This window comes from Diadema antillarum, unplaced genomic scaffold (assembly GCF_040938485.1).
Source record: "Diadema antillarum isolate AM-2024a unplaced genomic scaffold, OU_Dant_1.0 seq00001678_RagTag, whole genome shotgun sequence".
Taxonomy (NCBI): Eukaryota; Metazoa; Echinodermata; class Echinoidea; order Diadematoida; family Diadematidae; genus Diadema; species Diadema antillarum.
Genome location: NW_027272373.1, coordinates 5,089 through 77,177, shown reverse-complemented (window position 1 = coordinate 77,177; position 72,089 = coordinate 5,089). Strand labels below are relative to the sequence as shown.

The window sequence follows — 72,089 nt, the reverse complement described above, 5'->3', positions numbered from 1 at the left end:
TTCATTAATTGTCAAATTCCCCTGCGAGAAGATATTCTCCTCAGAGTCAGAAGGAGTTAGATAATCCTTAAGAATACTTGAATCAACATTGTCAAGGCGCTGAAAATGACGGTAATTATTCTTACTGGACATTACAATGAAACAACGAAAATACACACAAACATAACTACAGAGTGGTTGAAATAACTATCACACAATTGGCAAGTTGAGGAAAAACAAAGAATAAACGATGCAAAAATTAGAATGGTATAAACCTAGATCGTATTTTAGTTGTAATCAAGAGCAAAGAAACACCAGGAGAAAACACCTTTCAATTATTTCATTAGACACTAAACTTTTGAGATATGAGTGGTAGTATTGAAGTTCGGATCCTTTATATTGTCAGACATGTAAGAAATCAATCAACAGAACCCAGTTTACATAGAATCAATAATCTATTAATCACTTCATATGTTGGGTGGATCTTCAGAGCTTTTGCAAGTCAATCTTGCTGAAGATTCTTTTTGGGATTGTTTTCCCATTTGATGCCCTCATGGAAATGATGATCCTGCCATCTATGGTCCAAGCTGACAGGACCTTGGTATTTGGTCTTTTCATTTCAGCGAAGGCATCCCAGGGAAGTGCACGATTTGTGTCAGTAAGATCCTCATATATGCTGATTCCGCTTTTTTGTTCCTTTAGCTTTTTTCTGTTTCTCAGCAGGGCCTGACGATGACGATACGATGCCAGTTTTACAATGATCGCACGCGGTTTGGGTGTAGTACCAGCAGGTGGTGGATGACGACGACTGATGCGATGACATCGATCAATGTCTCCTTGTTGAAGGCCAATTCCCAGGTTGTTATTGGCGATGCGAAGAACAGCGTCGTCTGTCCTCTCCTGTGCATTTTCTGTGACACCATGTATACGGGGGGAAATACGGCGAGAATACTGCTCCAGGTTATTCAACTGTGGATGAGTGTAGATTTGAGATGGCATCTTTGTTTTGCACTTCCTTTGACTTTAATGTTGCAATTTCTTGCTCAGATTCCAACACTTTTGTTTGCAGGTCCATGATGAGTCCCTCCTGCTTTTCTAGACGATCACTAAGTTCACATAGTTTCTTTGAGATTATCTCGGTCACTGCCTCCTTGATTGTGGACCAGACTTCGTCATTTGTCAAGAGTTCTTTCACAAGGTTCTTTGTTGTTCTTGTGACTGCCATTTGGCCTAGATGTTTTCAGTGACACTCACCTCATCAAAGATGCATTGAAAGACACTGCTATTCAGGTAAGTACTCTGGTATGCACAGTATTCGAAGTCTGTTAGATACAAAGATCTTCAAGGCATAGTTGAGTGAATAAGGTGAGTATGCATACGGTACATGCACTGAAATGGTACTGGTACTGTTCAACTTACAAAATGCCCAGCAAGATATCCAGTTCGTGGGTCTAGAAGTGGAGTAACTCCAGTGACACCCAGTTCAGAAAGTTTGAAGGATATGGCAAGATGAGGCAGATGATTCGAGATAAGCTGGTATCTCACTGAGCGGCGAACGTTTGCGCACGTAGCGAATTTGAGATTCGCCAACTTTTCTGGCGAATGTTTGCGAAAAATCAAAGTTCGCTTCTGCCGTTAGCGACAGTTAGCGACTTTTAGCGATGTTTAGCGACAATTAGCAACACTTTAGCGAACGTTTGCGAAAGTGTTTGCGAAACACAGGTGGCGACTATTAGCGAATGTTAGCGAATGTTAGCGACAGTTTTGCAAATGTTAGCGACAGTTTTGCAAATGTTAGCGACAGTTTTGCAAATGTTAGCAACTGTTTGCAAATCCCTTGCGACAATTAGTCCATGGGCCAAGACCCGAAAAATGGGTTGTTGGTACCATCTGAGGTGGCACAACCTTTTTGGTGTCAGTTTGTTTGTCGGGCATAGATATGCTTATCAAGCTATGATAGCATTTCCAAATGAGTAGCTTAGTCAAATTAAATGAATTTTTAACCAATTTGGTCTCGTTTTTATATCCCTTTACTTATGAATCGAAACTAAACCGCAATACAAAGAAGAGCACTGCCTTCTGTATGTCCACAGGTGTTCTGTTGTAAACGCGGTGCGTTTAGTCTTTATTCAAGGCAGCGAAGGGAATATCCAAAGGGTTATGATGTCCACAGCAGTCACGCGGTGCGCTTAGTCTTTATCTAGACCAATGTACCGTTATCATATCTAAAGTTCCTCTTAAAAGGGATTATCTATACTGTTTTTATACTACCCTATCAACAAATACATCAGTTTTAAACAAAAATCACTCTGTTCATTTACAATATCATTCATTATAATGTATCGTAGTGTACCGGTACATTGTTTTTGCATTATCTTATATTGTTGGAGGGAAATAAAGCGACATTGGCTTGGTATCAGCGTTTTCACCATAGCGTTTTCGCTGGAAAATGATAAATAATTGAAAGATACGGTAAAATTCACGAGGAATTGCTTTTGTTGTTGTTGTTGTTTTTAGATAAAAGGATATACACTGTATCATACGCTTTGGATATTCCCTTCGCCATCTAGAATAAAGACTAAGCGCTGTGGACATCATAACCTTTGGATATTCCCTTCGCTGCCTTGAATAAAGACTAAGTGCACCGCGTTTACAACAGAACACCTGTGAACATACCATAGAGCTGCATTTTACAGCTCTACGGAACATACAGAAGACAGTGCTCTTCTTTGTATAGCGGTTAGTTTCGATTCAGAAGTATAGGGATATAACAGCGAGACCAAATTGGTTAAAAATTCATTTACTATGACTAAGCTACTCATTTGGAAATGCTATCATAGCTTGATAAGCATATCTATCCCCGACAAACAAAATGACACCAAAAAGGTTTTGCCACCTCAAATGGTACCAATATCTGGCCTGGCCCATGGACCAAATTGCGAATGCCTTGGGACCTGGAAAATTACCAGGCGATTATGCATAGTCAGACCCATAAAACGAGCGTACAGCCTTCCACTGCATCCAGATCTCTTGTGACCACCGCTCAAGATGGATTTCAAAAGCATGGAAATGAATTTCTGCCAAGAAGAAGCTCAAGGTGCGGCTATCCTTGAAGAGCTTCTTTGCCTAGCTGCTGCAGCTACAGCTATCGTGCAGCAAAAGAGAAAAAGAGAAGATGAAGAAAAAAAAAAGAAAGAAAAAAAAAGACCGTTTGGGTCAGAGAGTGGTTGCTGCAGAGGACAGACTTTGGCCAATACGAAAAGCTCTTGCAGCAGTTGCATGATGGAGATGTAAAGAGCTTTAAGAACTTTCTCAGAGTGGATCTTGGCCTGTTTCAGGAGCTTGTTGAGAGGTTAACCCCCCGCATCCAGAAGAAGGACACAAACCTAAGACGAGCTCTTGAGCCTGGTCTGAAGCTGGCCATTGCATTGAGATACATAGCCAGTGGTGATAGTTATAAGTCCCTGTCCTACGGGTTTCGTGTTGCACCCAACACCATTTCGACCATTGTGCCAGAGGTCTGCCAGGCCATCTATGAGGAACTTCATGAAGAATGCATCAAGCTTCCTACAACTGAGGAAGAGTGGAAGGAAGTTGCCCAGGGCTTCTCCGACAGATGGAACTTCCACCACACGCTGGGAGCCATTGACGGCAAACATGTGGCTATCCAGGCTCCGTCTCACTCAGGATCCGCCTACCATAACTATAAGGGCTATTTCTCTGTTGTAATGTTGGCAGTTGTGGATTCCCAGTACAAATTCATGTATTTGGATGTTGGTTCCAATGGCAGCTGCTCAGACGCTGGAATCTTCAAAGATAGTGAGCTGTACTCAGCTTTGGAAGAGGGAGCAGCAGCCCTACCTCCACCAGAACCCCTGCCTGACGATGATCATCCAATCCCCTTTTTCTTTGTGGGGGATGACGCTTTTGGCCTCAAAGACTGGATGATGAAGCCCTATGCCACCAGGAACATGACGAAGCCTGAGAGATTGTTCAACTATCGTCTCTCAAGAGCAAGGCGAATAGTTGAAAATACATTTGGCATATTAGCACACAGATTCAGATGCCTGTTAACCACAATGCTCCAGAAGCCTGAAAATGTGGAAACGATTGTGCTGGCTTGCTGCTGTCTCCACAACTTGTTAGCCGCTAGAACACCACAGAAGATCGCCAGAAGAGCTGACAGAGAAGAGACTGATGCAGACCATTACCAGTGGACAGATGGAAGCAGGAGGTCCGAAGACACACATGCCTCTTTGCAAGTTGTTGGAGGAAATGTTGGAACCAGAAGTGCTAGAGAGACTACTATGCCACAATTGGCAAGGTTTCTTGGCAGGACAAGGCTATTGATGTGAACAAGTACAGGAAGAGATCTACCTGATTTTGAACTGTGTTCGGCAATGCCAAAGACTGATGATGGAAAGTTATGACGTTATCATTATGTGTAAATATCAATTTTTTTGAAGGGTCATTCTGGGGTCCCCCCCCCCCTCTCCAGTTCTCGGAAGCTCTATCTTGCTCAACTCGGTCATGACTATCTCATTTCTATGGTTTAGCAGAAAAGTGTACTCTGAAAGTATTGTGTATCGGATTTCCATTTTTTTCTGACATCATGACGTAAAATTCAATTCTTTGACACTACAAAATCGTCCCTATCGCCATTGTGTCACGTAATGTGTATTATGCTTATCGAAGAAAAAGAACAACTTCAGCGCAGAAAAGAAGTGTTCTGTCAATAATAGGCAAAGTTTGATTAGTATGACCAAGTTCAGTTTGTTCACCGTGGTTTTGTTGGTTTGCGCATTATGATTGTGAAGAATGTAATTACAGGTCTTTGGGAATGAATAAGAACTATCGTAAGACCTTGTTTATTGATCCCTGTGAAATTGTTACTGATGAAATACCGTGAGTTCATTTTGTTTCTAGATAGGGTACCGATCACCGAAAGTTGTGGTTTTAACAATTCTAATTATCTACAATGTCTCTCGCTATGTATTTTCGGTCCATTGTGGTTTCAGATTCACGGATAGACCAGATTACAAAATCCGGTTTATTTGGTCTGCTGCAAATGATAATGCATTCAAAGAAACATCCGAGTTATCTCTGCAGGGGTTCAATGTGACATGTAAAATAGAGTTTTCCCCAATGTGCATACAATTTCTTTCTCTATTGAAATTATGTTGAACTCATAATCAGTTGGCATAGAATGAAGGTAGACATACATATATACCAGGATAAAATAGTGTTTTATTACATCTCAAAATCAACGGTATAGAAAATGACATCATGTTTATGTTAACTACTGAAGCAAATTAAACTATACACAGTGCGTTCCTTAAAAAAAAAAAAAAAAAAAAGGTAATAGAAGTTCAGTGCAGAGACAACTGTCATTCCAGATTCCTTTCATGGACGGGAAAATGTGTCAGGTCAGGACCAATCTGTTTATTAAAGTGTTGTGGTTTAACGTGGATTTGACTGGTCTTGTACTCTTTTTTTATTGTTTTTTTTTCTTTATTAAGTTAATTAATTTTTTTATGCAACTCTTGTATCTGTGTCGTGAGAAACGGTCGGTTAATCAAGTAGTTGGTAATTGAACAAGCGACGACGGAAATCGTGAATCGTGAATCATGAATCAAATGGAAACAGCGTGACATTGATCACTTCAATTTTAGATTTTCTTGGAACATTTGAAACTTGGAAAAAGTGGGTTGGTACCTGTCACATTCTGAATGGTAAAAAAAAAGTGATGCTCGACAGTGGTGATGCAAAGTAGGTGTCAATGAATAAAGATAAAGAGTCATTCCTTAATATATCTGTTAAAGATCCATGGTACAAAATTGTGTAGTTGAGTTGAGAAACCTTTCCCCCCTCCAAATTCACATGTTGAGTGCACTCCACAAATGAAATTACTTACAGTTTATTGGTAATATATATGAGAAAAGCCATAAATCCTGAAATGAAAAAAAAGAAGACAATTTTATATCAAATATCAACAAGACAAAAAAGATATAAGAAAACTACATTTATTACAATGTAACGAACTCAGTCTCGAGTCTATCTCGAGTTATCTGTATAAGGTGTAATAATAAATGATTACTACAGCTTCCAAACATTTTCATTTGCTGGCAATTCAACTTCATACTTGTGAACTGAAATGATCAACAACGGCGGAAATGCCAATAAGAAATATGAATAAACTACAATGAAAAAAAAACCTCTCCTATTCTATCTACGTACCTTCTTTATGTGTGTTTGTAATATGAATCGTACATGACAGTGTTTGTTTAACATACAAGTGTATATAGTTTACTCTATACTAATTAACTAAATCATATCAGACGGTCTTTCCTGGTAAGGGAGTAAAGACATAAATACCGAATTAAAAAAAAAGAATAAAAAAACCTCAAAATCAACAACACACGAAATTACAATCAAATGAAATAAAAAAAGTTATTGACTACAATATGCAAAACCCTCTCTTGTCTAGGTTTTTCTGTGGGGTTTCAGTACGAAATAAGACAAAAAACACGTTTTCAAAATTGACTAACTTGCAAAGGTGACTCCATACCTATGCACTGAAATTATATCACACTTATTTCTATTCTTGGTAGCATAAGTATAAGCATACGTACGCAAATAAAAAAAAAAGGAAATGACCATTCATGAATTCTAGCTCTTGAAATCAACAACAGAGAATGTAAAAGATGTCGTTAAAAATTACACACAAAAAACTTATCTTGTCTACGTTTTCTGTAGGGTTTCAATGTGAAATGTAAAAACAGGTTTTCAAACTTTACTAACTTGCAAGATAACTCCATACCTATGAACTGAAATTATATCACACTTGTTTCTTCTCTTGGTAAAATGAGTATAAACATGTAAGTACCCATATAAAAGGAAGGTTATTCATGAATTCTGAATCTTAAAATCGATAACACAACATGTAATAAGAAAATTACACAAACGATAATATAACATTGTTTTTAGAGTTTTTAACCGGATTAAGTAGTGGTGGTGGGTGTACTGGTCTGGCAAGTGACTGGGCTGGCTACGAAATCACGTCCGGAGAAGTTCACTAGCGAACCGAGACTGGAGTTTATGCCATCACTGCCTGCGGTCGTAGGTGTCAAGGTGGTGGTGCTGGTGGCGCTTGGCTCTACCTGCAGGGTAGCTGGCTGGCGGGTATACTCTAGCTGATGTGGAGGGTATAGCTGTTGCGGCTGCGGAGGGTATTGTTGTTGATGGTGAACGTACTGCTGTGGCTGATAAAAGTACTGCTTCTGTTGCTGCTGACTGTGTTGCTGCTGCTGACTGTGCTGCTGCTGACTGTGTTGCTGCTGCTGACTGTGCTGCTGCTGACTGTGCTGCTGCTGCTGACTGTGTTGCTGCTGCTGACTGTACTGATGCTGTTGAGCGTGATGTTGTTGATGCTGCTGCTGCTGCTGCTGAAGGCAGCGCCTACTGCCAAACTCCAGAGTCAGGGCCAGCACCTGCTGGCTGTAGTCAATCCATTCCTGGCCTTCCGGAATCCTAGTCATCAGAGTTGCGAGGTACTGAGCGAAGCTTTTAACTTCTGCCTCGTGGCTCGAGAGGGATACGTTCTGTCCTAATCTCTGCTGCATTGCCTGATCTGCTCTAGCCAAAACCTGGAACAGAGAGAGAGAGAGAGAGAAACAAAAACATGTCATCAATAATTGTGTTAACAATTGACACGTATAAGCGCCCAAGACAGATCATGACTACTTTTCACAGGTATGCACTATTATGTACACTAAAACTCTACAATGATACAAGATACCTTGAAGACACTTGAAATTAGGCCCTACATGAATAAAAATCCATATATAGAGCACTTCATATTATGGACTGGGTGACTGATAGACAAGTGCATCTCTACAAACAGTACACTGCATGAAAAGAAAATAAAAAAAGAAAGGTTGGTTACCTGTGAAAGCATTTCATCAGTGTTCTCATGGATGGTGAAGGAATCTCGGCAGAACTGTCAGCTGGCAGAAGCACTCTGCCTATTGACATCCTTATCAAGTCCCTTGTGCCCAGGAAGAGTGCTGGTGGATGGAGCACAAGGGATGGAATCTTCATCATCACTGCATAAGGAGGCAACTGACGGTGGTTGTGATGTTGGTTTGGAAGAAGCCTTGGAAGAGGGGAACTGCAGCATAAAAATATCAACATGTCAATGCTTTGATAATAGCTAAAAGGACAGTAAACTACTTTTATGTTTATTTTTGTTTGTATTTTGAAGGAATTGGGTGGGATTCTCACCTGGTGTGTCACCTTGCCACGCCTCTTCTTGATATGTGGGCGGAGGTAAGCAAACTTGGTCATTATCCACTGGTCCGTAGTTGTGAGCTGCTCATCTGCCTGTCCAGACTTCTTGCAGCTAAGCTTGACGAACCTGGTCCTGTAATTTTTCAGGAAACCCATGACCTGCTTATCTGTAAAACAAAACAGAAAATGAATATAGACAGTGCTGTATGTAAGTTCTTGTTCAAAATGTTTCGCGTACCCTAAATAAATTGCTTATGTATCATAATTATATGTTTCATTGTTATTTCATTCAACATGTTATTTGTTACAAACTTGATAATTATACCCAGGACCATGTAGAGCAGTATGGATAAAATTATTCAACTGCTGACCTTGTCAGGGTTACATAAATAATACAACTAGCGGAATTAAAAACACGCGAAACTCTTCTTACCCCGCCGGTAGCGAAAAATTAGTCGCACGAAAATATCCACTTTTACAGTAACTGGGATTATGCATAAAAAACATCATGACGTCATCAAAATTGCATTATAGCATAATCGCATTAATTCACAATACTCCAAATGAAATATATTAATCAACTTACAGGTCGGTGCGGGCCGACAAACTGCTTCACCACCTCTCTCTTGGTAGTTGTGTCCTTGAACTCTTCCAAATAGGAGTTGTAGAACATGGGTTTTTTCTTCAAAAAAAGCAGCTAAAAGTTCTTTGTCCTCTGATGTCCAAGTATAGGAAACACCCGACTTCTTCTTCTTCTTCGTCTGTTTTCCTTCCCCATCATCAGAGGGTGATGAGACAGAAGACTCCTCATCCTCTTCAACCTCAGTGGGTTCATCAGCAGTACCAGGGGGGTCAGCAGCAACCTCCTGGACTGGAGGGAGATCTTCTTCAACCGGGTCCAGGGCATGGTCTTCCCCCGTCCCCCGAAGGGCCTTAACTTTCCTTTTTACAACTTTCTTCTTCGGCATGACGAACTAATGTGACAAATTTCTCTCAATGGACCAATTTTACATAGGAACCATGTGTTTACGTGTTCGCTAGCAGTGGCGAATCAAAAAGAATGTAAGCCCCAGTCACATAATGCTCTGCGTCCGGTGTTACGTCCAAAAAAGTCATTTTTTCCGCGGACCCCAGCGGATCCTTTGCCGTCACCAGAAATTTGTACAAAACATGCGGGCAAAAAATGCGGGCGATACGGGCAGATACGACCAGATGCGAATACTTGCGTCCACTTGCGGATATTCTTACGAATTGGAACATAATAGTTCTGAACACTTGCGGAGAGTTCCGGATATTTTGGGATAGTTACGGATAGTTACAGATTGTTATTAATAATTATGGACAATTTGGTTTTCTCTTACAATTCCTGCTAAGTCAGTGTATTATGACAGCAAGGTTATCACATTTTGGACTGTCTTACATTGTACACTGGGGAAAATTGAAATTGAATTACGTACAAGTTGTGAAAAAATCGTAATCCTTTAAAATTTGCTTCACAATAGTAAAAGATATATGAAATTTTGAACTTGAAGTTTGGATTTTGTTTGTGCAACTCAAATATGAATAAACGTCATAAATGTAAAGAATATAATTATGTGACCGTGCATCACAAAACGAACAAAAAGTCGCACACACTGATTTTGTGTGAGGACTGAAAATAGGTGAAATGGGTCAACCGAGCCGATCTTGACTTGCCTACCCTGGGTAAATAAGGCCTTATCATTATTATTATCATTATTATTATTATTATTATTATTATTATTATTATCATTGTTGTTGTTGTTATTATTATCATTATTATTATTATTATTATTATTAGTAGTAGTAGTAGTAGTATTATCATTATTATCATTATTATTATTATTTTCAGTTTAATCTGATAATCCCCTCATTGTTGTTACTCCGGTGGTTTCCATCCTGTTTTTTGTCCCATTCATCGCACAACCAGAACGGCTTGATAAAAATTAAGCGCTTGAATAGACACTGTACTTCAGAGCCTCTTTTCTCAGTTTACACTTTTTCTAAGTGTGTGCATTCTTTCCACTATTTAGATAGGTTAGGAGAGTCCATTTGATTTGAGTAATACATCATTTTAAAGCTTAAAGTCTGCTTTTTCAGAATATGCTCTTAACTAAAATTTCATGTGTGGCGACTTTTTGTGTGTTTTGTGGTGCAGGGTCACATATAACATCACTTTACCACAAATAAGATACAAAGTTAAACATTAGAGTAAGAAAATATTACTTGCAGTCATGGAATAGACAAACTGTGGTTACGCTGTCGTTGCTCAGCGATATTCATGACTTACTGGGTTATGTTAAGAAGATATTTATGATAAAGCAATGCTTATTAAATTTACAGAAAAAAAAGACATCAGAACTTTCAAACACCCCTCCCACACCCAAGTACAATATCAAGTCATCTCTTGAAGTAATGTATTTTCTGTTTGAATTTCTTGTATGCATGTCATTTTGTAATGCGCAGTAGAGTATATTATCATAGTAGCTGCGCAATATAAACGTCCTTTGTTATTATTGTTATCATTATCATTATCATTATTATTATTACAGTGTATTATTATTATTATTATCATTATTATTATTATTATTATTATTATTATTATTATTATTATTATTATTATTATTATAAAAAATGTAATACACATTCGATGGAGCGTAAAGTGCATGGGTAAGACTATAGAGAAATAAATTCGTTCTCATTTTATATAGTTGCCCGTGTCCCACACCTTCCCCGGCCAGAAAAGTGAATAAAATGCTATCACCCCATCCCCTACCCAAAATATTGCTTTTTTCGAAAAATACACATTCGAAGAGTACAAGAAAAAAAAGTTCAGCACCAAGAGTCAACCAATATCATGAATATACATGGTATGGGTGCCACTTAAAATGACCATTAATTGTGGGAGAAATTTCATAATTTGACCATGCAGTTCTGCCTCTCCACCGCTCCGACTGTGTTGTAGCATTCCTTCAGGTAAAGGCGCTGCAGCTTGGCAACAGAAGTAGTGTGCCTTCCCACGAGTCTCTGTGTTCCCATGCGAGTGGAAAACGGAAAAAGTCGAAGGAAGTAATTGTCCGCAACATCCGTAGCTGTCCGTGAATATCCGTAAGCGGACGAAACTGTTGTGATACGTTAACTTGCGGTTAATTTCGGATACTTACGGTGGACGTAAGCGAACGCAAACGGACGGAAGGTAAATTCTTTTGCGGATGGTCTGCGTCCAAGCCACGGGTAGTTACGTTCAGTTACGGATAGTTACGTTTGGTTACGGTAACTTGCGTAAGTTTGCGTCCGTGGCGTCCCTCTGCGAAATTTTGAACATTTCAAAATTTCGCAGGTTCGGGGACGTCATTTTGCGTTTCTTTACGGATGAGTTACGGACAGTTACGTCTACATACGTCCCTGCGGATGCCTGCGTCCACGCTGCGTCCCCCTGCGTCTACTCATTCGTATCTATCCGCGGCGGACGTAATCCATCGTAAAGCACTGTGTGACTGGGGCATTAGCGACACCTCATTACGACCGTTTGCGAATTCTTGCGAATGTTTTGCGAATTCTTGCGAATGTTTTGCGAATGTTTGCAACCGTAGCGAAAATACGAATTCGCAAAGGTTCGCAAAGAAATTTTGAACATGTTCAAAATTTCTTTGCGACAAGAAAAACTGTTTGCGACAATAAAAACCGTTTGCGAACTTTCTTGCGAATGTTAACGAACCTTTTGCAACCGTTTACGAACCCTGGCGAATTCCCAAATTCGCTACGTTCGCAAACGTTCGCCGCTCAGTGAGATACCCCCTTCAGGTTCAAAAACTACCACAATTCATTCTCCAGGTGTAACAGAGATATATATGCTCCAGAGAGATATCACATTTTGGTGGTATAGAGTGAAGACACAAGTCAAATTATCAGAGCTGTCGTTAGAGCTGTCGTTAGAGCTGCCAATGTTTTGACTTATTAAGCAGTGTCTGCGCAGATACTTTGAAAATTTATAACTTTTGAATGGATCGTCCAATTTTCCCCAAACTTTCACTAATGTATTCTACTAATATTGCCGCATTCACTCAATCCACATGTATATGAAGGTGGACTTGTCCTTCAAGCCCCGTGTTGTATCTGTCGAATTCATGGGCCTTATTTGCCTAGTGTCGAACTCATTGGCTGTATGACTCGTGAGCTGTTTGACTTGTGGGTGTCTGTCTAGTGAGATGACCCCTAAATTTGGCCGAGACCAGACTTGTCTTTCTCTGTCCAGCGCGCTACATGTAAATAACTAAACTTCGAAGCGCAACATATACTACCACACTTACTCACACATACAAATAAAAATCGGACGCATTACTCCATCTAAACTCATTCAAATTTCTAAGTAACAGGGGAAATGCTTGAAAAAAACAACAACCCTGAGATTGTTAGAGAATATTGAAGTAAGGATGCATTGCTGATGGGGTAGAAGATGTTAATTTTACGGCATGGAATGCAACTTTAGGAATGTTTGACAAGCGGAAACACAGCTTCTTAAAAGTCTGCACCTGATGGAATTGTTTTAATTCAATGTCCATGACTTTTCACCGATTGACGTGTCAAACTCTTCGAGGTTAACAAATACAATTCTGAAAAACGTACCTTCAAGCAAGACGGTCGTAAGGACGATCAGATGTGATCTTCATGGTGAATGATGTTCTCTCCTCTGTTCGTGTTTGAAGTTTGGTGTCTGATGAGTGCATTCCTTTGCAATTTATCAGCCCGAAAGAAAACAAAGCAAGATCATAAAAACTTGGATTATGTATAGGGCGAAAGATCAAGATTTTATTTGCTTGACTTACTTTAACGCAATGGGTGTCTCGACGTTTTGAAAAACACTGATATCTTTAAATCAGCTTAAAAAAAAAATTATACACTAAAAAGGCATTTCAGGGTTAAACATTTGTTCACGTTTATCTCATGCATTATGAAAAGACATTCTTTTGTCAACTCTTCAAACATACCGTCTTATTGATGTAAAAGCAACAGATGAATGCCCCTCCTTCAGCAAACAACTTGAGCAGTTGAAAACAAGCTTTGTTATACAGTTTGTACGTAATTGTTACAGTTTTGAAAGCTTCCTGCAATGTCTAACGTGTATGCATCAATATAATACCCTGAAATCCTGATGATTGAACTAACAACTAAAAATAAGAATAGTCATAATCTTCCCTTGCGTGATCATCAAAAATCAAACACAAACGATTTCATTTTGATAAACCCTCTTGTGACTTGCATTTTTTTTCGTTTGGAGGGTAAACAACAATCAAAGAGTATTTGTCGATTCACTTCCATGATTGACTTTGTTTTTGCTTATTCACTCCTTCACTGTAATTGTAGTATAGTGGTGCCATATTTCTACATTCTTCGTGAAAAGGGGATGAGGTATGTGAGCAACAATCTACCATCCATTGTCGTTACATACCAACCCATGATACACCACTTTTACTGTACATTAAAAATAGTCATCGTTTGTCTAACGTGTGAACATGCAGCATTGTAACACAATTGTGGTTTCATTTCAATCACTTCTCTTGTGACCTATTCAAACCTTTTAAAATAATCTTTATAGTCTGTTTCGATTCCCTTTGCTGATTGACGTTGTATTAGCTTGAATCCATGCAGTTTACGCCTATATACGCTATTATTATTATTATTATTATTTATTCGGCTTTCATTCACAAATTTCATTAGTACATATTTCGAAATCAGAACATACACTGGAGTGGTAAGGGTGCACCAGGTTGGCCAGCCCGGGTCTGGAAAGAGCCAACTAAATGACTTGGGCCCTCAGGCCATCCTCCCCAACCCACCTGGTGCACCCAAAACAGTCAGCTTACAATATAAAAAGATACAAATTTCATTAACAGGCATACATTTAAACAAAAACAAAAACAAAGCAACCGTTTCTTTGTAAGTGTCAATTAAGATATGTGTAACTACCTATCTTTCTTATTCCATTCAAATATCAGAGGCCATTTTCTACATAACAAAACTAAGAAAGAATATTAGATACATTGCACATATGTTTGTCAACTCTTGAATGGCTACAGATATCAAAACCTGACTCACTTACAAATACACGCAGTTAACGCACAATGCATAAATTTGAAGTTTCCATATAAACCATATATGTGACCCGCTACAACAAAATGATCCTAAAGTCGGGCGAGGTCAATTACTTGAAAATTGCATGACACAATTCCCTAATCTTTCTGCTTTAAATTGATATATAACACATCTTATAAAAATAATCGGCTGCGGAGATATCAATGTTTAAAAGAGGGCATGTCGAGACGTTATATACTTCGTCTCGAGTCGAGACGCTATATACTTCGCTGTATTTTTTTATAGTCTAGTTAGTCATCGATGATTGAACACATGATATCTCAATCACTGCTCATATGCGACCTCTAAACATTATTCTATTCATAAATTTTATGATTCCTTTTTTCATGTTTTGTTCTTTGTTTATATTTTCATTTTTGTTCAGTTTTGTTTACCGCCATGATAGGCGGCAATCCGCAAGGGGGATCTCCCCCCCCTTCGATTTTTAAAGCTCATTAGAATTTTCTTTAAATTTGTTATTATTTTCATAGATTTCGTATCTGCAATCCTGTTCAAATGGTTATGATGGAAATGAAATAAATTTTGGTTTACAATTTTTCCTATGCAGTTTGTCCCCCCCCCCAAAAAAAAAAAAACAGATTTCGCATTGATAACACCAACAATGAATAAATTGCCTAAATACTACTTCATGGTCTTAAAATATAACATTTTAGCTCTATTTTGCAGAAAACTCCATTCGATTTGGTCAAGCGGTCACAGAAAAATGTGGATTGTTGTAAAGCATGTCATGAGTCTGATTCTTCCAAGTTTAGCACTTCAATGATCTTGTGTGTGAATACAATAGACAGAACTTGGAGGGAAGAGATTCCCGACATCCTCTACAAAATTCCTCATTTCTCTTTGACCATTGAAGCAAATCGAATGGGGTTTTGTGCAAAATGGGGACATTGAGTTATAGTTTCCTACTCTGAATTTGTATTTAGATTGATTCAATATTTTTAAATAATCATTGTGAGGGTCCCGTTGTAATTTTGTTTGGGTCGTAGGGTATATTCAACAGTGTGCATCAGAGCATGTTTGTATTTTCAAAGACAGTCTTGAGATGGGGTTGCAACTGACAAAATGTATCTCTATCTCCTGAATTATACACGCATGATCGTAAGCACATAATAATAGTCCATGGGCCAAGACCCGAAAAATGGGTTTTGGTACCATCTGAGGTGGCACAACCTTTTTGGTGTCAGTTTGTTTGTCGGGCATAGATATGCTTATCAAGCTATGATAGCATTTCCAAATGAGTAGCTTAGTCAAATTAAATGAATTTTTAACCAATTTGGTCTCGTTTTTATATCCCTTTACTTCTGAATCGAAACTAAACCGCTATACAAAGAAGAGCACTGCCTTCTGTATGTCCACAGGTGTTCTGTTGTAAACGCGGTGCGTTTAGTCTTTATTCAAGGCAGCGAAGGGAATATCCAAAGGGTTATGATGTCCACAGCTGTCACGCGGTGCGCTTAGTCTTTATCTAGACCAATGTACCGTTATCATATCTAAAGTTCCTCTTAAAAGGGATTATCTATACTGTTTTTATACTACCCTATCAACAAATACATCAGTTTTAAACAAAAATCACTCTGTTCATTTACAATATCATTCATTATAATGTATCGTAGTGTACCGGTACATTGTTTTTGCATTATCTTATATTGTTGGAGGGAAATAAAGCGACATTGGCTTGGTATCAGCGTTTTCACCATAGCGTTTTCGCCGGAAAATGATAAATAATTGAAAGATACGGTAAAATTCACGAGGAATTGCTTTTGTTGCTGTTGTTGTTTTTAGATAAAAGGATATACACTGTATCATACGCTTTGGATATTCCCTTCGCCGTCTAGAATAAAGACTAAGCGCTGTGGACATCATAACCTTTGGATATTCCCTTCGCTGCCTTGAATAAAGACTAAGCGCACCGCGTTTACAACAGAACACCTGTGAACATACCATAGAGCTGCATTTTACAGCTCTACGGAACATACAGAAGACAGTGCTCTTCTTTGTATAGCGGTTAGTTTCGATTCAGAAGTATAGGGATATAACAGCGAGACCAAATTGGTTAAAAATTCATTTACTATGACTAAGCTACTCATTTGGAAATGCTATCATAGCTTGATAAGCATATCTATCCCCGACAAACAAAATGACACCAAAAAGGTTTTGCCACCTCAAATGGTACCAATATCTGGCCTGGCCCATGGACTAATACCCAGGATTTTTCTTCCGTGGTTGGGGCGGGGTGGGGAGGGGGAGCGAGTATCCCACTGCGGCCATGCAAGGAACCTTTTTGCATTTTAGAAGTGATTTTCTCTTCTGGTGCACACAATTGGTGCACACTTTTGGTGGAAATTTCTGAAAATTCCAATAAAAAAGTAAGACAATTGATATTCAGGAACAAGGTTTGGTTTGGTTTGGTTTGGTTTATTTCTGCATTTTCTTTCTCCAGATATAATATCAAATGAAAACAAAGAGACACAGAGTATACAAAAAAAGGAGAGTATAACATACGAATCAGTATAAGAAAATGTCAATTTCATAACAAAACCTGTCTGTAATAGCGTATGAATCAAAGTAACATATTAAGGCATACTGTATTGAACAAAGGAGCAATCAATACAGGGGACCGTCATCATAAGCAGAGCTTGACGTGAATGAGGTCGAATTTATCTTAAACGAATACATTACAACACCAATAGATCATGGTCGTCAACAAGGAGGGGGGGGGGTGCGTTGGGTGCGAATGCACCCCCCCCCCTTCAGCACTTTACTTGTGACCAGTCCAAATTGAGATACTAGCCCAAGTGCGAGCCTTAGCCTCATAAAAATTTTGGAGGGGCAAGGATATCATAATTTTGCCCCCCCCATAATTAATCATTCCCGAGATGAGAAGAATTTCTTGCTTTTTTGAAAGAAAAAAAAAAAGTTCCCCCAAATAAAACATTTTGGCTCCTGCGGTGTTTTTAATACGGCAGTTTTTACTCTTGATATCTGTTAATTACACACCGACACAGAACTTTCATATTTTGATTTTGATATCAATTATGTGATCGTGCATCACAAAACGACAAAAAGTCGCACCTATCCTTCTACATTGTTCTTAAGTTTGGGATCACTAATTGAATGGAAAAGTGCATTTGTAGCAGTTTTTTCACAATCTTTTTTTTATTACTTACAGTATAGTTATCAGGTATGTCTTACAGAGGCCCCTTTTCATTTCTGGATAACCCTTTGCACACTCTTCATTTTCAAGTCTAGTAACTTGTGAAATGACATAGCTACTGCGTTGAAAGTTTGCATTAATCATGGATAGAATGTGCCAAAAGAGCATATTCAGCCTAATTTCATAATCTCTTCATTGTTATTGATCCAGTGGTTTAACACCCTGTTTTTGTTTTGTTTTATTGTCCCATATTCATCGCACAGCTAGCACGGTTTGTTGAAGATTAAAGCCTTACAATCGTGGCGAGTGGTTTGTGCGGCACGGAGACGAACGCAACACGCTGCCTCCCCCATTCTGTACCAAATGTAGTGACACCAAATGAGAATAGCGCTGGTTCAATGGGTCAGCGAACAACACTTTAGACTACAAATCTCCTGACCCAAAATGGCTGCCCGAGCCACGAGAGCTTCTGATTGGACGCACACTCTCAGTGCGCATGCGCTTGAAGAGAGGCCAAAAGAGCCATGTGTCTTCTGGCCTCTCTCCTCCAATCACCGCAGCTCGCGGTCACAATGTTTGTGTTTGATGCGTACACACACACGCACACACACACACTCATGTCTCAGTGGCAGCATTGTCCCACACGTTTATGGATATAGCATTGCTCAATTGCATGCACAAACTTCGGTCGTTCGGGAGATTACGAAATAACGCACCATTAGGGGTGACGATCGTCCGACTTTAGGAAAGTGTTAAAGGGATCGTATAGTTTTGGTTGAGACCTAATTTCAGGTTTCTAACATTTTTGGTGAGATAATGAGAAACCTCTTATTAAATATGAAAGAGCATGTAATTCCATGAGGAATTCAACACATATTTGATGACAATTGGTTTGAAATGGCTGAGATATCCAAAACAGAGCGATTCTAATTATAAAGGGGATGGCTAGTAACTGATCACTGGGAATCAGTGGGAATGCTGGGGGATGGTTGTTCCAATTCTTGTGGGATTCATTTAAGAGTACATAATATTGTTGTGTGAAAATAACAAGTGTATAGTGAGGTGACCGCACCTCGTCAGGGGCCCGAATACCGTCAGCCCGCTTAAAATTGTGACAAGCGCACTAAACAAAAATTTATGCCCGGGACTGTGTTCAGTACGCTTGAAACTTGACAGGCTACCACAACCAAGCAAATTGTGGTGAAAACCGAACAGTTTTTTGCGAAAATCTGAAGTTTATACGAGGAATACGTGTTATAAATATAAGTATCATCACGGTCACCCGCACGCATCTTTTATGTGTATGTCTATGGGAGCATCACGGTCACCCGCACACGTCTTTCATGTGATTTGTCTATGGGAGCGCGGGTGGCGAGTTGAGGGCCCCTTCCTTAGCGCACAACACTATTCCGCATCGTTTGCATTTGGCGACGATAGCTGCAAATTTTCGATATTGGTCAGTGAACATCTTGAGCATTTTTCCTGTTTGTGAGTGGGATTTCATAGAATTTCAGAGACGAAATGTGATTCAAATATGCATAAACATTACTTATGACGAGGTACGGGTCACCCAAGCATATATTATGCTTCAGAACGGTCTCATATTCAAATAATGTGCAGTTTAACGCCCCGTCACTGCACAGGCATGCTAACCTGGAAACATTAAACTGCACATTACTTGAATATGAGACCATTCTGAACCTAATAATTTTCACACAACAATAGATATATAATATACTCTTAAATGAATCCCACAAGGATTGGAACAATCATCCCCCAGCATTCCCACTGATTCCCACTGATCAGTTACTAGCCATCCATGTCTGGCGACTTTTTGTTGGTTTTGTGTATCTCAGATACATTGACGACATTGACGACATTTTCATAATTTTGCCCCACAGTGAAGAAGACCTTGCAGCCTTTCACGAGGCATTTAACAAACACAATCGTCACATCCAGTTCACAATGGAGTGCTCCAGAGAGAAAATCCACACCCTGGATGTCAACGTATCTAAAAATGGGAGTATGCTTTCTACTAATGTGTACATAAACCCACGGATTCTTTCACCTATACCTTGAATACAATTCGTTCCACCCCTTTCACACGAAACAATCAATTGTGTGGAAGGATAGTATGCCGTGTTTTGGAGTTTGGAGCCGTATATCTCAAACAAAAAATAACTTTATCTAAGAATTTGCATTTCAAGAAATGAGAATTTCGAAGTGAATTGATAGTATGATTTCGTAGCAATCATTTTTGCTTTTGCTTACTGCACCGAGTCGTCACTCAGACTTTTTGTCAAGTCAGGTAAGTGAAGCAAAGTCTTTCATCTGTGCAAGCATTTTCTTTTTCCAAAGTGGATTTCTCTGAAATTCTTCTTTCTATTATTCTACTACAGTTAAATCTCGTCTTGTTTTAGTCTGCTTATCCAGCGATAGCAACAAGATCAATTTCTGAATTGAATTTCCGATTCTCCTAAAAAATGCCTAATGTTTTCCACCACATCGTGTATTTGCAAATTTTGGGAACGCACGATACATGTCTAGATGATTCCTTTAGTATATCAAAGATAGCTCTTGAAGCCAGAGCAAGTTTTATGAAAAATCCGCATATTTTAATCATCCGTGTGAGGCTATGTTGCCGTGAGATATTTATGCACTTCACGTCAGTGAACTATCGAATATGAATCATTGTTAATCTCTGGAAAGCTGTAGTTTTAGCCTATAAAGGAGGAGCAAAGTCGATCACAGTAGCAGAGACGTAGGTTTATTGTCATGATTAGCAACGCAAACATGAATGCTATGATCGATAATAGGTAAAGAATTACAATATAATAAATTGTTCTCTGCCCTCCAGTAAATTTTCTCTTTCTGTTGGTCTCTCTTTCAGCCTTGGGATGTTCTTGTGATGCATTTCTTTCTGCATGTATGTGGAAATATAGGTCGATAAGAAGGCGTCTGTCAACAATCCTTTGCATTCACAGCCATTGGACCAAAACCGTCGTCTTCTCCTACTCTTCTCGTGTGCAACTTTATAATTTGATTGGTTACTGATTTGCTGCATTTACCGTCATGTGCATTAACTATAGACAAACCACTTGCTCTATTGACAATAATTTATTAAAACATAATGTTATGCCGGCCTCACCTATCTACTGTAGGCCAACTTCCCTAAATATAGTCCTAACATGGTAAGTTTACTTGCCCATTTTCAGGGCATAGGCATTCCGAAAACACACTTACAATCAAATTAACTGAACGAATTAAAACGTAAAACATAATTTCCATGTAATAAAATGAAAGTTCCTCCTGAAGCAATGCAATTTCAGAACATTATATACCCGATAGTGGATTCTAAGTGATAATTCATATTTGGTTTATACGTCAAATTACAATAACGGACCATAGCAGTATTAGTCACGCTTGATGCTAACAGCTTGTTAGCTGCATGCAGTTTAATAATTATTTAGACCTATACTGCCAGGGCACTATTCGATGAGGAAGCACTATCGTTCTTCATACCCACTACTGTACAGGGATTGGGCTTCAGGAATAAAACTCGGATACACCGACTATGTTGCATTTCATACGTTTGATCTCACAATAGACATCCGAAAGGCCAACACGCCAACTTTAGAGGTCAAAAACATCCGACGTCATCCGGGGACTGCCATTTCCGCCGAGCAATCCGGGATGGTCCGTGTAGCTGCTTTGTAGATGCCGTGTTGATCCGTGTAGTAGCCGGATTGGACCGGCATGGTCCGTGTAAGCGCCGTGTAGATACTGTGAAGATGCCGTGTTGATAGTGTGTGCACAGGAAACGCTCGTCGACGCTCAATCCAGGGCGAAATTATCCCTGAACTGCAAAATCTATTACGAGTTTTTCTATCAAAGATATGACAAATGAAAAAGAGTTATTTTCCTCTTTTTCCATGATAAATACGACGTTCCGGTACATTCAAACATAACTAAAATTTCGCGAACTTTTCCGATGATACAATGGAGAGATTGGCCCTATTGTTCATTTAGAGCTATTCAGGATAGAGAGATAAACCATGATCTTACAATTGATTTGTGACATCATCTCATTCCCTACAGTTGCAAACAATGTGGTACCAGCTACAGAAGTATCCAATATACAGATTTGATTGTATGTTTGAAAAAGATCAAAAAGTTACTTTGACATAAATGCAGCCGTTGAAGTACTATGGAACAACTATCAGGCTCCTTCTCAAACATAACCTCTAGGTCAAGCAGAGATGCGGCAGCATTCAAACCTGCAGGGACGAAACAAATAGAAATGTCTATGAAATCGTTGCGACCAAAATTATTGTACATAACCAATTTACTCTCATTAAGATTTTTTTTTTCACTGATCTAATAAGTTATGGGATACCTCATAAAGCTCAAGAAAAGAGAGAGAGAGAGAGAGAGAGAGAGAGAGAGATAAAGAATGAGAGAAAAGGGAATGGCTTTAACAATGCTTCTGCAAATGATGCATTGCACACATGGAGCGAAGATTATTTATAGGTTTCCAGCTCAATTTTGTATTGTTTGTCACGCAAACTTATAAAAACGAAACAAAACAGTCGAGTTCACGATACTTGTGATCGCTTCGTTGAATCGTATCATTTCTTACGAATTCATTGTCGTTCATTCAATTCGTCATTCGCGCAACATACATTTTAATGGAGTCAGCCAATTTAAATTAAGAGCATAGGAGTATACCTTTAACATTTAAATCCATTCCCGTCTCATACAATTAGTTATCCTTGCAACAACAAAAAGTGCAAACGTTTTAAGGTGCATTTAGGCATAGTCCCAGATAGGTATACGTAAAGAGGCCTTTTGCCTACTGGCATTATTCATCTCTTACCAACTAGTATACAAGTGAGACATGAAAATAATGGAATCAACTGGTACCAGTAAACTTTTACTAGTATCAACAGCTCACCAGTGCGAATTCACCAGATACAAACTGGTTAGCAAGAGCAAGACTTCAACTGGTATCATCTGGTTTCATTGAGTATTGCTTATTTCGTTACTGGAAATTAAGAGTTACCTTCTGATACCCGGGTTGAAAACAGTCAAGATCAGTTTAAACCAGTAGAGACCAATTAAAAGTATTCAATACTGGTTTCTACTGGCTTTTCCTTTTTTTCAATGTGGGTGGGGTTTCATCAACTATACATATCGAACAATTTCATTTGGAAGACAAATTGCTGTTTGTTTGTGTTTTTGTTTGTTTGTTTGTTTGTGTGTGTGTGGGTGTGTGTGTGTGTGTGTTTATTTTTAAGATGCAACTGGCATTTGTTTGCCCATGCTAAATTGCAGAAATGGAAATACGGAAGGACAAGCATTTACAATGCAACGTTCGAGCTTGTGATGTCACATATTGTGTACAACGCTATAAAGAAAATTCAACATATTTTCACTTTTTTGACATAATAAAACAACACTTGACTTGCCTCTTTCAGAATACAAGGGGATTAATATTTCCCTTGACATACATCAGTGACAAGTCAAGGAAATGTGAACTTTTTGCAAAAAAAACATGAAATTCTCTTTATATTTTCCTTATATTGTTCTACCCATATGACATCACACACTGTAGTAGTCTTCTCATTAAGCAGTGTCTGCGCAGATACTTTGAAAATTTATAACTTTTGAATGGATCGTCCAATTTTCCCCAAACTTTCACTAATGTATTCTACTAATATTGCCGCATTCACTCAATCCACATGTACATGAAGGTGGACTTGTCCTTCAAGCTCCGTGTTGTATCTGTCAAATTCATGGGCCTTATTTGGCTAGTGACGAACTCCTTGGCTGTATGACTTGTGAGCTGTTTGACTTGTTGGTGTCTGTCTAGTGAGATGACCCCTAAATTTGGCCGAGACCAGATTTGTCTTTCTCTGTCCAGCGCGCTACATGTAAATCACAAAACCTCGAAGCGCAACATAATACCACACTTACTCACACATACAAATAAAAATCGGACGCATTACTCCATCTAAACTCATTCAAATTTCTAAGTAACAGGGGAAATGCTTGAAAAAAAAAACAACCCTGAGATTGTTAAAGAATATTGAAGTAAGGATGCATTGCTGATGGGGTAGAAGATGTTAATTTTACGGCATGGAATGCAGCTTTAGGAATGTTTGACAAGCGGAAACACAGCTTCTTAAAAGTCTGCACCTGATGGAATTGTTTTAATTCAATGTCCATGACTTTTCACCGATTGACGTGTCAAACTCTTTAAGGTTAACAAATACAATTCTGAAAAACGTATGTTGCGACACGGATTGTCGCCCCTACACGGATTGTCGCCTGGCGACAATCCGTGACGCTTGTGCAGTTCCCAGTTTTTGACCTCGAAGGCGACAATCCGTGTTGGCAAAAAATTTGTTGCGACACGGATTGTCGCCCCGTCACGGATTGTCGCCCCGGGCTCGGGGTGGTTCCTCCGGTGTTAAGCTTTGGTGGGATGGGTATGACTGGTAAGTTATGCGTATGTGTGTGTGAGTGTGTGCGTGTGTGTGTGTGCGTGTGTGTGTGTGTGTGTGTGTGTGTGTGTATTGTGAGCTGCATGATATGTGATGTGTATGATATGGTGTGTGAGGGTGTGTGTGTGTATGTGTGTGTGTTTGGAGTATAATAATACAATTATTATGTAGAAATTGTGCATGTGTGGTGGTTGTATAGTGGTAGTGGTTTGTTTGTCTATGTGTATACGTGTGCCTGTATGCTTACGTGTGTATGTGGAATATAGTGGCGCTACTGTGGCATTACAAACGCCTTCAGAGTGTATGAGCACGTGTTTAAAGAATTCACACCAGCGTTGATCTAAGGATATCAGCGGTGAGGCGGGCTAGGCGAGAGAGAGACCGAGAGAAAATACATACGAGGGAGGTACCCTCCCCAAATGTTATTTGTCTTTGTTCATTTTTCACTGCAGTCATTTTCTTCCATCAGCCTTATAAACTAGAACGTCCATACCACTATTCTTTGTCCCAGAATAGGTTTGGCATGCTTTATGCATGAGCGAATAATTTCCACACGCTGTAAAAAATTTGTCAATCGCTAGTTGATTTTAGCACAAACGAACTGCCATTGCACACCGCTAATACATACGTAATACAAACGAACACCAACAAACACTCAAACAAATCCTCATAATGCAAATAAACCAACTCAACACTTGTTTTCCTTGACATTTATTGATTTCATTCAAATCGTTCATAAATCGACTCATTCTGGGTGTAACATGAACAAAAAAAGTTACAAATGGCAATTCGAAACACAAACAAATCCATTTGTCAATCTTTACCACAAATAATCTCACTTCAACATAGATAACTCGTTTATAGACCAACCCTACTAATAATTTCTTCACGAGAAAGTTTTGACATGTAGGGCCCTATATACCAAACCTATATTCCTTGAATATATTGGTTTGGATCATGTGACACCTTCTTATTTACAAGGGCATATACATAAGAAAACACAAATACATTGCACAAATCTAGAATGAAATCAGTCATAAAAAACCCGACCACCCCCTCCCCTCCCCATCCGAAACAAATCTAGGGCCTACATCTATCCTAAATATTAAATCCTACCAACATCTGTCATACCATTTATAACTATCCTTCTTCAAATCCAATCCCCAACCCACCAACCCCTAAACCTGAATCATCCCACACCCACATTCACCAACCCAAATACTACACACACACACACACACACACACACACACACACACACACACACACACACACACACGAAGGTTCGTTATTCCGAAGTTTCGTTTTTTCCGAGGCTTCATTTATCCGAAACACACAATTCCCTATACCTAGAGGTTCGTCGATCCAAAAATGAAATTCGGAATAACGAACCTTCGGAATAATGAGCCTTCGGACGAATGAGCCTTCGGACGAATGAGCCTTCAGAATAACAAACTTTTGCAATAAAGAAATGTAACCCCCTTCCAACATACCGACGCACACCCGAACCGACACCACATTCCTTCCTGATGAAACGATTTCCCAATGTTGATAAATAAGACATAATGGACCGTATGCAGAAAAGCAGCATCCGCCCGCACGCAAGCTCCACCCCGAATTCATATACAAATCTGCCAAACAAACTCATCAAATTCAAAGCTGCTGATAAAATCAATATCAACGTTTATGCCAGCAACAGCTTATAGGTATCCATCCCCACGCGCAGCTAAAAAACACATACGCAAAAAACTGACATAATAAACACATTCTTCCATCACACACACACACACACACACACACACGCACACACACACACACAAACGGACACTAAATTATCATGTCCACGCGCACATACACACTTCCTTGAAACCTCACCATGACTTTTTACATGGCATGTTTGCATGGATGTAGCCATGTAAGTTATGTGTTAGTATTTCAATGATTATGTCCAGAACGATATTACCCAGCAAAATGTGCTTCAAGGGCGGGCGACAATCCGTGCCGCCAGCCCTCGTCACGGATTGTCGCCAGGCGACAATCCGTGACGGGGGCGACAATCCGTGCCGCCAACGCCCGTCACGGATTGTCGCCCCGAGCAGGAGGCGACAATCCGTGTAGGGGCGACAATCCGTGTCGCAACAAACGTACCTTCAAGCAAGACGGTCGTAAGGACGATCAGATGTGATCTTCATGGTGGATGATGTTCTCTCCTCTGCTCGTGTTTGAAGTTTGGTGTCTGATGATGGACTTCCTTTGCAATTTATCAGCCCGAAAGAAAACAAAGCAAGATCATAAGAACTTGGATTCTATACAGGGCGAAAGATCAAGATTTTATTTGCTTGACTTACTTTAACACAATGGGTGTCTCCACGTTTTGAAAAAAAAAACAACATTCATATCTTTAAATCAGCCTAAAAAATATACACTAACAAGGCATTTTAGGGTTAAACATTTGTTCAGGTTTATCTCATACATTATGAAAAGACATTCTTTTGTCAACTCTTCAAACATACCATCTTAAAGATGTAAAAGCAACAGATGAATGGCTCTTCTTCAGCAAACAACTTGAGCAGTTGAAAACAAGTTTTGTTATACAGTTTGTACACAATTATTATAATTTTGAAAGCTTCCTGCAATGTCTAACTTGTATGCATCAATATATATACCCTGAAATCCTGATGATTGAACTAACAACTAAAATAGCAATTATCTTCCCTCGCGTGATTATCAGAAACCAAACACAAACGATTCCATTTTGATAAACCCTCTTGTGACCTGCATTCTTTTTTCTTTTGGAGGGTAATCAACAATCATATAAAGTATTTGTCGATTGACTTCGATGATTGACTTTGTTTTTGCTTATTCACTCCTTCACAGTAATGTTAGTATAGTGGTGTCATATTTCTACGTTGTACATTCTTCGTGAAAGGGGATGAGGTATGTGAGCAACAATATACCATCCATTGTCGTTACATACCAACCCATGATACACCACTTTTACTGTACATTGAAAATAGCCATTGTTTGTCCTACGTGTGAACATGCAGCATTGTAACACAATTGTGGTTTCATTTCAATCACTTCTCTTGTGACCTATTCAAACCTTTTTGAATAATTAGTATAGTCTGTTTCGATTCCCTTTGCTGATTGACGTTGTTTTAGCTTGAATCCATGCAGTTTACGCCTATATACGCTATATACTTCACTGTATTTTTTATAGTCTAGTTAGCCATCGATGATTAAACACATGATATCTCAATCACAGCTCATATGTGACCTCTAAACATTATTTTATTCGTATGATCCTTTTTTTTCTCATGTTTTGTTCTTTGTTGATATTTTCATTTTTGTTCACTTTTGTTTACCGCCATGATATTTAGAAAGAATAATATTATTGCAGAAAAAAAGCTCTTCGTATCATTTGTAGAGAATCGTGGAGATGTCATACTAATGACTTGTTTCATCAACATAATATTTTAAAAATTAAGGATTTATATTGTTTGAATTTAGGTCAGTTTATGTACAAATTAATAAATCACTCCCTTCCTTTGGTGTTTGACTCTATGTTTATCCAAAATAAAACTGTACATTCATACCCCACTAGACAAACCAATGAATTCCATTTACCACCGTTTAGGACAATTTTTGTCTATATTCTCCTTCGCTGGACCTAAACTTTGGAATTCCCTTGACAGCAGTATAAAAGAATCTCTAAGTTTCAACACTTTTACTTTGAAATTAAAGAAAATGCTTATTAATTCTTATACTACTGGGGATTTGCATTTTGAAAGCTCCTAACTGATTTCTCTTGCTGCTAACGCCTTTATTTTGTTTACTTTATTTCATAACCATTATGTTATATGTGACCGTGCACCTCAAACATAAAGTCGCACACACTGATTTTCCATGAGGACTGAAAATAAGTGAAATGGGTCAACCTAGCCGAACTTGACTTTTTCATATCTTCTGAAAGAGCGGGTCTTCTCTTACATGATGCTAAAATTTGGTATCATAAAACGGGCAGAAAAGTGTGGTTTTTTAGCAGTTTATCTCGAACATTTTTGGTAGAATAGTGTGATTAGGTGTGTCTTTAGAATCCTTTTTTCATTCCTGAAAAACCTTGTCCACACTCTTCACTTTCAACTCCAATAACTTTTGAAAGGATAGCGCTACTGCTTTGAAAGTTGGTATTAATTATAGACAGAAGGTATCAATGAGGCATGCTAAATTTCAGTTTAATCTGATAATCCCTTCATTGTTGTTACTCTGGTGGTTTACTTCCTGTTTTTTGTCCCATTCATCGCACAGCCAGCATGGTTTGATAAAGATTAAGCGCTTGAATAGACACTGCACTTCAGAGCCTCTTTTCTCAGTTCACACTTTTCCTGAGTTTGTGCTTTCTTTCCAATATTTAGTTAGGTTAGGAGAGTCCATTTGATTTGAGTTATACATCATTTTAAAGCTTAAAGTCTTTTCTTTCAGAATATGGTCTTAACTAAAAATTCATGTCTGGCGACTTTTTGGTTTGTTTTGAGGTGCAGGGTCACATATATCATTCATATGAAGACAACTTCTCGGTAAGACCAAGGTCTCATGTGTCCTGGCTACGACCCCCAATACTCTCCTCCTTTGCCCTTCCCTCTATCTTCCTGTCTCTTTCTATCTCCTTTTTATCCTTTCCACGTGTATGTAAGAGAGCTGCTTTGTTACTGTATGTGTGTGCGTTTGAGTGCGTACTCGTTTTGTGTTCTGGTTCCCGTGGATTATGTTAAAATGTCTCGTGTATTACTATTATATTGCGACTCCGCGGGGACTGCATTCTACAAGCTTGGCTTTTTAGCAGTCCCCTCCATTTCCGACCTTTTCTTTGTTATGATTCAGTCACATTTTGTCCTTGTACTTCTTCTACCAAAATATGTTTTTTGTTTCATGTAAACAAATGACGTGTATCTAAATTTCATTTGGACATGTAAAAGTTGCTTTGTACTTACGTTGTGTATAAACGGTTTACAATTTTTCCTAAACAGTTTGTCCCCCCCCAAAAATCAGATTTTCGCATTGATAACACCAAAAATGAATAAATTGCCTAAATACTACTTCATGGTCTTAAAATATAACATTTTACCTCTATTTTCAGAAAACTCCATTTGATTTGGTCAAGCGGTCACAGAAAAATGTGAATTGTTGTAAAGCATGTCATGAGTCTGATTCTTCCAAGTTTAGCACTTCGATGATCTTGTGTGTGAATACAAATAGACAGAACTTGGAGGGAAGAGATTCCCGAAATCCTCTACAAAATTCCTCATTTCTCTTTGACCATTGAAGCAAATCGAATGGGGTTTTCTGTAAGATGTGGACATTGAGTTATAGTTTCATACTCTGAATTTGTATTTAGATTGATTCAATATTTTTAAATACATCATGGTGGGGGTCCCGTTGTAATTTTGTTTGGGACATACGGTATGTTCAACAGTGTGCATCAGTGCATGTTTGTATTTTCAAAGAGAGTCTAGAGATGGAGTTGCAACTGACAAGTTGTATCTCTGTCTCCTGAATTATACACGCATGATCGTAAGCACATAATATACCCAGGATATTTCTTTCGTGGTTGGGGCGGGGGTGGGGAGGGGGAGCGAGTATCCTACTGCGGCCATGCAAGGAACCTTTTTGCATTTTAGAAGTGATTTTCTCTTCTGGTGCACACATTTGGTGCACACTTTTGGTGGAAATTTCTGAAAATTCCAATAAAAAGTAAGACAATTGATATTCAGGAACAACGTTTGGTTTGGTTTGGTTTGGCTTATTTCTGCATTTTCTTTCTCCAGATATAATATCAAATGAAAACAAAGAGACACAGAGTATCCAAAAAAAGGAGAGTATAAAATACGAATCAATAAAGAAAATGTCAATTTCATAACAAAACCAGTCTGTAATAGCATATGAATCAAAGAAACATATTAAGGCATACTGTATTGAACAAAGGAGAAATCGATACAGGGGACCGTCATCATAAGCAGAGCTTGACGTGAATGAGGTCGAATCTATCTTAAATGAATACATTACAACACCAATAGATCATGGGCGTCACCAAGGGGGGGGGGGGGGTGCGTTGGGTGCGAATGCACCCCCCTTCAGCACTTTACTTGTGACCAGTCCAAATTGAGATACGAGCCGAAGTGCGAGCCTTAGCCTCATACACATTTTTGGGGGGCAAGCATATCATAATTTTGCCCCCCCCCCATAATTAATCATTCCCGAGATGAGAAGAATTTCTTGCTTTTTTGAAAGAAAAAAAAAGTTCCCCCAAATAAAACATTTTGGCTCCTGCGGTGTTTTAAATACGGCAGTTTTTACTCTTGATATCTATTAATTACACACCGACACAGAACTTTCATATTTTGATTTTGATATCAATTATGTGATCGTGCATCACAAAACGACAAAAAGTCGCACCTATCCTTCTACATTGTTCTTAAGTTTGGGATCACTAATTGAATGGAAAAGTGCATTTGTAGCAGTTTTTTCACAATCTTTTTTATTACTTACAGTATAGTTATCAGGTATGTCTTACAGAGGCCCCTTTTCATTTCTGGATAACCCTTTGCACACTCTTCATTTTCAAGTCTAGTAACTTGTGAAATGACATAGCTACTGCGTTGAAAGTTTGCATTAATCATGGACAGAATGTGCCAAAAGAGCATATTCAGCCTAATTTCATAATCTCTTCATTGTTATTGATCCAGTGGTTTAACACCCTGTTTTTGTTTTGTTTTATTGTCCCATTCACAGAGACTCCAACCCCAAGCACCTTCTGATCGGGAGATTCTCCCGCCCAAAACCCCTAGCAAACGGAAGACTCCAACTTGATGTGCGCGAAGCGTGAAGTTTCTCGCGGCCGGGGTCCAGGGCCCTGGAAGCTCTAGGGTTCTAGATACTCTCTCGTGCTATCTAAGACTTATTTGTCAACATACGATGCCAATAAGTAAGAAATCCTTTCGAACGGGAGACACAGAGCCAGGGCGGGAGAAATTAAAGTTCAAGCGGGAGTACGGGATATTTTGCAAAAATGGGCTTTCGGCGGGAGATCTCCCGTCGAAAGCGGAAGAGTTGGAGTCTCTGCATTCATCGCACAGCTAGCACGGTTTGGTGAAGATTAAAGCCTTGCAATCGTGGCGAGTGGTTTGTGCGGCACGGAGACGAACGCAACACGCTGCCTCCCCCATTCTGTACCAAATGTAGTGACACCAAATGAGAATAGCGCTGGTTCAATGGGTCAGCGAACAACACTTTAGACTACAAATCTCCTGACCCAAAATGGCTGCCCGAGCCACGAGAGCTTCTGATTGGACGCACACTCTCAGTGCGCATGCGCTTGAAGAGAGGCCAAAAGAGCCACGCGTCTTCTGGCCCCTCTCCTCCAATCACCGCAGCTCGCGGTCACAATGTTTGTGTTTGATGCGTACACACACACGCACACACACACACACTCATGTCTCAGTGGCAGCATTGTCCTACACGTTTATGGATATAGCACCGAGTCTGGCATTGCTCAATTGCATGCACAAACTTCGTTCGTTCGGGAGATTACGAAATAACGCACCATTAGGGGTGACGATCGTCCGACTTTAGGAAAGTGTTAAAGGGATCGTATAGTTTTGGTTGAGACCTAATTTCAGGTTTCTAACATTTTTGGTGAGATAATGAGAAACCTCTTATTAAATATGAAAGAGCATGTAATTCCATGAGGAATTCAACATATATTTGATGACAATTGGTTTGAAATGGCTGAGATATCCAAAACAGAGCGATTCTAATTATAAAGGGGATGGCTAGTAACTGATCACTGGGAATCAGTGGGAATGCTGGGGGATGGTTGTTCCAATTCTTGTGGGATTCATTTAAGAGTACATAATATTGTTGTGTGAAAATTACAAGGGGCCCGAATACCGTCACCCCGCTTAAAATTGTTACAAGCGCACTAAACAAAAATTTATGCCCGGGACTGTGTTCAGTACGCTTGAAACTTGACAGGCTACCACAACCAAGCAAATTGTGGTGAAAACCGAACAGTTTTTTGCGAAAATCTGAAGTTTATACGAGGAATACGTGTTATAAATATAAGTATCATCACGGTCACCCGCACGCATCTTTTATGTGTATATCTATGCATCACGGTCACCCGCACACGTCTTTCATGTGCTTTGTCTATGGGAGCGCGGGTGACGAGTTGGTTCGGTGTAAAAATAGCAGAGGTAAAAATGGCAGAGGTAAAAATGGCAGGGGTAAAAACGGCAGAAGTAAAAATGGCAGAGGTAAAAATGGCAGAGGCAAAAATGGCAGAGGTAAAAATGGCAGGGGTAAAAATGGCAGAGGTAAAAATGGCAGGGGTAAAAATGGCAGAGGTAAAAATGGCAGAGGTAAAAATTGCAGAGGTAAAAATGGCAGGGGTAAAAATGGCAGAGGTAAAAGTGGCAGGGGTAAAAATGGCAGGGGTAAAAATGCCAGAGGTAAAAATGCCAGAGGTAAAAATGCCAGAGGTAAAAATGGCAGAGGTAAAAATGGCAGAGGTAGAAACGGCAGAGGTAAAAATGGCAGAGGTAAAAATGGCAGCAGTAAAAATGGCAGAGGTAAATAATTATGTGGTAAAAATGTCAGACGTAAAGTTGTCAGTGGTCGAAATGTCAGTGGTCAAAATGCTAGAGATAAAAAATGCCATTGATAAAAATTCAGTCGTTGAAATGCAAGAGGACGAGGTAAAAGTGACAGAGATTTTTTTTTCTTCATGTTTCTGACACCTTTCTCGCAATACGCGCTTTTCGTGCCTTCTGAAATAAAGCACGGGGGAGACCGGGGAGAAATGGGACGCGGGGAGAAATATGGGACACTCATAACTTGAAAAATGCTCGGCCAGTCAACAATCCAATTATATCAGTAAAAAGATGAGCCTCGGAACACCTGAAAATGGACATATTAAAGGGATAGTACAGTATTGGTGGAGATGAGAATTGGGCTTTTAACTTTTTGTGAGATACCAAGAAAACACTTATGATATAGTACAGAGCATACCATTTTAAGAGGAATTCAAAGTTTATTTGATGAAAATCGGGTGTGGAATGAATGAAACGTCCAAAAACAAAGTAAAACAAAGCTATCGTAATAAAGTGTGGGTCCCACACTTTCTTAGAATCGCTCTTTTTTGTCTATCTCAGCCATTTCAAAACCAATTTTCATCAAATAAACGTTGAATTCCTCATAGAATTACATGCTCTTTCATATTCATAAGAGGTTTCTCATTATCTCACCAAAAAATGTTAGAAACCTGAAATTAGGTCTCAACCAAAACTGTACGATTCCTTTAACCACTATACAGCTCTACATGTATCTTGTCAGTAAAATATCAAACTTACTTTAGATCTGGTAGGTCCTATACTATGTTAATAAGTATTTTGAAAAGTGTGCAAACTTCTGAAAATAAAATTGCTTGATAACAGACATGTAGGTATGAAAAATTGGTTATCTACAGCTCGTTATTCCGAAGGTTCGTTATTCCTAAGATTCGTTATTCCGAAGGTTCATTGTTCCGAATTTCATTTTCGGATTAACCAATCTTCGGAATAACGAACCTTCGGAATAACGAACCTTCGGAATAACGAGCTGTAGATAACGGGCAGGAAAGTGTGTTTTTTAGCAGTTTATCTCTAACATTTTTGGTAGAATAGTGTGATTAGGTGTGTCTTTAGAATCCCCTTTCATTTCTGAAAAACCTTGTCCACACTCTTCACTTTCAACTCTAATAACTGTTGAAAGGATAGTGCTACTGCTTTAAAAGTTGGCATTAATTATGGAGAGAATGTGTTAATGAGGCATGCTTGATTTCAGTTTAATCTGATAATCCCTTCATTGTTGTTACTCTGGTGGTTTACTTCCTGTTTTTTGTCCCATTCATCGCACAGCCAGCAGGGTTTGGTAAAGATTATGCGCTTGAATAGACACTGTACTTCAGAGCCTCTTTTCTCAGTTCACACTTTTCCTGAGTGTGTGCTTTCTTTCCAATATTTAGATAGGTTAGGAGAGTCCATTTGATTTGAGTTATACATAATTTTAAAGTTTAAAGTCTGCTCTTTCAGAATATGGTCTTAACTAAAAATTCATGTCTGGCGACTTTTTGTTTGTTTTGAGGTGCAGAGTCACATATGGTAGTCAAAGGCGGTGGTTTCAATCTACCTGGATGGGATTGGATTGGATTTTCTTACTGTTGTTGTATAATGAGGGAACAACGTCATTTTCGGTGGCTGAATCTACCAATCTTTAGCAACACACCATGTTGATAACATAATGGAATCTGACTTTGGAGCAACAGCTAAGTTTGAAAGGCATCAAACATTTACATTTTTTTTTCGCCTGCGGATTCGTTCAACAATGATTGAAAGAAATCCCATGGCAAACTATCAGTTTTTACTCTCACTAGAACAGTTTATTGCTAAAGTTCGTTTCCAGTTTTGATAGGCATGAGTTTGTAAAGTGACCACAAAGTGTTCATTAAACTTCGAGATATTTGTTTTTGCGCCATGTGATACTTGAACAATGTAATAAAATATTTTGCAAGAGCTTACTTATGTCTGCCGATACATCTGCTGTAGTTTGTTTTTTGCGTTTTGTATTTTTACTTCTACATTATGTCGTGATCAGGCCTTGTGAGATAAATAGGCTCCTACGAAACCTGAATGTGAGAAAATGATATTGAACAGGTGAAAAATTAGCGGTTTGCTTCGACTATGTCTCATTCACTTCTTTACACTAAACAGTTCAAAAAATGAAAAGTAGTGACAATATACTAGCCTGGACGTGAGCGTGTAGGCTCTTAGCTGGTTTATTATTTCTCTGCACGCAGACAGATTACGCCACTGCACTTGCATCAAACTCAGAATAATGAGAGTGCTCTAATCTTTTTAAAACATAATTAAATCAATATTCTTCAAATCTGCAATTTGGATTTGTTAATTCGATAAATACAGATTGCTCTGACTAGGATATCATTCAAGACCTCTTCATACGTTTATATCTGACGAAATCGCTCTCATTACTTCTGACATTTTACTTCTACCATTTTTACCTCTGCCGTTTTTACCTCTGGCATTTTTACCTCTGACATTTTTACCTCTGCCATTATTACCTCTGCCATTTTTACCTCTGCCATTTTTACCTCTGCCATTTTTACCTCTGCCATTTCTACCCCTACCATTCTTACCCCTGCCATTTTTACCTCTGCCATTTTTACCCCTGCCATTTTTACCTCTGCCATTTGTACCTCTGCCATTTTTACCTCTGCCATTTTTACCTCTGCCATTTTTACCCCTGCCATTTTTACCTCTGCCATTTGTACCTCTGCCATTTTTACCTCTGCCATTTTTACCTCTGCCATTTTTACCTCTGCCATTTTTACCCCTGCCATTTTTACCTCTGCCATTTTTACCTCTGCCATTTTTACCTCTGCCATTTTACCTCTGCCATTTTTACCTCTGCCATTTTTACCTCTGCCATTTTTACCTCTGCCATTTTTACCTCTGTCATTTTTACCTCTGCCATTTTTACCTCTGCCATTTTTACCTCTGCCATTTTTACCTCTGCCATTTTTACCTCTGCCATTTTTACCTCTGCCATTTTTACCTCTGCCATTTTTACCTCTGCCATTTTACCTGGCACCGACGAGTTGCGGGCCCCTTCCTCAGCGCACAACTATTCCGCATCGTTTGCATTTGGCGACGATAGCTGCAAATTTTCGATATTGATCAGTGAACTTGTGATTCCATTGGAATCTTGAGCATTTTTCCTGTTTGTGAGTGGGATTTCATAGAATTTCAGAGACGAAATGTGATTCAAATATGCATAAACATTAATCATGACGAGGTACGGGTCACGATCACCAAAGCATGTATTATGCTTCAGAACGGTCTCATATTCAAGTAATGTGCAGTTTAATGCCCCGTCACTGCACAGGCATGCTAACCTGGAAACATTAAACTGCACATTACTTGAATATGAGACCATTCTGAACCTAATAATTTTCACACAACAATAGATATATAATGTGTTCTTAAATGAATCCCACAAGGATTGGAACAATCATTCCCTAGCATTCCCACTGATTCCCACTGATCAGTTACTAGCCATCCATGTCTGGCGACTTTTTGTTGGTTTTGTGTATCTCAGATACATTGACGACATTGACGACATTTTCATAATTTTGCCCCACAGTGAAGAAGACCTTGCAGCCTTTCACGAGGCATTTAACAAACACAATCGTCACATCCTGTTCACAATAAAGTGCTCCAGAGAGAAAATCCACACTCTGGATGTCAACGTATCTAAGAATGGGAGTATGCTTTCTACTAATGTGTACATAAACCCACGGATTCTTTCACCAATACCTTGAATACAATTCGTTCCACCCCTTTCACACAGAACAATCAATTGTGTACAGCCAACTAGTCAGATACAAACGCATCACTTCTGACCCAAAAGTTCTTGAAGAAGATGCTATACGTCTGGGAAACATTTCATCAGAAGGAGCTATCAAAAGGGTCAGCGAAAAACGCAGAGATGACCTCTTAGGCACTAAACCTAAAGATGAGAGCTAGGAACGAACACATGCCGCTTGTTACCACATTCAACCCACAGGTCAGAAAGTTTGCCTACACTACCAAGAAAGAATGGGCAAACATTCAGCTTGACCTCAAACTTTCTCCAGTATCCCAAAGACAACCGCCAAACTTGAGATCACTTCTGGTGCGGAGTGAGTTACCGAAACCTGCAATCCCAAAACATTTGCAAAAGGTAACAAGAGGTGCGGCAAACCATGTCAAATGTGTAACCACCTGGTGACAGAACCAGTGGTACAAATCTCTCCGTCATTAAGTATCTAACCACCTGACTATACACGCGACTCTAACAATGTGCTCCACTGAATCATGTGCACTAAATGCCCAGGGGTGTCATTATATAGGTGAAACTAGCACGAAATTCCGTATGAGGTTCAACAACCACAAAAGCTCGATCCTAAAGAAACGAAAGGATATCCCAGTAGCGAACCACTTCAGTGATATATCACATTTATACATATGTATTATGTATATATATATATATATATATATATATATATATATAATCAACTGTGCGTGCGTGTGTGTGTGTGTGTGTGTGTGTGTGTGTGTGTGTTTGGATAGGCTATCTTCGTACAGAGTGGTCGATGTCCTGATGGCAGACCATGTAATGATAATAACGTTTACAAAAGAAAATAACTAAAGGTTCATCGGTGCTTTAATGCTATTCCGAGTTTACGCACCGTGCTTAAACTCGGAGTAGCAATAAAGCACCAATCGACCTTTATAGTCATCTTCTTAAATGATTATATATATGACACGATATGTCTTATGGTTGAATAAAGAGGATGTTTAGTACCATGTAAAATAAGTCCTCAACATTGAGCAGAATAAGATTACTGAGTGTACAGGCAGATCTTTTTCGCCAACATAATTGTTATTGTCATAATGAATATGTTTTTAGAATCATAATAACCAGGCAACGAAATATCCTCTGTGATACTGCGACATCGGACATGATTATTCTCATAGTTACATCATTATTAATATCCTTTTTGGCATTTCTGGCACTAATGAATATGATAAGCAGGGCGACAAAAAACAAGAATAGAATATAAATTGATTGAATGGTGACTTAGGAAATTATGTCATGTTGTATACATGTATGTAGGAAAATAATCATTGCATAATAGACTATAGTACTGCTTTTATATTTAATGTAAATACTTCTTTTCATAACCATTATTTTTTATTGAACCTAATATAATTCATTTTCATTATATAGTTACGATAATGTATGGTGAAACATGTCGTCGTTGTCATAGTATTACCTCATTCAAAAGATTATGATGTTATTTTAATTTGAATTTATTTTCACTTTCACTGAGTTATTACAAGTATTACTATACAATTAAGATTATCATATTATTATAAGTCTCATCCACGTCACCCTTATAATTACTATTATACGTTCGCTTTCACGTGCTCCATACCATACTTTTCTTGCTCTCGCGTGCTCTGCTATTGTACCGCGGCCCATTACTCTGTTTAATTTATTCCATGTTACATTATTACCATGTTACTTTATTACATTATTGCATTTTCCTTTTTCATTTCAAGAAATTCACATTTGAATTAATAAATTGATAAAGAAGTTAAGGGAAACCAAAACCCCAAGAGAAATGCATTGCTCCATGGATTTTGGTTTCCTTCAAAATCAAATGATCATCACAAGCACTGATAGCTGAAAGTATAAGTACTTGCCAGAACTGTTGTAGAGGTAGTAAATATGATGCTAAACTAAAGTACAGGGCCTGCGCAGCCGGGGGGGGGGGGGGGGGGGAGGGTAGAGACTCGCATTTTTTTTTCTTTGGCAAAATACATGGAAATAATAGGGTCTAACCAATTGCCACCACTCTCATTTTTCCTTTATCGTCTGTTTTGCTTTTTTTTTTCTTTTTGCTTGTCGACTGATTAAACCCGGAAGTGGCAGGAGAAAGGAGAAAAGTGCGGGTAATGCGACGCCGGCCCTGTATTGCACCAGTATAGTACATGTAGTAGCAATACCGTACTTGTTTATAGTAGGAAAGGGGATGGCTATTAAAGCATTATACGTTGAAAAAAAAGGAGGACGACGTGGATGATATAGTATTACAGTTGCAAAATAGATATATCTTTTACCAACGACCTTCACACTGAAGCTCCTCGGTTTTATCATCCGGAGTATATGCAAAAGACGTGTCCCTTCTCGAGATTTAAAGTCAAATCCTTCAAGTATACAATAAAGTTACAAATTAAACTTTCAACACTATTCCTCTTTGCTTAGTTTGCTATGCACTCAGGAGTCAGTTATAGTGGAATCAAATGTTTCGGAAAGTGTTTCATTGAAAGCAATCAGCAATCCAAGTATTATACACATTCAAAACAGATGAATCTGACGTGTTCGTGGTGGAAATGTTCACTGTATACTCGTTTATTGCTGTCAGTGCGTAATGGTCATTGATACAACAACAACAATAATAACAACAATAATAATCATGATGACAATAACGATAATAATGATAATGATGATAATAATAACAATATTATTTCTTGCAATCTGCCTACCAAAGAATCAAGTAAAGACATTGATAGTTATATCAAATAGCTTAACAAACTCCCGTCTAAATTTAAGCACCAAGAATAATTCGCAAATATAATCATGCCGATCCATTGAATCAACATGATCAAACAGCTTCTTTTGCTATCATGAATACTCACCGCTGTATTACTAAGATATCTCAACTCATAATGTTTTCCTATCTCCTAAGATATTGAAAAGCTAAACAAAGTTTACTCATCACCATGTAATAATGAATGCGAGATGTACACATCCATTGCAATCATGAGTCATAAACGGCGACTTTAGTTTTAATTTTGATTTCCGTCTTGGCAAAACAAAACGAAACTAAATAAAGAAGACAAACTAAACAAAACAGACAAGATGTATACTGAGGTGAAAGCTAAAAAACAACAACATGCAGAACATCACGACTACATGGATGTGCAGTAATGTAATTTAGTTAATATAAGGCCACAATAATGCTATTCATTACAATTATCACACACTGCAAGCTTGTGGAATAAGGCAAGTTAAGTAGCACAGTCAATGGATCATTGTTTCTTTTCTCCGTCTGAGACCAAGGTCTGAGAAACATGTGACGAACGATTCATTTCATGTTTGTAATGTCAAAGTGGTTCCATAATTCATGACAACGTTGGTGACGCCTTTGAATGCAGAGTTTTCCTAATGTTGTTTGGAATAAATGAAGAACTGTTTTCTGAAACTAGTGGTAAGGAAAACATCTTGACTGCATGCACGAAAAGGACGCAAGAACATATACAGGAATTTGTTTTTTTTTTTATAAACTTCGAAACCTATACCTTCTAAATCGTATGTGGAACATGTGGAAAGCAAATTAAACAGCGCCATTCTCACAAAAGGGGGAAAAACCACTCTGCAAGACCTAAAAAATACTCTTGATAGGCCAAAGTACTATTATTTCACTTCCTACAGTATTACCTTTTATCATTACAGAGTATTGAAACTTTTTGTACACAATTGTGAACTTTCTGTCGTACAATCTTTTATCATGACAGAGAATTGAAACATTCTGTTCACAATCGTATTCAATAAAGCTATAAATAGTCAAGTCAGACAGAAAGATGAGAAAAAACTTGATAAGAAAGTTAACGCTCAAATATTCCCACGTCTATTCCCTTTTAAGTATTAACTGTAAATATAAGCTATATTATGAGCTATATAAGCTAAATTATCTATATAAGCTATATAAGCTATATAAGCTACATAAGCTATACAAGCTATATAAGCTATATAAGCTATATATGCTATATAAGCTATATAAGCGATATAAGCTATATAAGCTATATATGCTATATAAGCTATATATGCTATATAAGCTATATAAGCTACATAAGCTATATAAGCTATATATGCTATATATGCTATATAAGCTATATAAGCTATGTAAGCTATATAAGCTATATATGCTATATAAGCTATATATGCTATATAAGCTATATAAGCTATATATGCTATACAAGCTATATAAGCTATATAAGCTATATTAGCACATGTCTCTTTCGATGACCACCACTCTCATGACTCTATTTAGTTCCTACACAATTAAGGTAGCTGCATGCGGCGGTTCAACAACGATGAAAATGCCAAACACACACAAAGTCTAATTCGTAAGCGCGTTATTATAGTAAAAGCGATATTTTCGAATTAAGTCTAGTAGTTTACGATAGTAAATAGGGCTTGAGATTTAATAATGTTGTTGTCTCATGTTGATGTTAATCATTGTGATACAATGTAGGCCTATTCTAGCTATGTGATCTTAAAGAATGACGCTTTAGATTGGAATCTATTTACAACTAATGATAACATGTCTTGTACATAGACAAGAAAAAACAACAACCATATACTGAGCACACAAACAAGTAAATATGCAACATTCTATTGTAGCTGCAGCTCATTGAGTAAGGCTTAAACAATGTAAAAACAAAATCTTAAAGTTTACATGTCATTGCACTATTTCGGAATGGCTCTTGAACGCGCAAAACCAATACTAAGTTGTGGAAGATAACATTGACAGAGTACGTTACAATTTACTCACCAAGAAAAATATGTTCCAGAGTACGTAATATATTACTCATCAAGAAAAATACAGTCCATCTTGCCTTGTGCCCGTTTTGTTGCTTTAACTTTATATCAATTACGGAAATTCGATCTATGCCGTGCGTTAACCACGCTGGTTTCATCTCAGAGGTAACGGATTATAATTGTCATCGGCCACTATTAAAGACGTCAACTCTTCTGTCACTCGTATGTACTACAGTGCTATGAAATGATTCATATAATAATCTAAACAAAGACACATACAGATTGACAGACATACAGACCGACACATACACACACATACACACACACACACGTCTCCTATTTATTACCCCCGTCTTCTAATTATAGCTATTTCATCATGACAGAGGCGGATCCCGTAATTCCGTGAAGGGGAGGCGCCTTTACAAAATTATCCATTAAGGGGGGGGGGGGGGGACACACACGCCCCCCCCCATATTGTCATTATTCTGTCAAAAATTGTACATTAGAGGAAAAAGATAGTGTGGTAACGAGTGGAGTATACTATACAAAGTGAATAGCACAAAAACTCTCAGCCTGGGCATCAATCACGCAACATTTGGAAGACATTTCCGAATCTGATTCTGTAAAAATTGATAAAGCAAGATTTATACGTTTCCTGTCCTAAATAAAAGCTTATCGTTGCCAAATACACCGATAGACGTACGTAACGGTTGCGGTGTGGTCACAATGTCAACAGTTTTGGATCTCAATTTTAAAGACGTCCCACCAATAGACGACTTCGTCTATCACCATAATTATTGCTGTAAGATTCGTACGGTCTGTAGGCACTCATGCTCCAATGTTATGGATGCGGCTTTAGAATCCCCCTGTCCCACATTCTTTGCTGGATCAGTCTCGTGTACTCTACGTCTCCCATAAGAAGTTCTTTGCACACAGGTCTGGCGTCTTTCTTTAACACAAACTTATCCTCCCGTTTATCCCTCTGGTCCTTTTTTGACTGATTGACACACTCAGCGAAGACGTCTTTTAAACGTTTTCGAAATTCCAGCAAGTCCCTATCGAACTCGGGTCCGTATTCTCTGATCTTCTGCCAAAGGGTAGCATTGAAGTATTGGTATAATAACAAGTCCGCATGATTCCACTCAGCTATCCGCCGTCTCAAATCGTTAGTCATGTTCAAGCGGTGACTCTCGCTCCGTATCGCCTTCGATATGTAAAGGATGTCGTCAAAATCCCAGCACATAAGCCGCCGGAGGAGCACCAGAGACTGATCTAAGTATTCTGTGATCATGGCAAGATCAAATTGGCTGTCAAGACGTTTGACTGCCTTCATTACGAAATCCACATCGTCGTGATTAGCGTGATCGACGCCAAGATCGTAGAGTTGATTGTTTTTCGCGAATTGCCAGTAGAACCTTTTAGATGTGCCGAAATATTTTCCAGGGTTCTCCATGAATTTTTCAAGTTGCTCATTCTTCTTGAATCCGAAAGGCACGCCGAGGTTAAAGTAGCCGAAGGCCGATTCAAGCTGATCAATTGGATTTCGTAAGATCGTGATGTAGGTGGCGTTATGCACAACCGCGTCCATCTCCACTTTGTTAAACCGCGCGTGATTGGTCAGCATGTCGTATCCATCTTCCTTCCTCCAGCCAACCACAGCTTCTGATCTTTCCTTCACCATGGTGCGCGAGAACGGATAGGCGTAGTGAAATTTGAGAGCGCTGTTCGAGACAGCGAAAGTGAAATTTCGGACGAAACCATAGCGCTCGAAAATGGCTGCCGCAGTGGTGCTAGCAGTTTTGTGCGTCTTCAGAAACACCACCTTCTGCTTCGGGGAACATTTCCGAGGCTCTGTACGAGGAGATCTGAAAATAACAAACAAGAAAGAAAGCACAGTGATCAGTAATTACAATTTCAGTAGTTCTATTTTTTTTTTCATTACTTTTTAATATTCTTTGTACGAAAGCATTACAAAATTTTTGTTTATTCTATTTTGAGTTGAATTTACTGTCGTATTGGCAATGCCATCAATTTACGCACAGGCAGTCAAATGGGACAAATTATTGTATATGCACGTAAGTGTGTCTATGTTTGTTTGTCCGTCTGTGTGTGTGTGTGCGTGTGCGTGTATTATTACGTGTATGTGCATGTGGGTGTGGTCTGTATTATATCATAGTGTGTCTATCAAAACGTGTATTCACGTAGCTTTCTTGCAATAAACATTTCTACGAGGTGAACAATAATGAACACACATCTAACACATTCTTATTACACATAATGATAGTCCTGCAAAATGAAAAAGAACATTTCATTTTCGCCACTTTGGGAAGGTAGTACGCATTCTTTATTTTTTTTTCTGTTTTGTTTTTGTTTTCATGGGAGGTGGATAGGATTCAATTTGAAGCCAGATTATTCCTAATTGTTATTGAGATTTTACCGTAAAATGAAAAGGGTATTTATCATAGGGTTTACACCGTCTGTATACAGCAAAACATGACAGCATGCGTGTGCTAACCGCAGCTGCGGTGTGTCCTGGGCGCCGGAAAGCGAGCATAATTAAGACACAGAAAACCTCCGATTCTGTGTCATAAAAAGTAATTTTATTGTTATCTACTTTCTGTCGTGTCCATTTTATACACACGCGATTTACACAAGAAACATCATTGTTGAATAAGGAGGGAATTCAGGACCTACAGGGTTGTTGTTCTTTTTTGTAAAGAAAGAAAAGAAAAAATCCGATACGAAAATAGAGACGTGGACTCAAATATTTGAACAAAAATAACTGAATGAAGTAACAAGGATGTAACAGTAACAATATCATTTTTTTTTCTGTTGATACGATTATTGTTATCGTTACTTTTTCAGTAATTCAGACATTACAACTTAACCTGTTTAACCTGTTTATCCCTGTTTATACATGTACTTTGTATATCCGTTTATGACTGTACCTATGATAAACGGAATACAAAAATAAGACAAACTAAAACAAACAAACCAAACATATACATTAGGCCATAATTATGCTACTATACTGGAAACTGGGCTGAGAATTGAAAAAAAAAAGCAACAAAGAGTCTGTCAAGGAATAAAGGAATGCATTAATCTGTATTATAGGAGCATGCCATACAGTTGGAATTGGAAATGGAACTGCCATAATGTAACGTGACAATATACACACAATGGACGATTTGTGTTGCAATAAAAGGGCTGTAGAATTTGTAAGGTGATTGCCTTTGTATTAAGAGGGATATAATTTCAATAAGACACGACTGTGAAAAGTTTCAAATGCAGGGTTGGAGAAGGAACTTGCATGACCTTCCATTATAAAATACATGACGAAAATCGCTGGAGATTGTAAAGGGTCAAAGAAACACCCTTCCCACCCCCCCCCCCCAAAAACAAAACAAAACAAAACAGAAAAAAACAAAACAAAATAGGAGTTTCACATCGGCATCAAGTCTGCAATTGAAAACAACCCAACATGGCTGTAGTGCGGGTGTGATTGATTTGCCGATGATATCTCATTTGCTGGGATGAAGAGGCTCCCCGAGGCTTTCCTGCGGCCAGAAATCCCACTTATACAATCACCCTGCTATCCCCCATCGCATCAGCCTTCGGCATTATTATATCCACGAAGAGGTATATGTATTGAGTTATCTTGTCCGTGCAAACGCGACAATTCAGGTTAAAACTTATGCATCTTCCTCCTCCTCACCCTCTGCCCAAGGGACGAGTATGAGTTCCATTGGGACTGATGGATAGCACGGGGAAAAATAAGGGTCACATAGCTGAGCATGTAAACGTATTTCTTAAAACTACCAGCGAGGTAAGGGTAGCTGTGGGCAAGGCGAAGTGTTAACTCACAGCAATAACAACAACAATAACAAAGACAACGACGACAACAACAACAGCAACAACAACTACGACCACATGTACGCAAACACACACACACAACAACATCAACAACAACAACAACAACAACAACAACAACAACAACAACAACAACAACAACAACAAGATGAATTCACAATAGAGAAGCGGGATTTGGTCCAACAAGCAACTTGCATCGCCGGGGACTCGTGAGAACGAATTTATGCATAGGTTTTACCAACCCAGCGAAGTGTTATTGGATGATTACTCTATACAAAAAAAAAAAACAACAACAACAACAACAGCCACAACAAAACATGCCCGAAAGGAACCTCACTTCTTCATACCCTATGCGATCTCGCATCTTTGAATATTTCATGAGTAGACTTCCTGGTCTGATACGATCTTATCATAGGAAGATCTCGATTCCTAAATAACTTTAGGGACAGAAAATGATAACGACATGAATTAATAAATTCCACAGAACTTCATCTTTTTAAATGAAAAGTGCAAATTCCCTTGAGGTGTTCCTGACATTTTGTTGAGGCTACTATACCCACTGCTTTCTGAATGAGGTAAGTCAACTGTTCTTTCAGTATGCTAGAAAGGTAAACGTAATAGGTCGAATTTTCGTAACAGTTTCTTTTGGCTGCGGTCAGGGAACGGCCAATCAGTGGCAGTGGACGAGTGTGGACTCGACGAGATGATTATATTCCTTAGCTAAAATTTGCAGCTTATAATGTATCTCAATCCTCATTATAAAAGGGCCCCAGATCGTTGAAAAGACCACCTCATCAGGGCATTGCCTTAATTCATTTCACCTGGCTTCACGTTACATGTCAAAACATTTCGGCGTATTGTTTGCACTGGTTTGTTTGAGGTAATGTTCCAACATTCGATTATTTCTACAACTGAATGGGAAATTCGATATAACATATTACTAATTGTCGGTATGGGATAACTTAAATCTCTCCCATGGCCATTGTTTATTTCATACCACACCCCAACCTGGTCTGTGTAATAATGATATTGATAAGGTAAACGAAAAGTGGAATATTGATCTTGTATGATCAATAGTCAGGATAAAACTTCGAGGAATAGCATTGATCTTTTTTCTTCAGTCGAATATTAACACGCATTTTATCCTATGCAATATCCGCCACTTGGTTATATGCGAAGGGCATTTTAACGATCATCGGTCAATGCGTCAGAATGCACATAATTAATTACTACAACTTATCATGTGAACGGGTAAGCTCAGAATATCAATGCATAGTTCATTACCATTGTAATAATTATTTCGAGAATTATGACGACTATAGTTGCAGCAAATTATGATTACGTGGTATTACACACAGGGTTAGCTTCACGGGCTAAACAACTCTTATTTCGCAGCGTTGAAGCATATTTCACCGTTTGCATATGAAACAAAAACCCAGCATTAGTGTGTCAAAATAGTTCTAAAATGTAAGTTAGAGATAGAAACAACCAATGTTAAAATTTGAACCAGTATAATCGATGTCAAGTATTGTTAGATATACAATATGTGAACAATAGTTAAAATGAAAATGTTTCTAGACTAAACTATCTACGGTCAATGACAGTTATGGTTTAATGAGAAAAAAATTGTGATATCTCCTTATATTTCAACCTGAATTGCAAAAAGAAAAAAAATGTATGTGGTAGGATATTTTGTGATACAAGTGACCTACAAATATGCATCAAAAGTGATATCTGGAACTTGTTTAAGATCACTGCTCCCAAGGTAAACAGAACTTTTCACGTTTGCGGCAGCGTGAGTCAGAATCTATAAATATCAACAGTTACGATAGGCACTTTCTTTTTTAAAGCACATAGAAATTTTGCATTTTATGGGCCGAGATTTATATATGTTCATTTTCCTAGCCCACCCCTCCCCTCCCCCCTCCCCTGCATCTGTAACCTGCACCGTGAATCAGATGGGTTAGATACACACTCACACACAACTACGCATACATACATACAGTGTATATCACTTATATATGTATATCTCTACAGAAGACTTAAATGATCTATATTAGATACAATAGTTATAAAGAATTTGGAATAATACATTGTTTACTCATTGATTATCTAGCTATCCACGTCCCACAAGCTTTGCTTTTTAGTGGATCACTATTTTCCATAATTGAATTCATTTTCCGCATGCCCACGAAGTATATGCATTGTTCCTCCTAATCATTGTTGTTGTTATATAACTCATATTGTATACTACATGAGTCTTCTTCTGCAAATGTTTGAACAATATTATTTCAGGACATTATACTTTGTACTATGTTTTGATTTTCGTTGATTGGAAATAAACTATGATTGAATTGAATTGAATTGAATTGAATTGAATACATACATACATACATACATACATATGAACCTCGTCTATTAATAGTCCGACACTATATACTGAAACTACTGTCACGTGCGTATCGAAGACAATCTCAGATTTCTTCAGGTGTCGCAAAAACACAAGATGCTGTTGCCTTGTTTTTTCTTTTCTTTTTTAACAGCGGCTAAAATCTGAGCCAAGGTCACATAAATGTCCTTTCTTAGTAATCATACTGAAATATGATAGAACTTCTAGTTTTTTTTTCTAGCAATTATGTTAAGAATTTAAAAAGATGTTTCTCTCTCTCTCTCTCTCTCTCTCTTTGAATGATTAAAAAACTATAACCCGTGTAACTCGAGAATGCACTCACTCTAGTACCGAGAATAATCTTTGGGATTTATTTCGGGGTCCGAAAAATTCACTGGATATCTATAGTACTGTTTTCCCCGCCATCATAAATGAAGTTCCCAGTTTTTGTCATTCTGAGGAAAGGTTTTAATTACCTGCCGCTCTATATCAGCTTATGAAAGCCAGGGTAAAGCCAAGGTTGCAAAAGGATCATACGAACTTTAAATGAGGTAGAACTGACCAGATGTCGATTTCACAGCTTTATCTCCTACGTACAAGCAGCGATCATTGTAGGCTACGATTCCTGAGGTTTGGATCTAACTCGTTGTAAGCATAAAAAAAAAACAACGATAGATAGATAAAATGCGACTCTGGCACCCAAGTAAAACGTGAATGGAGTAATTTACTGCTGCTATGTGCTGCTGGTGCATTTGTAGACACCATAGAAGATAATATATTTTTTTCCCCTTCCTCAGGGTTCCTTTACTAAATAATATCATACACACAAATATATACAAAAAGAGATATGTATGTACATGCAGATTTAACACATGATATTCTTGGCCATTCTACATACAATAAGAACAGCAAACAGTTACAAAAATCAATTATAAATTGCAAATTCTTTTCAAAGTGTCAGAAAATTACCTGACAAATCATTTCATAAGAAAACACAATCAGAAACATTTAGTAAAATGTAACCACTTTTCATAAATTTCTTTTCTTTCAGATTTGTTTTACATATATACTTTTCCATTTCATAATAACTTTTTATCGCTGACATGATTTGTTCAAAAACTGGCAAACAATTTTTGCATTTGGCTGTAAAAATTTCTTTCCTTACTATAATCATAATGCAATTGAGGGCACTGTTATTACGTCCATAAAAACCAAATAATTTATTTTGATTTGTAAGCTTAATATGAATAGCATTACGGGACAGCCAAAGCTCAAGTTTTGACCATATTTCGTTTGAATATATACAAGAACAAAATATATGCATAATTGTTTCTTCGCTGTTATTACAAAAAGTACATAAGTTATCTGTTACTAATTTAAATATCAATAAAGCGTCTTTCATATAAAGAATTCTTTTTAGCATCTTGAACTGAAACCATCTCATGTTTACATCGACAGTTGAATAAAAGGGAATTTGGTAATAAAAACTCCAAATGATATTGTCAAAATCAAACTCCTGTTTCCATTTTATAAGACTTTTACATTCCTTTGTCTTATGTTTCAAGAAAGCCTGGTAGATATGTGCACAACCTTTTTTCACTTTCAGTATTAAAAACAATGTTTCAGGGATAATACATGTAGGTTCCATAATCTTAGGTATGACATTTTTATTATAACCAAATCGAATAGCATTACACAAACCATAATATTGAAGAAAGTTTACTTGTACATTGTATTTACGTTGAAAATCAAAATATGTAAGAAATTTTCCATCTGTTTCTAGAACATCGTTAACAAAACGTACCCCCTTAGCACACCATGACTTATAATAAATTACATTATTATTAACTTGTATTCTAGGATTGTTCCAAAGGGGTTGACATGCGATATTATCTACAATGGACTGAGTTAGATCTGAAAAGGCTAATAATACCTCTTTCCAAAATGGGTTGCGCATTGAAATGGCTAATTCTTTGTAATGTTCAGCCCCCATGAATAAGTGGAGAGATGTGTATGATGGAGGCAAGAATGATTGGAACATGTAAAGTGAGATTTTTGTTACTTGGATAACAAAAGAATCTTCTTATCCATGATATTCTGAATGATTTAGAATGTATAAAAATATCTGTCATTTTAACCCCACCATCACTGTATAATTGGCACATTTGTTTCCTACTTATTTTATCAGGTTTATCGTGCATATAAATTTATAAAAAGATCGGTTAACATCATTCATAATTTTTAATTTTGGTTCTGGAAGAGATAAAAGCAAATAATTCAGTTTGGGTATCAATAAAGATTTTACTATCGTTACTCTCCCTAAAGGAGTCAATGTTCTTTTCAGCCATATCGCTATCTGACGTTTTATCTCTTTAACCTTTTCTTGATAATTATGATTAACCATTTCAGATAACTTAACTGAAAAGTCAATGCCCAGGTACCTGAAATATTCTTCAGATATCCAGTTTAATTTGTACTCATGTAAAATCTCTTTTTTAAAAGTTCTGTTCTTCCCAATCCATATTACTTGAGTTTTAGTTACGTTAATTTTGAGGTTGGATACATTTGCAAATTCATTAAGGATTGTAAATACATAGAAGATAATATGCATCTATATACCATACACGGTTATGCCGTATACGGTTTGAACATACATTAATTTTGACATAGACGGTTGTAGTACATTGCGCTGAATTTAGGTTTAGTTTTAGAGTTTGAATTCATTTTGTGATTTTTAGTCGCATATTCATAGATATAAATATTATATACATATATATATATATATATATATATATATATATACATGTGTGTCTGTGTGTGTTGTGTGTGTGTGCGTCCTTAATGTTTCAGCATTCATATTCCATTCAATCTCAGGTAATTCATTAATGGCATTGCTTTAACACAATATCTCCCTAAAGCTTTAATTCGAGCCCTTTCATAATTATATAAACTTTATAAAGTGGTTGCAGAATTTTCCAAAGGTTCTTTATTCTTTACATTTATAAGTGATTTGTAAATCGCGAACACAGATGATAGAAGATTTAAGTTCCTGGTTGTTGTTGTTGTTGTTGTCGCAATCACTTTGAGCTAAATTTCCCCTCTGAGTTGGTGGGGTAAATGTTTGTATAAGCAAGCAACGATGAGGCAAATGGATTTAGACTATATTATGATTATTCCATTTTCAATTCTCAGATCAACGTTGATATGAAGAGGAGTAAAATCACAAAAATAAAAACATAAGTTTCATCAATATCATGCACAAAGTAATAATGTTGTTGAATGTTAATGATTAACACAGTCATTTTCAAAGAATTAGTGACATTGTGAAATTGTGGTTGCAGTCATATCATGCAAATTCTCTGACCTAATACTATAATGATATATAATCACATCTTAAATCTCTAATTTGTTTGATCACAAAATATCAATAGTAGTATACTAAAAATCAAGTATCGGTTGATACTCTCATAAATTTTAGAACAACCACACCTTTTCCCCAACAGTCATAATGATTAGGACACTACGATGTAACAACAATTCCACGTGAAGGATAAAATATTCCTTTTTTTTTTGCTATATAAAAAAAAAACACAATGACATTCCGTGAAACTTATGTGCAGGATGTAAGGAGACTTGTGGCGCCATGTAACATCAACATATAAAATGATGACAAAATATGTACTTATTTCTTTCTTTGTTTTACAACTAAAAGATTATTATTATTATGAGACTATAAATGTGGGCTGTCTGATTGCGGTGCATGTGTATCAGACAACACGTGACCAAGAAGTATACACTAGGCCAGTCCAGAACACCTTGATAATGACAGTGAACCACCATGTAGGCTAGTAGCACAGATAATGAGTAACTGCGTAATGCACTCCAAATGATTAAAATAATATTCCGGGTTTATTTTTTTTCACTCAAAAAATATAAACAGGACATGGTGACACATAACTGTATTATGTTAATGAAAATAACGATGAAGAATAAATAACTCCTGTGAAAGCTGACTATTATACTTAAAGGAGGAACAGCGCAAAAAGCCCAAACAATGAATACGATGGTGCATTTTTTTTTTAGAACTGAAATATAGCCAACTTGGGTAATAGGAAAATGTTTTGAAGAAGAAGAAATATCTTACAATGAGACATACACCGTCAACAAGAGCCTTAGATGTACAGACACAAGATCAGTTACACATATTCACATAGTCATTATGCACTGTACGTGTTTTATGGTTATTTTTCTTGTTGCTTCAGTTACTCAAGAGTATAAGACTTCTTATTCTATGATTAAGATTTTTCATTGTTGGCTTTCGTCTGCTGTTTTGAGTTCTTCAGGCCCAGTACAGGTTTCATATGGGCTCCTTTGTCTATAGCCTTTGAATTGTTTATCTCGTGTGAAATACAGCTTACATTGTCCTATCTGAAGGACAGTGTTGACAAAAGTAGCAACTCTGTGAACTACACGCAACCTTGCTGCGTGAATGCTAAAAGCAGTCACCACTAGTTTCAATCACGACCAAAGCCGTTGTTACCTCAAAGCAATTACACGAACTGATAACGACTGCGTGCGACGGTATGCACGGGGAATGCACGACACTATATGCAGATCATTTCGTCAATCTCTTAAACAGACATCGACCCAAGGATAGAGATAACCCTACTCCACAGTAATCGTCCAGATACTCGATTTCAATATGCCCATTTTAGTACACTCTCCCATACACATACAAACCATCCCAATTGGTCTAGTAACTGATCAGTGGGAATCAGTGGGAATGTTGGGGGATGATTGTTCCAATCCTTGTGGGATTCATTTAAGAGTACATTATATATCTATTGTTGTGTGAAAATTATTTGCTTCAGAATGGTCTCATATTCTAGTAATGTGCAGTTTAATGTTTCCAGGCCCGTTAACGATCGCTGTACAGGCATGCTAAACCTGGAAACATTAAACTGCACATTACTTGAATATGAGACCATTCTGAAGCAAATAATTTTCACACAACAATAGATATAATGTAGGCCTACTCTTAAATGAATCCCACAAGGATTGGAACAATCATCCCCCAGCATTCCCATTGATTATCACATATCAGTTACTAGCCATCCCCTTTACACACGGGTGAACAAAAACTGTGTCCTATACATGATGGTCACAAACAGTGTAGTTTATATTTTGCTATTATGTATTATGCTAACTTCATACTCGCTAAAGAGACTATCCCCTTACGCGGCCTTCCGCAAGATTGAACAAATTCGTACTTTGAACATGATATTTTTGGTAATAACAGTTAAAAGTCTCACGGGAAGATGAGTTTTGTCACGAGACAAAATACAATTAGCAAGGTTTCAGTCAACATGATTTTTAGATTGAATCCATGTGAACGATTTGGAAAAGTATGGCTAGTGCTGTTGACCTCCAAAAATTTTTAACATTAAAAACAAAAAACAAAACATGGGCTGAATTTTACCAAGCGTCATTGGAAATGTACCAGGTATTCATATCACAGCATCAAATGAACGGAGACAACTTAATGATGTTTATTTTCACACGAGTGGGAAGCGAGTTCATTTACAAAATATAATGTAACCACAATACAACAATTATAGCAGTACTATTTTTGCTTCAATCTGATTTAACATCATGTTTTACACGACTGCAGTTGAGTGCGTGTGTATGAGAGTATGTGTGTGTATGTGTGTATAGCCCTACTGTTAATCTGACGGACAAAGCCATAAGCATACGGCAATTTGCCAACTAGGACAGTCTTGGGTTTGCGTGAAGTGTCCTTGTCAGACGAGCGAAGAGGAGACGTTGATTTATTCATGTCATCGCTCGAGCAAGCCTCTTCATCAATCGTGCTTGACGGTGGAGAAGGAAACACCCTGATCGCCGTAACCATGGATACTAAGTGCCATCTCTGTGTGCATCCTTTCGCTATGATCCTTCCTCCCCCCCCCCCCCGCTACCTTTTGCCTCCTTCTTCCCCAAGGGTGACGTTGTCAAAGTCCCGGGCGTGAATTTGGAAGAGTTAAAGGTAAAACTATTCCCTAGAAATGCAATCCAATGTATACTTCTACTTATGTGAATAGGTCTTCGCATCATAAATTCAGGTATTTTTGAATACAATACGCATGGATGTATCTTTTTTTAATCAATTTCATGTGTCTTTCTCCCCTTGTCTGATAGAGTTCCGCGGCTCTAAAATATCATTTTTGCCTTTCGTGGCGTCATCGACAGCCAAGTCATCTTATTATAGGCACAATAGTACGTACTGGTATAAACATAAACAGCGCCAGTGCAAAAGCTCACAATGGTAAGACATGGCTTTGTTGTTGTTGTTGATTTCTTTTTTTAATGCAAGACATTCTATATCCTTACTTGCCGCAGATTCAATTCTGGATTTTCAGACATAACAATGTTTATCCTCTGCTTAAAGGTTCCGGGGTGCACGTGTTACTACTTAGGAGACTTCTTTAATGTAGATAAGCGAGTTTGAGCGCTACATACATTGTAGTCAAAGGTATAAAGAGTTCAAATTTTGAAGAAATGTGATGCACAAAACCAACAAAAAAATCGCCAGACATGAATTTTTAGTTAAGGGCAGATTCTGAAAGAGCAGATTCTAAGCTTTAAAATGATGTATACTCTATTCAAATGGACTCCCCTAACATATTAAAATACTGGAAAGAAAGCACACACTCTGGAAACGTGTGAACTGAGAAAAGAGGCTCTGAGGTACAGCGTCTATTCAAGCGCTTAATCTTTACCAAGCCGTGCTAGCTGTGCGATGAAAGGAACAAAACACAGGATGTAAACCACCGGAGCAACAACAATGAAGGGATTATCAGATTAAGCTGAAATTGAGCATGTTCTATTAACACATTTTGTTCATGATTACTGTCAACTTTCAAAGCAGTACCGTTATCCTTTCAACTGTTATTAGACTTGGAAGTGAAGAGTGTGCAAAGGATTTCCAGAAATGAATGGGGGCCTCTAAGTCTAAGACCTACCTGAAGAAAACTGGTGAAAACACTCTTTGTCATTCACGTTGTGATCCCAAACTAAAGATATTTATAGAAGAAGGATAGCTCTTTCAGAAAATATTATGAAAAACTCAAGATTGACTCGGTTGACCCATTTCACCTTTTTTGAGTCCCCACGTGCGACTTATTGTTTGTTTTGTCATGCACGGTCACATATAATAATTATAACGTCAAGGTTAGTAGATGCAGACGACAGAAAATTTTGAATAATCCCTGTAGTTGCACTGTGTATGATACAATTGCAGTGATGTGGGGGTGCACTTTTGGCTCTAAAAATATCGTAATGATAATTAAAAAAAAAAAAAAATCTTTCTGAGTTCCATCTCGAGATTCTCGAAAGGCCCCCCCCCCCCTCAAATTGTGTTGAATTCAACACATGTGTTGAATTCAACACAATTTGAGGGGGGCCTTTCGAGAATCTCGAGATGGAACTCAGAAAGAGTGCACGCGTGCACACACACACGCACACACACACACACACACACACACACACACACACACACACACACAAACTAGAGAATGTTCCCCGCCCCCTCACCACCTGTCCGCATCAGTAGTCAACACAGATTGAATATTACTTCAGAGGGGTAAGACTCTTACTGCGCGAGAAAATCACTGCAATAAGAGCGCACCTCAGCCAGTAATACGGGAACTAAATTGATGAAATTAGACTTCTGCGTGGTATTTGAGACATAGTCCTCAAATTTATATTTCAATAATAACACGTGATCAACGTTTTGCCTTTGATTGCAGCTACAACGTGCTCATTTTTATATGGACGTGTGTGCGTGTGTGTGTGTGTGTGTGTGTGTGTGTGTGTGTCCAGTGGTCGAAACTCACAGCACGCTGGGGTGTCTGATATTGATTTCCTTCAGAAATCTGAAACTTCTTCGTCTATTTATGGGTTACTATGACTCAAGCGAAACTCGTAGAAATCGAAACATTAAGCGAAATGCCACCGCACGTTAAAATTGTGTTATGATATATTCTTGTATATTTTGAATCAAACGAACTGAATGAACTATAAAACAGCTACGCTGCACTGTATATCTTACTGCATATTTCGCATCATATCATTGCAGCGCCGTAATAACACGACACTGACGAGTACTGAAAGAGTTTCTCACCCCATTTCGACTTTTAACGAAACTGTATAGTATATTCTGTAACTTCTTAATCATTGTAACTATTAAAGAAGTTAACCTAAACATGAAGTGGCATTATCATCTAACCGTAGAATATACGAACACGTAAATGCCTATTTGTGTGTGTATGTGTGTGTGCATAATTCATAATTATATTCTTATCATCGAAGCTAATAATTGTATATAATTCTCATCTGAAGTATTTTTCTGAATATTTGTATTTTCTTCTTATGTAACTACATTGTATACTGTTTGTTTCTCATGTAAGGGACCCCTCTGTAAAACAGCGCTGTTACGATAGAAGCGCTGAGTAGGGTCATCCTCTGTTGAAAGTCTATTTTATGTAATTTATCTTTGTTTGTATATCTTTTTAATGACGGAAATACAATACAATACAATACAATACAATACAATACAATACAATTCAATACAATAGAAATACAATACAATACAACTATGCTTTTCCTCCGGAGTGTCTGTGTCGTACATCTAGAATGAAGGAAAAATCAACTGAAACCTAATTCATCTACTATTTTATTACATTAGAGCATGGCAAGAGAACAAAGAAGGAGTCTGGAGCGAAGGCTAATTGTTGGGTCATTCGTATTTAAGAGGAAGCACGAGGAAGGTAAGGATATCCCGTCTGTTGGTTAATGTCATTCCCCGTCTCTTTCCCTTCTCTCTCCTCTCTGTCCCTCTCCCTTTTTCTCTTGCTATGTCTCATTCTTTCTTTCTCTGTAAGTACATCCATCAGGATTTCCGTTGCCAAGAGTTCAATGCCAGGACCAAAGATATCAGTGTGTTTATCTTACTTTTTTCCCCCAACATTCAGGTCGGTGGCTCAAAAAAAGAAAAACAAAGGATAAGAGATAGCCAAATGTGTCACACACGCATTTCAGAGAGCTCAAAGTTTTGCCAATTCATGCATTTCCCTTGAATTTCGTAAATTTAATATTTTACTTACTGCGATTCAGCTTAAATTTTTTGGTGTTATTGAAATATTCTATTGTCATCTATTCAATCAAGTTAGGTTAAAAAGAATTCAGTGAAGATGAATTGAATTAAATTGAATAAGGAGTCCTGCGTAATATTTGAGGAGTTACGTAATGAGCTGCTGAGGTTGTTCTGACCTGCACTTATCTCGTTATACGTGATAGGAACCTGTTAAGTCGAGTCCTGGAAACAACGATTATATGTAATCAGGTGTCCCCCGTGTGTCTGGTTCCATTTCTGATCTTTTCTGAACATTTCGTCCGAATCTTCAATAGTTTATACATCCTAAAGATACAAGTGTACTGCCAACCAAATAATAAGCAGAAAAACAAACAACGCATGTACAACATTGCGCAGGAAATGATAAAGATGTTCCACCGGGATTCTCATCTGTACAATGGTTGGATCGTGTTATAGCTCCATGGCTAGAGTTATTCCTATCTTTGATGTTTCTTTTTTCTTTTTATTTCTTTTGCAGCTCTAATTCACGTTTGATTAAATCACTTGACCGCTGTGTGCATGCTATGTGAACATCAGGTGTAAGACAACTGAAAGAATGTTATTTCACGAAGTTTTCCCCGCACTCAGCATACTTGACTAATGTTCTTTCTTTGCTGAATACTTCTCCTACCACGGTAACCTCTTCTCCTCATCTTTGAACTATATCACTGTCTCGCTGAGACTAGTCGAACTCAGAGACAAGCAAATTTTACACTTGCGTCAACCCCCTACATCCATGCACCAAAATTACACAGACGTCTCGATCCCCCATAAACTGACACCCCCCCCCCCTTATTTCGAATGAACAACGCAGGTTAAAAACGCGAAAGCTGATCTGATAATACATCATGATATTTACACTCGACGTTAAAAGTCATCACATTCAAATAGTCTATCATTAAAACAAGCTGTGTCTCTTCACACTCTATTTCGGCAACATTGTCATCCTCACAGACATGTATCCTCTTCATGTCGTCTGCAACACCGAAACAAAACACAGGTGCAAGTTAAAACATTGAGCATCCACACCATTAACAATTGCTTACCTTTCTTTCAACGAAAACTGCACGGTATGTCTACTCTCTTGTTTTTGGTCATCAGCGTGGCGGGACTGTTCCTCCTTTCCCAGTCCTGGACTAAGAATTGGATCAAATACTCCATTATGGTGAAGAGAAAAGACGAACAGAACTGACAGAATTGTGTAAAACCAGAAGTTCCGGCTGCCGCGCGACCCACCGCGCATTTTCATTCACTTGCCCAACCAGACCTCTCGGAGAGTAGTGCCCGAGGATGCCCAGAACAGATTGTGGCATCAGCTGATGACGTGCAGCTACGCTAGAGCGGAAGTCAGTGACAGTATGTGTGTGTGTGTGTGTGTGTGTGTGTGTGTAGAAGACAGGCTTGGCGGGGTAATAATATGCCTTGATAATTATTCTCGAATTCTTCTGACTGGTCGTTATCCACGTAATCGACATCTCATCTGCTAGACACAGCGAATTCTGCCCGACCCGCTCGGGCCTTCGTAGTCAGTGGTGTGCAGAGAGAATGCTTACGCCTGCGTGCGACGGCTATCTGGCACGGCAAGCAACTTACGAGCGTGCATTGGCAAAAGCATGACCGCGATACAAGAAGAGATGAACTTGTGATCACTGATATTGAACAGGCCGACGCCACCGCTTACATTATCTGTCTTTTAGCAAGTAAATGCGGTGGCTGTTCGATAATCAAAGGATATACATTATAGTTCGCAAGAAATCTGGGGACTCGGGTTAACATGATCATGGCTCAATTTCATTACGAATAGTTAAAATTTGTTAACTGAGCTGTATGATGGTAAATTCAATTACAAGAACTATTTACTGAATGGCTTATTCTGACAGTTACCCGCTAACGTCTACCAGAAATGGTCACTCAATTTGCGTCTTATGGCGATCGACGCCGTTAGTACTGAATTACAATCTAAAGAAGCCGAGTAGACCTACTAGTAATGAAATCGCAAATCTACGAAGCTTTTTTCCAGGTTTGGCAGAGGTTTTCCGACTACTGGATAGGCATGTTTCACAGAGTACTTTGACTGGCCCATGATGTAATAAAACCAAAGATGGAATTTGTGAGGAATGTGTTAATGTTTTGATTTGTCTTGATTTCAAATGCTCTCTTTTAGTGTTTCATCGAGTTTTCGAGTCTTCCTTGAGACCATTTCAACATAATTAACATAATTATTCTTTCTCCCATCAGTCATCTCCCTTCACGAGTGAAAGCTCTTCAGTGAAACTTGCCTACTACTTGAACTAGCTCGATGATCAGTCACACTGTATGGTATATTGAAGACTTTGATATCCTCTTTCATAAACTCTAGTTATGCCACGCGAGGAAACAGTGTTCAATGCTCACTGATGTCGCATCAGACAATAACTGACTATGTATCAATTTCATACATCCGTTTTATTTTCCTATTCAGAAGCCCGGTGAATCAATAACTTTCATCGTACTTTCATTAACTTTTCTAATTCCCTTATTCCTTAGTGTAAAGTTGTTTTGCACACCTCTGATGTTGCTATAGGTCGGGGGATTCGGGGTGCCACCAATAACCTTTGAGAACGCAAGCGTGCTGAGAATAAAATATGATCAACTTCCTGAACGACTAGCAGATGAATGATGGATTAAACCTGATTTAAATCACAGTGTTATATGCACCTTCAAACGATGCACGCTAATGCACCTGTCTCGCAACACATAAATTATCCCTAAATGAGCTAAGCAGGCATTTCTCCCTTACGGGATGATTACTCTCTGCTGAAACATGAACTTTTGCATTATACCTGTACACAAAGAATATTCCTATTCAATGACCTTATCAGGCATTCTCCCCATACGGGAAAATCACTCTTCTCTTAAAGATGTACCTTTGCATTTACCTTTACACATCATAGTATTCCTAAACGAGCTTATGAGGCATTTCCTCCATACAGGACAAACACCTAGAGCCGGTAAAAATCAGGATGGTCAATGCACACATTTTAATTTTATGCATAGGCCTGCATAAAACCAAGGGTTGATTTTGACAACTAACGAGAAGATTAACAGGAAATGATCGGACATAACAACCACTGGATGAAAGAAATAGGCGGTTTTCGTAACATATTCAAATTCTATGCATACCTTTTAAACAAAGGTTGTATATTGACAACCTGAAAGCTTGTCCGAGGCTGGTCCGACATAGCAACATGTAATGCATGCAAACTAGATTCCATTGCAGCTATTGAATTTCATAGAGGAGCAGGTTAATGGAATAGCTCGTAAAACACTGTATGCTCCCGGAAATGAATACATTGCGAAAACGGTGTATTGATGGACTAATATTCATTCCGATTTACGATTTTGTACCTCTAAATGACCTTGTAACAAGCAATTCCACCCATCTGCAGGTGATAATTACTGGCTAAATACATTTCCTGACCTGGAATTCAACTTGCATGCATTAGTTCTTGCTCTGTCGACCAAGTCTCGAGCAAGCTTTCGTTTTGTCAGGAAGGCCCTTTTGTCATAAATGTATGCAGAATAAGGATCTCTGCGGTGCGAATGCATGTTGACATCATGATACCCTCAACATCACTTACTTGGCGAAACGGATGCCTAACTTCTTCCATTTAATATCTTACAATATTTTTTTCTACTTTTTTTCAGATTACTTGGGTACGCCTCCCCCCCCTCCCCCCCCCCAAAAAAAAATCTTCCAGATCAATATTCTAATTGTGACTTCATCTGTTTCAAATAATTACCAACGCACAGCCCAGATTTCAAGAATTGTTCACATCTGGATGGGATTTACTTTTGTGTCATATTATGCTTTATCATTAGGTGAAATTTAATTTCATTTGATAAAAACAAGCAAAATGATAAATAGTCAATATCCCCACATTATTTTCGTTTTCAAAATGAATCTTTACATCGCTCAGAAAGATCATGAAGACAGCGGCATCGACCCCCGATCTTAAAGGGTGTGTACAGTTCTGGTCGAGGTGAAGATTTAGCTTTTAACGTTTTATGAGATATTCAGAAACCACTCTATGAGATGTCAAAGAGCATGCAGTTCTAAGGGGTATCAAAAGTTTATTCGATGAAAATCGGTTTTGAAATGGCTAAGATATCCAAAAACAAGGTGAAACAAAGAGATACTAATAAAGTTGGGGCATGTCGCCTTTTATTATTAGCACTTTTTTGGATATCTCAGCCATTTGAAAACCAATTTTCATCGAATAAACATTGAATCCTTCTTAAAATTACATGCTCTTTCATATTTCATTAGAGGCTTTTCATTATCTCACTTAGGAATGTTCAAAACATGAATCCCTACCTCAACCAGTACTGTACAATCCCTTTAAAAGGTACAAATTCACCTGTGGATTTGTGTGTGCGATGGTGTGTGTGTGTGTGTGTGTGTGTGTGTGTGTGTGTGTGTGTATGTGTGTGTGTGTGTGTGTGTGTGTTTATGTGTGTGTGTGTGTGTGTGTGTGTGTGTGTGTGTGTGTGTGTGTGTGTGTGTGTGTATGTGTGTGTGTGAACGCACGCATAGTATGTGTACGTAATGCTTGCTTTATGAGCCTTCATGTATAATGTTCGCCGGTCATCAGTTTTTAGTTGCTTTCATACGTCATGTGGTGATTAGCGTCTGTTATTACCTGCTCTGTCAAATTATTAATGTTGAATGTCAATGTATTTTCTGCCCCTTCATGGGACTCATGTCAGGGCTCAACATTAGCTGTGGCCCGGTGGCACTGGGCCAATAAACATGTATGTCGGACCACCAAATTTCCAAAAACGTATAATATCTCTTGATGGCCCTTTGGACAGCAAAAATTATAAATGGATTGTTACATTTCCTTTTATTTCGCTCCACCAAAATTCCAAATTTCACAGTTTTGGTGGTCCGAACAGGCCACCAGATGAGTGTCAAGGTATACTCTAGGATCGAGCACTGCTCATGTTGACATTCCTGAAGAATTAAAGGTCGATCCGTTGTAGTGTAAAGGTCGATAACCGCATAACTCATCAAACCACGGTACCATAACCAAGGAGGTACTAGGCGAGCTCGCCTATACCTCCTTGGTTGCACAGTGTATTCGCTGAAGACTTGTTATGGCCGTCGTCTTTGTTTTGAAATTAGCACCTGGTTAATGATTAACTTTATCATAATGACGGAAAAGAGACAAGCGGGGTGGGATATCACAAGAACACAGGCGTTTACAAATATAATACACTTTAATCAAGAGCACACATGAGTCAAGTGCTTATAATGCACGTTAGTTTACTAAGTTCTCTTGGAAGGAGATTCATTCATTCATTCATTCATTTATTTTTCATTTCCAACAAAAACATATAAATATATTACAAAAATTGAATACAGTGCATAAATTTCATCATACAAAGTAAAGGATAAATTTACAGAAAACTTGTAGGTATAGGAAAATGTTGGAGATGCTCTGTATGGCCTACATACTTGAACACAAAAATGCTTCAATATTGGGGATTCTCGTTATCCTTTTCAACCAAATGATTCTGAGCTAAATGTCTTAATCCCCCTGTAAGCCTACATTTCGGGATATAATATGGTGAATATTTAGGCATATACAAACACTGGTCGTCTTATACATAACACACGCATAATAAAGCTGATAGCGTGAAAGTGTGATTATCACAGAACATCTATTACACATTTTTATCTTGAAGCCAAAGGTTTAAAGTGCCCGCTAGATAATTCCCGATTATGATCCCAGAAAGAGATAAATAATTATTGATGAGAGACAGGGAGGGGGCGGGTGAGGGTGGATTGAGGAGAGAGAGAGAGAGGGAGAGAGGGAGGGAGAGAGAGAGAGAGAGGGAGAGAGAGAGGGGGAGAGAGGGAGAGAGAGAACTGTGATGCTACACATGTTTACCAACATTATCATCAACATTATCAGGGAGGTGAGACGCACCTCCCTGCTGTAATCAAGGCATGTAGCCTTATACGCATCGCACGGTCTTGATTGACCGAGTTCTTCATCCTGCGGCGGCACACTGTGCGAACTTTCTTTCTACGGTAGATCAGGGCGAATACTTGGGTTTTAACAAAATACTGAATTAAGAGTTAATACTCAGATTTATGAAACTACAATATAAAACACAAAGAGGCAGTTAAACGAAAATCATTTTGATTCATCACAAAAAGCGCAAGTCATTATTAAATCAATAAAGTGCACAATGCCATGAAACTCAGTGTAACCATGATGAACATGAGAACGCCCAGGGTGTTCGGAGAAAGGAATAACCTTACATTACAGTTATTTTCTTGAGACCTGAATGATACATGAGTGAAGTTAAGTTAACAATAACAAGTCTATAAAGCCTCTATTTGTGACCGTGCACCTCAAAACGAACATAAAGTCGCACACACTGATTTCGCGTGAGGACTGAAAATAAGTGAAACGGGTCAACCTAGCCGAACTTGACTTTTTCATATTTTCTGAAAGAGCGGGTCTTCTTTTACATTATGCTAAAATTTGGTATCATAAAACGGGCAGGAAAGCATGTTTTCTTAGCAGTTTATCTCGAACATATTGGGTAGAATAGTGTGATTAGGTGTGTCTTTAGAATCCCTTTTTCATTTCTGAAAAACCTTGTCCACACTCTTCACTTTCAACTCTAATAACTTTTGAAAGGATAGTGCTACTGCTTTAAAAGTTGGCATTAATTATGGACAGAATGTGTTAATGAGGCATGCTCAATTTCAGTTTAATCTGATAATCCCTTCATTGTTGTTACTCTGGTGGTTTACTTCCTGTTTTTGTCCCATTCATCGCACAGCCAGCACGGTTTGGTAAAGATTAAGCGCTTGAATAGACACTGTACTTCAGAGTCTCTTTTCTCAGTTCACACTTTTCCTGAGTTTGTGCTTTCTTTCCAATATTTAGATAGGTTAGGAGAGTCTATTTGATTTGAGTTATATATCATTTTAAAGCTTAAAGTCTGCTCTTTCAGAAAATGGTCTAAACTAAAAATTCATGTCTGGCGACTTTTTGTTTGTTTTGAGGTGCACTGTCACATTTGTGCAGGCACAAGTCACTTATTAAGATGAACTGCATTTATTGATTCAATAGTGCAACTCCACGAAGTGAGGAAACATGTTTCATGAACTCCTGTGCCCTGTTTTATTGAGAGTTATAATTGATTATGATTTCTATCATAAGTCTATAGCAGCCTGTGTGTTAAGAAAATTTATAATCGATTATATCTTTTGATAAAACGGGGCCCTGGTAAATGATAATCAAGGGATTCGGCTGGGTTTTGGTTTCTTTGGTAGTTTTGCTCCGTTTTACTTCACATACATTGGAAAGTCATAATCTTTCTATTCGTGATAACCATGCCATTTTTCTCTTTGTCATGAACAGAACATTTATCAATCCATCCTTACAAATTTAGATAAATATGCTAATACTGAAGGTTTTTTTTTTTTTGCTAAACACGTACAACGATGACAACCTTGTCTCTTGTCTGGCTGGCTAATGAAATACTTCGGATGGTCATTAAAGGACAAGTTCACCTTCACAGACATGTGGGTTGAGTGAATGCAGCAATATTAGTAAAACACATCAGTGAAAGTTTGAGGAAAATCAGACAATCCGTTCTAGAGTTATGCACTCTTGAAGTTTCTGCTCACTGAAGACTGAATGAGAAGACTACTATAGCTTGTGATGTCATATAAGTACAACGATGTAAAGAAATTGTAAAGAAAATTCAACATTATTTTCACTTTCCTCGCTTAATAAAAGGTCTGTTGACTTCCCTCTTTCAGAAGGCAAGGGGAATGATATTACCCTTAACATACGTCCGTGACAAGTTGAGGAAATGTACACTTTTTTTCAAAAAGTAAAATTTTGTGAAATTCTCTTTTTGTTTTCTTTATGTCATTGTACGCATATGACATCATTGTAGTAGTCTTCTCATTCAGCAGTAACTGACGGATTGTCCGATTTTCCCCAAACTTTCACTGATGTGCTCTACTGATATTGTTGCATTCATTCAGTCCACATGTTTATGAAGGTGAACTTGTCCTTTAATATACCGAATTCACAACCTTTCACGCCCCCCAGTGCCCGCATGGATTATTTATAAACTATGAGCAATGCATGTGTTGAACCATGATTGGTTGAACGAACTTCGCAGATTTGGGCAATGAACAAAATTATAAATTGACGCAGGGTGGTATGATTTCCTTTGCTTCTACATATTTCTATACTTTGATGGTCTACAATCATTCAAGTCACATTGCATGGCACTTTACTGAACGTTCAGTTCAGTGTTGTTCCTCAAGGTGTTCCTCAAGAGGACCTTGCCATTGATTATCTCGAGGTGTGAACTGGTTTTTAAAAAAAGTCTTATCCATTACCATTACCTGGCAAAAAAAAAAAAAAAAATGATGACGTTTTACCGGAACTTATTGTTCTTTTGTCGTGAAGATAATGTTGGGATGTAATACTTTGCATATCGAAAATGAACTACCAAGGCAATTTGGTACAAATCGGGGTCAGCCGCATTGATAGAAAATGATGCATAGGGTACAACAGTTACTGTTTCTCAGATTTTATCATGGATACAGTAGATATATATGACTATAATTCATAATATAACTATATTATTCATCGGTGCTTCATTCATAAGTGAATTCACTCAGTTTTGCCCTTTAGTGAAGTCAAGTTTGACGTTCTCATCCCGCAGGGCAACCCCAACCGAGTCAAGAGGTACTTGGGGGAAGTACTTGCTGAACTCCGCAAGAATGTCATCGCGAGATTTCAAATACGACTTCTTCACCGTACCGGGTACTGTCTCTAACAACAGTGTTGTGTCTTTGATGCAGACGAACTGCTTGTTCGGCCAGGCCATGCATCGAGGACTGGACAAATATGGAGGGGACGGCAAGAGCTCCTTGTAGATACGGGTCATCGCCACGTCGAAGTAGGGAATGCTCACCTGAGTCTTATGGTGGATATAGATGAAATAGTACCAGCCGTCTTTGACTCGGTCCGGCCACAGAGCGGCCCTCGGGTCGGTGTCCACGTGATGCTGGCGAATGATGAGGTCTCCTTCGTAGATGTAACGGTAGCGCAAGAAGGAGTCGGTGTACTCTGGCGAAACTTGCTCGAAGTCCATCGGAATGGCGCGAAACGTCGGGTAGCCAGTGCCCACATCGACGATGTGCCTACTGCCCTCTTTGGTCAGATTGTGCACAATGGAGATAGCGTGACTGTCCGTATAACTTACGTCACAAGGGGTCAAGCTGACGCAAAAGCCCAACGTTTTGAGCAGTAGGTAGCAGAAAACGCTATGATCATAGCAGACCCCACCCAACCTGGAAAACATGTCGCTTTTGATTTCGGGAATCGATGGCAGGTGGCGCTCATGGTGCGGCACAGAAATCTCCTTGATCGTCTGGAAGGGGATATGGTGGAGCCAAGCCACAATCAGTTCGTTGAGAAAAGACTCAGGGTCGGACTGGAGCTTGCTTTCTGGTGACGTCATTTCAAGTACATTGCTGAGGAAAGCTCGAGCTTCGTCAAGAGTCAGCTGATTGATGACGTCATCAGACATTCTGGAAGATTACCGACGTGCAGACCACGAGGCGATTTAAAATGGCAATATTTCTAGAAAGAGAACGCAGTAGAAACAGATTATTTTTTTATTGTATCTAATTAACAGGTATTCAGAGGGTAGCGCTTAAAATGACAAGATATAATATTCATTGACTCTCGCTACACTGTATAAGTAAAGGTGATTAGAACAAAGGAGTACGGAACATTAGGCTATCACTAACACACCTGAATTCACTCTCATCCTTCCTTATACTCATTTTCTTTAGGGTCCTAGCTGCCCCATAATTTATGTCTTCATAACTCGAACCGAGCAAAGAAGGCCACAGTAACTTCACAGCGGTGAACTTTGCATTTTTGATTATCAGAAGAAGAATGAGACTTTTACTTTTACTTATATCTTTAATGGGGGGGGGGGGGGTCTGTCAAACATTCTGCTTCTGGTGTTTTGCCGTTTTATCATCCATTCTTTGACCCTCTCACACCCATCCTGACACTTTCATATGTTTTTCTTTCTTTTTTAAGAATGCGTAGACACGATTTTAAGGGAAATGACTATCATTTCTATCATAATGCAGAATACAGTCAGTTTGTCAAAAAATTGATATCAGGACATTGTTACCAGCAAATAACCGTATAAATGTGGTTGTACCAACGTTTACTAGAGTGAGTCGTTGCTTTTAATGGTTGCGTGAGCACAGTGCGAAAACGGAGCAAGAAATGCTATAGCGCAGTGTTCATATAGTACACGCGACAAACAATGGGTGATAAGACAACATTAACACTAAAACTTCACCGGAAACATAGTGTTTCCAAAGATTCTCCAAATAACTCCATGTGACTATTTAAAAGTGACCAATTTTGTATTTAACTTGAGCTCGCCCATGCATGACTCAACAGATCCCTCTCATTTTCACACAACAGTTGGTACAGAAATACCCCTGCCAGACTTGGCCCATTTTGCTTAACCAGTTCTGTGGAAATGACTCAAATGTGCACAAAATGCCACATGGACAAGAAATTAATGTCGCACGCAGACGGTTAAAACTTACACTCCGGGTACACTGGGGTCACACCCCTTTCCGGGTCAAAAAATACTTGGAATTTGGTCATGAAGACCCGGAATGGGGTCACCTGACCCAATTCATAGTTCAGATATTACGCTATTTGATTGAGGGTTAGTGTGGTCACTTTTTTGTCTAACGTATCTTCTTCTTCAGTGATTTTTTTCGTTTCTGAATCTATTAAATACCGATAATATTTACACAATCACTTTAAATTTGCTGAGAAAATAAAACAATTATGATTGAAAAAAGATTTCGATGAAAATAGCTGAAAATATTTCACATAATTTCAATAAAAAGATATCATCACGCAATGACGTATACAAGCAAGCAAGGTAAACATATAACTTTGCCGAATCTTCCTTTGATATGAAAACGCACAACGAAAACCCACCTGTCTCAGAATCGAAATCTATATATGCCCGCACAACTACTTGCCATCCCTCCTAATTCCCTTACTTCCCGTAATCCAAACACCTGCAAATCTGCCCCGCCCCCGCCCCTCCCCCCGCACACACACACACACACACACACACACACACACACACACACACGCACACGCACTCACACGCACACACACACACAGAGGCTACACCTATACATATTCACAGATGAGTGCTACTTTGACCACAGACCGCAGTCCCAATCTGCCGGGCACGATAGTGCTCTTAACAAAGAACTATTCTTTACACGCATAACGTCAATTCTTTATGAAAATAACCATTTACAATTATTTTCCCGAGAAATAAGACCAGTTCTAACCTACAGGTATGATATTAATGTCTCTTTGCTGCAGAAAACCGACAGCAGGTGCAAGGAAAGTCTGTAATTCAACCGGGTTGTGATCTTTGATTATATATGTCTGAATATGTCTGAATTTAGGCCTACATTTTCAAACTGCTCTGTTCTGTGTTCCAAGCTCGAGATGATTTGATAAGAAAAGTGAAATTAAATAAACGAGACTGTAGAAGCAGAGTTGCATTTTTATTCATACTAAAGTATTTACATACCATATATAGTTTCGCACTTTTCTGCGAATCACTAAAGAGGCGCAAATCACACCATACCCCTTGTAGAAGATCTAATCATGTCATTGTCTCATAATTTCGTCTTGTTTTGAACATTAAGAATGTCAAATTTAATGATTTTGCTTGATGATTAAAAAGTTACAACATCTTCTGTATGAATAATAATCATCGGGAAGTTATGGATAGTTTGAAGTGATTTGATGCTGGAATTTGTCATGTTCTTTTTCATTTCTTTATATTAATTCGTATTACGAAATGAATTTAAGTGAAGATTTGTGTCCAGCTTAATGAAAAGCTTGTTATTAAGCAATTTTTCAATCACCCATTTTTTTTTTTTTTTTGGTATTGTTCAGTCATGCCTGTTTCTACTTATTTATAAAGGTTACCTTTAACTCGGCTAGGCATTTGTACTTGTCTTTGGGGAACTTTACCGTTGTGCAAATACGCACTAATGGACTATTGTGCATCAATTGGAGTAATTATAGTTTATTCCGTATAAAGCCAACACTAATTTTGGCAGGCATATAACGAGAGCAAAAGCAAAATAAGATAAAATATAAAATACTATATTTTCGCAAAGTACACAGTAGCGCCACACCTTCTGCAACCTAAATTATAAGTGAAAAGCAAGCACGTTCTGCATTGGTTTCAGAAGGAACAACCAGCTACCGCACTCCTCCCACTTTTTGAATTCATTTTTAATAATACTAGCTACTGCACAGCAGCGCGAGCTGAAGTACTTGTACAGACACCATCATCGACAACACACTTCAGTTTTCGCGTTCGCAGAAGCCTATATATACCTATACTCGAACATGACAAGCAGTCAGGTAGAGGTCGTTTTGCCACTTCAGAAATGAATGATGACCTTCTAATCCTGTTTAGCAATTACGACGTCAATCTTAGCAATCCCAAATGGCTTACCTTTGACAATACGGCTCAAAATAGAGGCGCATGAGATTTGCAATGTCTACAGATGCCTCGAATACTTCGACACTCAAGGAGTCAGCGAAACACGAAGTGTAGAATCATAGAAATAACATCTTTGCAAATTTTGTCACCCGAACGAAGCGGTATCCGCAACTCTGAAGGAATTAGTCCGCAAAATGGTTCGACAATTCATATTGTAAAATATTATCTGTCCTACACTTTATAACCAGTGAGCGATGATAGTTGTTTGAAGAGTAACCGCCCTTTGAACAGAGTTAAAGGTTGAAATTTCCGTTCAAACAGTATCGCATCGCCAGTTCCATTATGCGCCGATTATGATAATAATCCGGGGATCTCGCGGGAGGAACTGTTTATTCAGGCTACCGATCGAGGTAAGCAGGACACAAAAAGCCTAGATCAGTCAAATTGAATTCACGGCAACCAGCAAACGGTGATGAACAAGCGGCGGTATTTCTTCTCATTCTCCCCTTTCCCCCTTTCTCTTCTTCTATCCTAAACTTTGTATCTCGAACATCATCATCCTTTTACTCATTTCCGCCTCCTACAGGTCACAAGATTTCTTCTCCAATACAGCAAATTGCTGAGCACAAATTTCAAGAATGTGAGGATAAGTTACAAACATTTTTAAAGTAAATGTACTTCTTCCCTAATAGAACGTTGAAAGTTTGATTTTAGATTTATGCATCAAATACAAAATACCACCCTCACGCGCGCACACACACACACACACACACACACACACACACACACACACAGAACATAGGACTACTTCGCGAAGTCCACATACACGGGACTGGGGAAAATCAGTTGGCTTTCTGTTTATGACGCGAACGGTCGACTTACACGATTTATCTCACTAGTCGCTTATATTGTTGATTAAAAATCCATTGTGATTTTCTGTTTCTCAGCTCGAATCAATTTGCATAGGTATTTTACATCAAATCCTTGATTTGAATATTATAGTTCATGGACCTGGCGTGTCGGGGTGCATTCATTATTGGATATCCGATGGAGTTCAATGATTTTTGAACTTCTTTTTTATCTTTACTTTACGATGGTGACCTTTGGAAATAAACAAAGCCAAGTTCAGTCACATGTCTCAAAGGTGAATTTTTGCTTTGACAGGCCAAAACGTTCGATCAGCTACATTGAAATTCTTATATCTTTGTCATACCAGTGTGCTGAATTGATACATTTCCAGTTCTATTATGCAAATCGGAGAAACGAGAGGGTTTATTTTGTTCTTTCCTCTAACATACACCCTTTCTTCTCCAAATGTTTGTTTTATTTCGCTTGGATGTGTGAATAAGCAAAAAAAAAAAATAAAAATATACGAAACATAATGTCTCCTGTCAAGAAGGGCACATGAATCATTCTATTTGAATGGTCAAATAGACATTCACATACACCAATATGTAAAATTATATATATATATATATATATATATATATATATATATATATATATATATATATATATATATACATATACACAACATACTACCTCCTGTCAAGGAGTGCATTCAAATCTTTCTACTTGAATGCTCATGTAAACACATGTACAAATTTTGAAATGTTCAATGCACACTACTTCAGTCAATACATGCACAAAAAAACATAAATGTGAAATCTTTTGCATGAAAATCCCGATCTTCCCATCCCCCTAACACATACAAAAATGTATCTTTATTGATCATAATCTGCCCTTGTATAAACACCTCACCACATAATTCCTTTTCATCCCCCTCAACCCACCTATTCCTTAATACTCTCATTCCCTACCCCCTTCCCCCTAACCCCTAACAACCCCCCAAAAAACATCCAGACACACACACAGACACACCCCACAAACACACAGACGCACACACACACACACACACACACACACACACACACACACACACACACACACACACACACAGATGCACACACATACATACATTGCATCCTTGTATATTTCATCGCTTGTCCTGTACATGTATGTCGACTTACACAAGTCAATTACCAAGGCAATTTCCCAATTTTGAACCAAGATATGATGTTGACATAGGCAATTTGCCAACTTGCTTTAATTATAGGCTTGTATACAGAATTTCATTAGAAACATAACAAAACTAGAAATGTCGCTTTGGCGACTGGTATGCCTCCGCCATAATGCATGATTTTCCCAATAGGTCTAGATAGTACATGTGGACAATGTGTGATTACATTTTCACAAAATTGGCAAAATATTGAAATGACAAGTTTGTCACAAATGTGTTGAATGTTCACCTTCCTTGACCTAGGTTTAATTGGATGAATAGGAGAGCATGTATCTAGGGATTTAAGGACTTTAACTTGACTTTGACCCATTCATACATTTAGGCATTGAGTAATTTTCAAGGTACAGGTGTGGAGAAAAAGTGCAATTTCTGAATTGAATAGTAAATTGTTACCATTTTCATCTGGCCCTTGACCCTAAAATTCATAAGATAATCACTTTCAGGTAGAACATGCATAATATGTACTAAGTTTCAAGATAACTTGAGCCACTTCCAAGATATGGAGGAAAAAGTTAGTTCAGCACTTTCACTTGATCTTTGACCTTTTGACCTTTGAGGCAATAAAA

At 38.3% G+C, this 72,089-nt stretch overlaps 3 protein-coding genes across 5 annotated transcripts; 1 reads left to right on the top strand and 2 right to left on the bottom strand.

The window, feature by feature from the left end:
- The first annotated feature begins 1,488 nt into the window (after positions 1-1,488).
- Positions 1,489-4,334, top strand: LOC139711647 (putative nuclease HARBI1). Its single transcript, XM_071623508.1, has 2 exons — positions 1,489-1,515; positions 3,318-4,334. Exons 1-2 carry the CDS (start codon positions 1,489-1,491, stop codon positions 4,332-4,334), a joined length of 1,044 nt encoding a protein of 347 aa, XP_071479609.1.
- Positions 4,335-26,261: 21,927 nt separating this feature from the next.
- Positions 26,262-58,370, bottom strand: LOC139711645 (galactosylceramide sulfotransferase-like). Of its 3 annotated transcripts, none has more exons than XR_011709529.1 (3): positions 57,863-58,370; positions 42,015-43,229; positions 26,262-26,350 (listed from the first exon to the last, which is right to left on the bottom strand). XR_011709529.1 is itself a non-coding variant. In XM_071623505.1 (2 exons), exons 1-2 carry the CDS (start codon positions 58,063-58,065, stop codon positions 42,206-42,208), a joined length of 1,227 nt encoding a protein of 408 aa, XP_071479606.1. In that variant the 5' UTR covers positions 58,066-58,370; the 3' UTR covers positions 41,853-42,205. The 3 variants fall into 3 exon arrangements, 1 of the variants encoding a protein (XP_071479606.1); XR_011709530.1 differs by having other exon boundaries at positions 26,307-26,346; XM_071623505.1 differs by lacking the exon at positions 26,262-26,350 and having other exon boundaries at positions 41,853-43,229.
- A 6,963-nt stretch (positions 58,371-65,333) lies between these two features.
- LOC139711644 (uncharacterized) lies at positions 65,334-66,487 on the bottom strand. Its single transcript, XM_071623504.1, has one exon. It carries the CDS (start codon positions 66,438-66,440, stop codon positions 65,523-65,525), a length of 918 nt encoding a protein of 305 aa, XP_071479605.1. The 5' UTR covers positions 66,441-66,487; the 3' UTR covers positions 65,334-65,522.
- Positions 66,488-72,089: the final 5,602 nt, after the last annotated feature.

Excerpts from the sequence above, each read along its gene's own strand:
- LOC139711647 (XM_071623508.1), top strand. The coding sequence starts at position 1,489 with ATGAGGCAGATGATTCGAGATAAGCTG. Across the intron at positions 1,516-3,317 it reads AGATGATTCGAGATAAGCTG|GAGCTTGTTGAGAGGTTAAC; the intron begins GTATCTCACTGA and ends GGCCTGTTTCAG.
- LOC139711645 (XM_071623505.1), bottom strand. The coding sequence starts at position 58,065 with ATGAAAATGCGCGGTGGGTCGCGCGGCAGCCGGAACTTCTGGTTTTAC. Across the intron at positions 43,230-57,862 it reads CAGTTTTCGTTGAAAGAAAG|ATCTCCTCGTACAGAGCCTC; the intron begins GTAAGCAATTGT and ends TGTTATTTTCAG.
- LOC139711644 (XM_071623504.1), bottom strand. The coding sequence starts at position 66,440 with ATGTCTGATGACGTCATCAATCAGCTGACTCTTGACGAAGCTCGAGCT.